Raw genomic sequence first — 72,089 nt, forward strand, 5'->3', positions numbered from 1 at the left:
TTGTTCTAATTCCGATTCCATAAGCCTACAAGTCATATCTAAGCCTTAGGGACAATTTGGAGGGGTTTTGGGGCTTAAAAACCCCGTTAATTGGTGTTCACGGCCCAAGAGTGTTCTTGGACCGTAAACTCATGATGTTGTCCCTATTTTATGTTTTAAACTCGAATTTGTACGCTAGATAAGTTATACAACGAGTTAGGATAGTTTACCTACTCGTTTGGGGCTCGAAACGGACGATTTTTGGCTCGGGAAAAAGTTGTAGAGAGAGAGAGAGTTTGGAGAGTGTAAAAAGTCTCCAATGGACTCCACTCACCCTTATATAGGGGTTGGAGTTGGGGCTCAGTGGGATTCTACCCGATACTGTCGTTATACGGGGCTTTTGGTCGCACCCGATTTAGTAGTCGTAATAATAAAAACTAACTTTTTCTAAATTACTTTGGAAATGTAATTTAAGTGTTTTCATTTACCTTATTACGACTATAACGACATAAAAACATAAATAAATAAAACATTTATTTATTTAACAACCTCTTATTAACGGAACCTTTATAGAGTGGAATATTTCGTTAACGGTAACGGGGTAATGTAACGGAAAAAACTTTGGATTGCCACAGACAGAAAGAAAGAAAACGATTTTCTACAGACCTAATTTATCGGAATTTACCAGTCGCCCCATCCAATTGGAAATAAGGACAGAATCCGCACGTCGAGGAAAAGTGAAACCACAGTTCTAGATACGGGTTATTTAATGTGACCGGTAGATTCCCATGTATATCTCCCTGCTCAACCTATCCGAGCATCGTGACATTAGGTTAAACGGATCTAACTAGGTCAAAATTTGTCAAGTCCTTAAATTCATTAGGTTCAACTCTCCCTAGTCAAGTCCATTTAAAATCTTTCGTGCCTACCAGCGCATCGAACACAGAGCGTAGACGATTCAACTTAGGTACGTTACGCCGATTCAGATTGTCCGTTATAACTTGCTAATTTCATTTCCCATCACAACACCTACAAACAAAACCATCAGTAATGATTTTAATTTTCTGGTTTTTTTTTTGTTTTTGGATTTTTCAATTTATATTGTTTTTGGATTTTTGATTATTTCTCCCCCTAAATTTGTGCATGGGAGAGAATAAAAGTAAAAGAAAAAGAAATGCGCAAATTTAATCTATCCTAAGGAAATTAAAAATAAAAAAAATAAAAAGTAAAATAAAAGAAAAGTTGAAAATTCAGTTGAAGAAAAGAAAAAATAAAACAATAAAAAGAACTTAATCCTCAAAACGAATCATTTTCAGAAAGCCTACAAGCACATCGAAGTGAGCTTTGTTAAATGGCTTTGTGAACAAATCTGCCACATTATTATCAGTGTGGACCTGTTCCAGCCGGATTAGCGAACGTTCGTAAGAGTCTTTGATGAAACGAATTTTAATGTCGATGTGCTTGGTCGTAGAGTGTTGGACTTAATTTTTAGCAATATGGATAGCAGCTTCATTATCACAATAAATAGGGGTTTCTAAATAATTCAAACCATAGTCCAACAGCTGATGTTGGATCTAGATAACTTGAGAGCAGCAAGTCGATGCAGCAACATATTCTGCCTCCGCTGTGGAAGTTGAGACAGTGTGTTGCTTCTTCCATTGCCACGAAACTAGTCTGTGACCTAGGTATTGACATCCTCCTAAGGTTGATTTCGTGTCAAGCTCACAGCCTCCATAATTACTATCAGAAAAAGCATAAAGATCAAATTCAGAATTCTTCGGATACCAAAGACCCAATTTTGGGCTCCCTTTGATATACCGAAAAATTCTTTTGACAGCAATAAGATGTGAAAGTTTAGGATTAGCCTGATAATGTGCGCATTGAAAAACTGCAAACATAATATCCGGTCGGCTTGCAGTAAGATACATCAGCGATCCGATCATCGATCGATAGAGAGTCTGATCTACAGATCCGCCTTCAGGATCTGGAGTCAGAAGAGGTCGTTCAGCCATTGGTGTTAAAGCAGACTTCGCATCGCGAAACTCGAACTTCTCAAGAATATCCTCCACATACTTGGCTTGATGTAACAGGATTTCGGTTGAATTCTGTTTGACCTAAAGCCCCAAAAACATGGTCATTTCTCCCAACGAACTCATTTCGAGCCGTTTCTTCATTACACCTTTGAATTCTTTGCAAAGTTGCGGACTACTCGACCCAAAGATGATATCGTCAACATAGATTTACACAAGAATTTGATCATCTCCAAAGTCTGAACTGTTGCGGAAATTATTTTTAAGAAGCAAAGCGTTGTCTGAGTTCGGATTCACCACCTTTTCAAGTGAGTGCATAGTTACTTTCATCTTACACATAGATATAAAGTATTTTATATAAATTACATGCTATGTGTGCATATTATCTGAGTACTTGCTGTCTATGCTAGATGAACGATTTTATAACACGTTTTAAATGATTTAAACTGTATATGTATTTTATATCTACGGAAATGTTGGGGTAAAACATGGGTAGATGTAATAGATGAAATATGAGTTGGATGATGAGGTGAGAGGTGGAATAGACCATGAGGTGAGGGTGAGAGGTGGACATTGTGAGAAGCCTTGTACCCAAATGTTGGCCCCGTCATCTAGTAGAGTATAGATGCCAACCACAGACTATTCTAGACAGTCCAGTGGAACACTAGCAGGCTCGCAACCTGTAGGTGTTGTGAACGATGTGTTCACCGATGTACTCTAAAATCCCATTGACAGGCATTGCGAGTGGATTCTCAGAAATGATATTGTCGATAAACGAGATAACCATGGCAGTTGCGCCTAAAGGACAATACTAGCAGATGCGCCTCGTAGAGAATGTCACAATTTTGGCAGTTGCGCCTAAGTGACAGAACTAGCAGCTGTGCTTGACAGATGTGTCATTGACAACGATGGAATTCGTACCTCTTCCTTAGGATAATCCCTTAGGAATGAATGAACGAGAAATAACTGATTATTAGGGTAGATCCTTAAGAATAAAGAAGATAATGAGGATGGGTAATTGGGTTAACTGTTTGAAGATTAAACATAATAATTATAGTATTGTGGGTTGAAAACCCTATGTACTCACCAGGTTTCCCAACCTGACCCACTCAGTTTATTTATATCACAAGTGTTGATATGAAGTCACATTACATTGAGAGATTAAAAGAGATGTAGATCACTAGTATAATAAATGTAAGTTCTGTTTATGCTTATGTTTCTGTATTAACGATGACATCCCAAAAGTTTTAAAATGAATAAAATACTTTTTTACAGAAATGCTTTTATAACGTATTTATCATGTTTTACTGGGAAAAAATTCTACAACATTTTTATTAAAAGAGGTACTCTGATTTTATAAACCATAAACAAAATTGGTCTTTTCTGGCCGTGAAAATGGGGATGTCACAGTGTGTGTGTTTAAACCCTTTCATAACTTATAGCTATATGTCCTGAAAGTTCAAACAATTCCTTGCCATTTCTCACAATTCGAACTATGAAAAGGGATGCCATAATCATATTGCAAATTTGAGAATGCAATTATCACAACCACTAACCATAATGATGTTTATCAGATCTTTAAAATCTACTAGCGAAAGTTTTTCCTCATAAATTAGAGCGAAACCTTTTGCCACCTACATTTTTCTAGTGTACAAGTTCCCATCCATGTGAATCTATCATTTCCAACCCACGATCATAAGACAAGTTTTATGACAACCAAATTCAAATTTAGTTTTTCCTTTCGTGGACTAATCTTTGCATATTCTTAATTTCTTGCCTTCTAGTAGCACAAGGGCCTATCAGTGCTTCCATGTTGTTAAGTAGTTCACCCATATTGATCAATGTACTTTCATAGACCAATGTGTTCTGCGTTTTACAGTCAAATGAGAACCATAGAACTCGTAAGTATTGGCAACCCAACAGGAAGTTCCACAGAAAGAAGAATGTGGCAAATTAACATGATAGGTTATCAACCTCAGATAGTGGGCTAGTGATAACTAAAAGGTTTATTCTCGACTGACTCGTGAAACTTCTTCAAGATTAATAAGACTCCTACTAACTTCTTAACATATAATTTTTTCTCTAAAGAAACATTCAAAAAACAAATATTCAAAAGTTAGCCTGGATTTTTGACAAGAAAAACACTTCATATAATTGGTCTTAGTTTATCCTTTGTTTTAACCAAAACATCACAACTACCAATTCCAAATGTACTAGAGTAAGAAAACATTATTACTCCACATTTTATGAGGTGTTATAAACCTACTTAGTATAAGTTTTCAAGATACAATTTGTAGTAACTAGAGCACGACTCTAAAACTTGATTAGAAACATGTATGGCTCATCTCTCAATTGAACCATTTCAACAATATCCAATTCCTCTTCTTAGTCAAATAATTTGACTATGATGTTATTTGAGGATCAATTGTGATATAGTTCCATAATCATTAAGATCATCACAAAACATTATACTAAAGTACTCTCCTTTCCTTTCAGATTGGAGAAAATTTTATTGTTCTGCCTAACAGATTCTTCATATTCGTTTTGCTACTCTTTGAAACTTTTCAAAGTGTTAGAATTATTCTTAATCTTATTAACACAACCATGTTTACTGAAACATCGGTAAACCATGATGAATAGAGTTATCGTCCTTTGTGGGGGATCTAATGATTCCATATCAATATGTACAAGATCCAATAGTCCTTCACTTTGACTCACATAAACATGTGATCAATGAATTAGTCATAATCTTCCAAAGATCAAGATTCTCATACATCACACAGTTCGAATTTTATGACTCCAAGTTTCTATCCAACTGAAACTTGGGTGATGAGCAATCCTTTTCATTTGGTTAATCATAACATTACCACAAACGATATTATTAAGAATCCACATTTAACATTGCTAATAATAGAAATGTAACCACAAATTTTCATAAATTCCATTGCAAGGAAATATACTTGCTAACTAACTAGATAAATCAATAATTCACTTTTATTAATAATAAACGAAAATTTTGGAACTTGTCCTTACAATGCATAAAATGAAAACTATGTTTCTAGCATTTCCTAAGCAATCTATTAAATTTTCATAACTCCTAAGCAGTAGCTTCCAAAATCTGATCATCAAACCATGTGACCGAAATCCATCTTCCCATGATCAGATTCAGCTCACTTTTCTCAAATTCCTTCTTTCTCTTAGATCCTGCAATACCATCAAAATGTGATCATCACATCATATATTAAGAATCTATGAATAGGAACTTATCAAAATAATGGAGTTAGATAATGGATGTACCTGAAGTGGAGTCACACGACATAACTTTAGCATCTCTAAGATCTTTCACATAGTTTGGGCAGCTTCGCAACCAATATACCATCAATTGGCAATAGAAACATATGGACTTTTTTAGGGTTGGCACATGGAACAATCTCAAAAATAGCCTTTCTCTTTACCATGCAATAAAATGGTTTGACCTTGGCCAATCCCTTTCCACTGGGAAGAGAAATCTTTTCTGGACCACCATTGGCAATATCCATGGAAACTTTGGAGACAAATCCTTCAAACACTTTTGCTTCACTTGTACTCTTAAGCATTTCTGCTTCAGCAGCAATCAACATATGTGTCAGATCAGTTAAGGTCACGTCGTGGTCGCTCATAACAAAGTCATCACGAACTGACTATATGATTTAGGAAGTGAAAGGAGAACCAAATTAATGGTCTGCTCCCTTGGGAAAACGACACCCTTCCTATCTAATTTGTCAATGTACGATTTCATTTCCAAAACATGCACACATACAGAGTTTCTATCTCGATGTCCACTTACCAATAGGGCTTGAACATTTTCATATTTTTTAACTCATGACATGGGGAAAGTTACTGGAGGAGGAGGAGGAAGAGTTGGAGAAGCATGATATCCATTTCCACCATTACTTGAAGAAGGGAACATACTTTCACCCCGATGAGAATGTGGAAGATCATCTTGAAGAAGGAGGAAAACCCTTTCTAAAAGAATGATGAAGACCATTGTTGTCTTGAAGCAACATCTATAAAGGCAGAAAAGAGAATTCAAGTTATTTGATAGTAATCCTTAATTATTAACCCGTAAATTTCAATTAAGGCTAGGATCCATGTTTTCGATTTGAACTTTGAAGAGGGATGTTGCAATCAAATTTGAATCTATTTTAGGTAGGTAAAACTTTTACCAATTTCAATATTATGCAACTCCTATATCTTTTAAGATTCATTGAATCTAATCAATGGCATGCTTAATCTCGATTATGCTCTCAATTTTGTGACTAGGAAGCCGAGGATCACAAACGAGATGTGAATAACCATAAAAACTATATTGTCACTCTCGATGTCATTTATCATCTAGTTTTAATGTGCTGGTTAGCCACACACGCTCCATTAATGAAAGATAATTTTCGAGACACCCATTACCACCATTTATTATCCCCTCATTAATGTGTCGGTTAACCACACACGCTCCACTAACAACTCATAAAGTGTAATGTGCAATTTCATGGATTAGCATACAAATTCACATTTATACTAAAGTAAGTAAGAGTGGGATTTTAGAAAATAGTTTAGTTACTTTGTATCATGATACTTTTAATGAGGTTATGTCCTATCAAATCGGTTCGGCCAATGGCCCTCCACCATACAAGAGCGCGGTGGGTAAGAGTATATACCCAATGTAAGTCATTTTATAGGTCGCTTCCTTAAACTCCCATTATAGTATGGCTTCGTGAATGAAGCGTACTAGCGATTTGACTGACTATTCTTATACATATAATATACAATAAACTTTTAATTATATGTACATAGTATAATGTGTATTTTAAAACACTTTAAATTCCAAGGGTTTAATCTTTTAATAAGTTAAACTTTTAATTTAATTAAATTAAAATCTTTTTATGGATTTATTGATTATCCTTTAATTAATTACTTAATTAAGTTAATAATAAGGTCCATAAGGATGTATTTTAAACTTTTCAAAATACTATGGTTTGTCTTTTAAATTTTCATAATTAAGAAATTCATTTTAATTTAAAAACAAACCAATCATGAATTCAAGATAAGGATATCCAGTTACTTAGATAATTATTCAGCTTTACATATTTAAAACATTATTTAAGTTAGTTATCCTAATCAATTCATGAGATATCTTTATAGCTGAAATTTGTGGATATGATAGTCCAACACGATGTGGTAAACAATCACCACGTTGTGTTAGAACGATTTCGCAGGTCAACACGCCATGGTGGAAGAACACCACGATGTGTTGGTGTAACAGAATGACGATTATGTTTTGCTTCTCCTTCTTCAAGTTCAACAATTCTATCAATTCAATAGAAAACTAAACCTACACTCTGATACCACTATTAGTTATTATGCAAAACATATAAATCCTATGTGTGCATGCAACTCTAAAAAATTTATCTATGTTTTCTCTAATTGAACATACAACTTAAAACAACAATATGGAAACCCTAGAACACTATCAAATATTCAAAAATACATATAGGGTTATAAAAATCATACACTGATTGTTATATAGTAATAATAATGCAAATCCTTGTGTTGTTGAAACCTTGAGAGAAAGCATCACAAATGTCACGCCTCTAATGGTTCACACCCAACACTAGCAAGGGGGATGATTGAGGAGGAGGGGATAGGTTGCAAAAATCGGCTGGATCTCTTGAGAAAAGAAATGGCCGAAAATCATAGGGTAACAACCCTATTTATAGTGCAATCATGAAACCCTAGATATGCCCAAATCCAAGATTATCTTAAATCGGGTATTTATCCACTTTCCTGATTATCCATTAGGAATTATTCTAGAATATCTTAATCCTTAAGAAACCGTCCAAGGATCTATGGAGGCTTATAGATTGCGTCGTTCTCAAGTATTGAACAATTACAATTCAGTCACTACACTTTTAGTTAATTCTTTTAATGTTGAAATTAATTTCAATTAATTTCTGATTAAATATTAATTAAATATTACTATTTCTAATTAATATATTATTTTCATAATATATTAAAAAATAATTTATTTAGATTTATTAATAAAATAATAAATCAAAACTCTCTCTCTCTCTAAAACTCATTTTGTCTAGTTGCTAGTCTTAAGGGCTACCCAAAAGGTCTGTGTTACTATCAATTCATGTATATACCAATTATAGTTATGGGCTTAGACACCTAATCCAACAGTTTAATTGCTAGAAAGGGTCCATATCCAAAACCCTAACTTATCATAAGATTTTAAGCTTCATAACTCATACATGAAAGAAGGAACAAGACCCATATTGCATTTTTATGGTTCCTAATAACTTCATAATGGATTAAGTTTCCAACTTTATCCATGAGAATGGTCCCAACAAACAAGATCTAGTCTTTAAGTCTCAAAGGGACCAAAAGTGCATCTTTTTCAACTTAATCCATTAAGTCCATGTTTCCAACCTTTATATATGAATCAAAACGATGTTTAGATGGATAAAGTTTCCAACTTTATCCATAACAAGTTCACAAACTTTCAAGATCTAAACTTTATGCACTAAAGTGACCAAAAATTCATAACATCCAAAACTAGCTAGATCTAACAAATGCATCATCAATATTCAAACTTTATACCTCCAAAAGAAAGATCAAGGTGAACAAGATCTAGATCTACAAGCTTCAATGCAACCAATGCTTCTTCAATGAGTTCCTTCTTCTCAAAAGTGCACCAAGAACACTCCAAAGCACTTAAAAACACCTTCTTTTTGCTCAGAAGGCACAAACTAGCGTTAAGGTTTCAAGAGAAGCTGGTAGAGAGGTAGAGGCTGAGAATGGAATGGGTTTGGGGGAGTTAAGGATCTTAAATAGGGCTCAACCACGAAAATAGGGTTTAGGAACTGATCGTATATGCCCAACGACGTAATCTTGGTATGCCCAGCATACTAGGGATGCCCTAGTACGCACAGTGTACTGCTCGTACGCCCAACGTACGTGGCTAACCAAAAAATCATCCTAACTTCAAACGGTCATAACTTCTTCGTTCCAACTCTATTTTCGACGTTCTCTATATCCATAGAAAGGTGCTGAAGAGATCTATAATATTATCTAAATATCTTGGACTAAAAGCTTCTCGAAAAAATCCATATTTCATGTAAGAACCCGGCCTATGACTTTTCCCTTTCAACCCTACGACCCAAAACACAATTCAAGGGTTTAGATCTCATAACCATCATTGCCTTATTCTAAAAAGGTCTAAACATTACCTCCTTAATGCCTAAATCCTTTATAAAATTGACTTCTGGCCCATGGACTTGGAATATATCTATCTACTAACAACACTCAGGCTTACCCTTGACTTAATTGATCCTACTAGGTCTTTGGGCCATGACTTAGACCTCTAAGCCCCAATCAAACAAGAACAGACAAGGAAGAACTCATCACATCCCTCAACCTAGACACCTAACACCCTAGAGTCTAATGCACAAGAACTCCTTATATATGATGCCAAATAAAACTAAGACGAATTGAAGGGAAATACAATAGTTGACGATGATCTTAACGTGAAGTTGAAAGATTCAGCAGCTACGTGAAAGTCTTGGACTTGGATAAATCCAACTGAGAACCGAATCTTGGCACAAGGTCTTCCTGTTGCGAGGATCAACTATCCTCCACTTGAAATATGCTAGAACTTGACAACATCACAATCCTTCGATACCCATACTAACCTGAACTCCACCACTTGATCCTAACCACTGATATCCAATAAACAGGATAACCTGAACCCATACAACATTCGCAGATCTCAATACACATACAACTTGATGACAAATACAATTAATCCATTTACAACAAGAAATCAAATTCAACCGAGCTAACTAAGGTAATTTCATTCAACTGATCATCCAAGATTACAACTTAACTTTGAAACATAAACATAACACATAGATGAATACCAATACCACCATAGTTGTTGAATATAATATCTAACAACGTAACTCTCGGTCCTCGAGACTCAGGTCGTCCCATGATGACTGTTGGGTAACTATAAGACAAGGGTGTAGGGTCTAAAACCTCCTCGAAAACGAGAAAAGGACAACGAGTTCTGATGTGGCCTTCTTGGCCACCATGGAAACAAACTTGCACACTCCACCTGCAATCTCAACCAAAATGGTCCTCCTCATCATACCTGTGACATACAAAAGATCTAAACCTCCCCTCCACTAACCACGAACTCCGCCCGGTGGACTTGAACTACTTCTCTACAGGCTAGGATAGAATCGGAGCCCGACGTTTCTCCCTCGTTTGGGTCTCTATCTCAATCGCTCGTCTCCCCGTGGAATTCTGATGTTCAATAAGGGTACTAGATCGCCAGGTTGACACAAACTGGCGAATGTCCATCTTGAGCATACTCAGATACCGAGTGATCTGAGCCTACTCTGAAGCAGCGAACTCTGGACTGAACAAATCACTCTCAGTTAACATCTTGGTGATCTTCATCACCGACTCAGTCGTCTGCCCCAGATCCAATTACTCCTGGGCCAGTCTCTTTCTCTCTACCAGGGGAACATATCTCATATATAACATTTATGAGAACCGCTCCCAAGTCACCGTAGCACTCTACTCAGGAGTGTAAGAACTAGTCACCAATCCTTCGCCCCTAACCTGAGAAGTTCCAGGGCGCACTTGAACTTCTAGTCATCCGGACAAGAACATGTGAAGAAACAACCCTCCACATCAGACAACCATCTCATCGCTACAATCGGGTCCATGGCCACATCAAACTTCAGAGTCTTCATCCTATCAAAGTCCTGATACTAGATAGCTCTCTCTCCTCGAACCCCTGCGGCAACAACTACCATTATAGCTGCAGCAACAGTAGTCTCATAAAGTTTAGCATAACGATCATCGATTAGCTCGATCATGATAGTCTTGACCAACCCAAACAGCTCTAGAGTAACCTCCTTGATCGCCTCATCTACTTCTGCAGAAATGATCCCACCGATCTCCTCCTCACTCAGACCTGCCCTCTCAGTGCTGCCAGCTCCTAATTTTTAACCTTCCATAGCCTCCATACTGAAAATATACCAAGGAAAGATCATAAATCACAACACAATGCTCAACACACCTGACCTTACTCCTATTTGTTCCTTAGTAACCACAAAATTCCTCCTGAATCTCATACGAATCTTGTGCGTTCAGTAGTACGGGCCCATACTACCACCCACACCTATCCGTAGTGGATTTAGAATTCATCACAAGGTCCTAAGTCCTTGCACTAAATTACCCCTAGGTGTACTAACACCTACCTCTCCTATGAGCTATAACTAACTTCTTAGGTACTCTTCCTAGGATTATCCTTGCTCCCACGCCATCGTTTAATTTTGTGCATGCTTTTTATACACAATACGAGATCTAATATTCTGTCGAATAATCGAATCTGCCCTAAGTCTACAACCAAACAACGAACAAGAAATAAGGCTAAGTCAATCATTCTTCCCTATTTCATAAGGCATCATAGAAATCAAGGATTTCTATCCATCAATTCCTAAAAGAACTTTAGCTTGTCCACTAGCATGCTTTCCAAATAGTTCACATATTAGAAAAATCAAAATTCAATACATATAACATGTATGGGTATTTTAGGAACCACTCTCCTATTTGGGATTTGGCTGACTGTACACACCACATCTTCTTGTAAAACTATAGTTAAGTCAAGTTCCACGTTCCCGACCACAAGCCAATAATCAAACAAGAACATGACAGGAGACCAAGCCCATGCCCTAACCCACCCCTTTTATTATGATTTTTTTTCAAAAGCATTTTGCTAAAAATCTCGGATCCTAATTTGAGACTGGATTCACACGAGTGTTCATCCAATTCGCTCAAACCAGGGCTCTGATACCAACTTATAACACCCCTTTTCACAACAAAAAATTTTCATTTTCATTTAAGTAGGGCTTCCTATTTTTAAATCCATTTTGAAGAAAACCGTTCATTCTAATTACATTTATTGAAATCAGAATAATATCAAAGAACAAAATCTTCTTTGTTGTAGATGAATGTGTACAGTAACGCCTTCGCCTTCCCAAGAAAACTGATGATACCTGAAACAATAAACAACTAAGTAAGCACAATGCTTAGTGAGTTTCCCTCAAAATACCCCCTACGATAAACATATAAGCATGCATTGGGTCCATTCAACCATCAGGATGGAATACCTAGGGTTTGTTAGCCTACCGCCTCAACGCAACCACTCTTCCATAGCCTCCGTGCCTACGGATTACAGCCAGCCCACACCGGATATCTTGTCCTACAGCACAAAGCAAGACCGCCTCAACACACTAATACCATATGTCGACATATAAATAATCAGAATCAAGTAGGCACATAATATAGGCAAACAACAATCATACAACCCACTGTCATCTACTAGTCCTCTCACAGCACACAGTCCCTCTACCAGCTAACCTCCATGAAATCCATAACCAAAAGTACCTAGGGGCAAGATAGCCATCCGAACAGATGATCCTACTCTAGAGCCACAACCAAACGAGGAACATGCAAGAAAGCCTAGATCAAGAGTTCTCAGGCTATGCTACATGACTACATACAATCCCTAGGGCACTCCATTAGATGATAACCTATAAGTACAGATAGATGCAAAGATCTGATAGATCACTACAACTTAGCAACATCCTATTTACTAGGATACAGATCTAATATATCACTACAACATAACAACATCCTATATACCAGGATACAGTTTTAATAGATCACTACAACATATCATGATACTAAGTACCAACAATCCAAGGAATACATGACCGTATATACTTAGAGGTGAGATAGACACCTAGACAGGTGATTCTACTTTAGAGCCACAACCAAATAAGGAACATGCAAGAAAACCTAGATCAAGAGTCCTTAGTCTATTGCAAATGATTATATACTATCCCTATGGCATCCTTCTACTAAAATATAACCAAAAATAGTGGGCCTAAATTGGTTCCTTTGACCCACGGGTACAATGAGGCAAAACTCGCCTGAAATGAAGAAACCCAAGAAATACTACGATATGCTCCCTGCTACACTGCTTGTTCCCGCGGATCCATTAACACCGAAACTAGATAAAATCTTAATCACTAGTCAAAACCCTCAAGTTTGACCTAAAGTCAAACTTTGTCAAAAAGTCAACGGTCAACAGAGTCAGCAAAAGTCAAAGTCCAAGGCTAGTTGAGTACGCCCTCTATACTCAACTGACTCCCAGCGTACGTGGTTCAAACCTAGTACGCCCAACATACTCCTAGATACGCCCAACGTACGCAAGAAGGTCCCAATCATTCCAATAAGCAATTTATCCCTTCAAACCTTTTGTCCAACACTCAGATATGGGTCCAAATGATATTCTAAACCATAAAGTCTCTAAGGTTATGATGTTGCATGGCTAGAAAGGATACGAATCCAAAATCCTAACTTATCATCAGATTCTAAGCTTCATAACTCATGCATGAAAGAAGGCACAAGACCAATATTTCATTTTTATTGTTCCTAATAGCTTCATAAAGGATAAAGTTTCCAACTTTGTCTATTAGAATGGTCCCAACAAACAAGATCTAGTCGTTAACTCTCAAAGGGACTAAAAGTGCATCTTTTTCAAATTAATCCATTAAGTCCAAGTTTCCAACCTTTAGATCTAAATCAAAATTATGTCTGGATGGATAAAGTTTCAAAATTTTATCCATAACAAGGTCACAAACTTTCAAGATCAAAAATTTATGCACTAAAGTCACCAAAAGTTCATAACATCCAAAACTAGCTAGATCTATGAAATGCATCATCAAGATTCAAGATTTATACCTCCAAAAGAAAGATCAAGGTGAACAAGTTATTGATCTACAAGCTTCAATGCATCCAACGCTTCTTGAATGAGTTCCTTCTTCTCTAAGGTCCACCAAGATCAATCCAAAGCACTTCAAAACACCTTCTTTTTTCTCACAAGGCTCAAACTAGAGTTAAGGTTTCAAGGGTGGGTGTTGGAGAAGTGGAGGTTGAGAATGGAATGGGTTTGGGGGAGTTAAGGATCTTAAATTAGGCTCAAAACACAAAAATAGGGTTTGGGCACTGATCGCGTATGCCCATTGAACTAGGGATGCCCTAGTACGCCCAATGTACTCCCCATTCGCCCAGCGTATGTGGCTAACCCAAAAATCATCATAACTTCAAAAGATCGTTAATTCTTTGTTCCAACTTCATTTTTGAAGTTCTTTATATCCTCATAAAGGTGTTGAAGAGCTCTACAAAATTATCTAAATATCTTGGACAAAAAACTTCTTGAAAAAAAATCCATATTTCATGCAAGAACCCGACCTATGACTTTTCCCTTTCTACCCTACGACCAAAAACAAAATTCAATAATTTCAATCTCATAAACATCATTGCCTTATTTCCAAAAGGTCTAGACATTAACTCCTTAAGGCCTAAAGCCTTTACACAATTAACTTCTGGCCCACGGCCCTAAAATAGGGAATGACGGAAGACATGATGTTACAATCTTAGTATAAAAATAGTTTGCAAAATTGGTCCCTAAGGGTGTTAAATGAAAATTGGGGAAGGTGTGCATATGCTAGGTGTACATTCTAGTACGTTGGGCGTACGTGGTCAAGAGAAAAACCCTAATTTTTAGGGTTTGGAGCCTATTTAAACAACTTTATGCTCTAAAGTTCTATCGTTACTAGCCTCCATTGCCCCTTTTGAGCCTCATTTTGAATCTCATACTTATTTAGAGTGCTTTAACCTTTATGTGTGTGTGTGTTTTGGTGGGTGTTTGGTGAACCTTGAAGAAGAAGAAGCTTGGTGAAGGAGCCCTAATCAAGTTGAAGCTTGTAGGTCCAGAGTTTACTCACATTTCTTAGCTTCATAGATGTATAAAGTCTTGACCTAGGTACTAAACTTAAATCTAGATCTAGTGGAGTTTAGGACATGTTTTGGTCCCAAGTATGAGTTCTAGTGGGGATTTGTCACCCCAGAAGTTATGAGTTACTCATCTTAATGTTTCTGAGGTCCCTAGTCTATAAAGTTTGCATCTTGCTGGTTGAAGATCAACCATGCATGAGTAAATTCTCATTTGGTGAAAGTAGGATGGTGAATCTAGGGTTTAACTCTCTTTGAGCCATGCAAAAGCATCAAGTTAGTAACTTTATTTTTTAATACATCCCCTAAGGTTTGGATATGGACGTTTGGTCTTAAAGCATTAAGTGCTTATTGAAGATTTGGCAATCAGGCGCGTACGCTTGGCGTACTCTAGTGTACGTTGCGCATACGTTGCTGAAGCCCCGTAAATCCCTTGGTCGCAAGCTTTATGTTGGGTGTACCCAAGGGGTATGCTAAATGTACTTAATCAGTGGCCATTTGGGCTTTTTGATTTCGGGCCTCTTTTGGACTCTAGGGTTTTTGGGCTCTTATTAGGCCACAAGTCTTTCTAAGTTGGGATATTCTTAGGCGATGGGCCTTCATGGATTTGGGCCCATATTAAGGCTTGAGTGTGTTTTAGGATTTGGGCTATTATTGGGCTTTATATGCAATTAAGTTTAGGCCACAGTTAATTGGGCCAATAAAAGGAAATGGTAAAATGGTCTTTTACCTTAGGAGTCGGGGTTAGTAAATTAAATTCCAGATTATGTTTTATGAACCGATTATTAGTTAAGGTTGTATTTGATTAGTTAGCATGGGGATTTTCCAGTCTAGTAGCCAAAGCATCTATTTGAATCTCAGCAGACTGATGTGAATTTTCTCACTTTATTGTAGGACACTAGGGTTTGTTTGTGCATTTAGTCTTTGTGACTCTTGTTGTATGATTTTATGCATGTGTGCATGTTTTCTATATATATGTGGGGTGAAATAGACCCGATACATCCTTGTGCTGACATATAAGTTGAAATAGACTCGGGGTGAAACAGACTCGAGGGTGAAATAGACCAGGTATAGCCTAATGCTAACATATGAGTTGAAATATACTGAGGGGTGAAATAGACCTGGTATAGCCTTGTGCTTACGTATATGTATGGTATGCAGTATTTTAGAAAACTCATTAGTTTTTGTTCTTATGGTTTTCAGTTTATGTTTCAGGTACTTTCGGTTCGAAAGGGAACATCTTGGGATGATCGCATTGTATACATCTTGATTATTCCGCTTTATCGACTCTGATGTACTTTTGGATGGTTATTGATATACTATGATTTCCTTAAGGTTTTGGTAAATATGTTTGTGTAGGGTTTCAAAGTACTCCATGGATTATGGAAATGGTCTCCCTTGATGAAGTGTAGGTTAAAAGCCCAAGACTTGTCTTTTCACTATAAATAGTCACGTATTATTCATAATTAGGGTTAAAAGTGAGGCAAAATGTAGCCTCCATGTTGTGAGGTTTCTTATGTAGAGTTAGATTCTTTAGTCTATTCTGAAAATCATCAAATCACAATTAGGGTTTCAATCTCAACAAGTGGTATCAGAGCAGGTCTTTGAAGATCTATTCATTTTTGAAGTATCGGTTCTTGATTTGATGATTTTCTTCACAAGTTATTGAAGATTATTGGTGTTTTGGCGTTTTGAAATCAAAATTTTGTTCAAGCTACTATTCATGGAGATTTATGAATTTTTTACTGTTCATCATAGTGATTTAGATCCTATTCTCTTTTTGTTCATTATTTGTTTTTAGATGTGTTTTGTTTTCTAACTCTAATAATAAATCATCGAGCTATTGATTCAGCCGATCAATTCCATTCATGTGTTTCTGGGCCAGTACTGTTCATTGGTGGTGGTTTGGCCCATATATCGTGTTCTTTTTTACCGCATACTGCAATCAACTAAACTCATCTGTGATTGTCGTTCCCTCAAATCTATTGCTCATCTGTTCTTGAGTCGATTTTTTAACAATACCATTACCAAGATCAATTTTGATATTCTTAATGGATTTTATGTTCAAATTGGTTCAATCTATTCATTCTTTTTCCAACATCGATTTTGGTTCTTGATTGTATTGATCAAAGGAGTTAATGATGATTTGGAGATGTAGGATTTTTGTGTGTACAGATAACGATAGCGACCGTAATGATAATGATTTTTTTCATCGAAGTCGATGTTGAAGTATTTCAAGAAGCCGAATTCGGGAGCAGCTTCTGTTCCTTGAACTAACACCAAGGGTACCGTCCAATTCCAACGAATGCGCAAATCTCCAATTCTCGTTCGCATCCAGGAAAAAGTTCTAATCCATTTGACGACATGAAAGAGTTCTGTGAATATTTTGGTGAAGATTTTACTAGATTCAAAGGTATCTGTTGGTCATAAACAAGACACAAAGATCTATCGATAGACAACTATAAGACTCGCTCTTTGCTAGGCTTATCTAATAACAAAAGGATGGTTGAAGAGGTTAAAATCTGGCTAGACGAAAGAATCAAAACCAAAAACAACTATCATTACAATCAGAATTGGAACGAATGAAATAGAGTTGGTATTCAATCGGGAAGAACAACAGTCAAACGAAAAGTCAAAATTGAAATTGTGAATCTTTTGGAACGAATGTCTCACCTGCGAACGTTCGGATTTGGAATTGGAATATAGGCTCACACTCGTTTTCTCCCACAATCACTCAAAGCTTTGGATTCGTGTTCGACATTTGATTCAGGTGAACTATCTCACAATTTAAACTGCGAATGGATTCGGAATTGGGTTCTCTGTTGACTCAGATTCACAACTCAGGGCTCGGTATGAATAAGATATGAATAATTGATAGGGGTTGCCTTGTTTCGCAATGTGGTTCACATCTAGAACAGATTCGCATTGGGCTATAGTCGCTTGCCTCGGAACGAACCAAGACTTGTAGTTCCAATCGGCTCACATCAGAAATCCGACTATATTCGGATTTGCAATTTGTTGATTCGTAATTGGAATTGGGTTGACATACGTCCTCCTCTCGCAATTGGAAATCAGATTAGACTTGATTTCATATGCGAATGTGCTTGGATTCACATATTGTGCTCGGAACGAAAGTATGATTTGTGGCTGCCGATTTATTGAATTCACATGAAGGGTCTTTGGCTTAGTTTTTCATAGCCCAAAAGTCCTTTTTGGAAAAGTTACAAAAAGTCAGGATTTCCTGACTTTCCAAAAAGTTCTATTTCATTTTATAAAAACTCCAAAAGTAGTTTTTAAAACTAGTTTTGCCAAACATCTTTTGCTTTTTTTCTTTTCCAAAAATGATTTTTGGGCTATGAAAAGCTAAACCAAACACCCCCGAAGTCACTGTGTCCAATACACAATCGTTCGTTAAATTGGGAAAGATGACTCATGTTATATTTTTGTTCCCTACAACTTCAGCAATTTGACACTTTTGGTCCTTATTGTTTTCATAGCTTGGCGATTTTGGTCCATTTCCTAAAATTGTTACAGATGAAGGGGAGTATGATGCAGAATAATTATTTTAGTCCCCTAACTTTCAACAGTGTGACAGTTTCAGCCCATTTTTCGAAAAATTTGCAAATTTGAGGGCTGGTGAACAGTTTTGGATTTTTTAATGAACATATTTTTTCGTGAACAGAAAAATAAGGATTGCATCAAGTCTTGGCAGTTCGAAAAGTCGTTTTTCGTGATAACATCAAATTTTTTCGACTATTTCAAATTTTATACTTCATTGTTTATATCATTTTGTTGCGGGGGAGCATAGTAATTATTTATCCATTCAAGATCATTCTCAAGACCATTTGAAGGTTTTATAATCACATTTTTTTTATAAATCGGGGGAGAATTTGATAATGCCATTTGAAATTGGATTTGTGATTTTTCAAATTTGAAGATTTTTGATAAAACTTGTCATAGAATTATGAATGTAGCTTTTACAATAGCAGTTCTTCATCGAGCTCTTCTAAAGCTTTTACAGAGAAGTATCCTTTATAGTAGCAGTTCTTCATCGAGCTCTTCTAAGGACTTGTTATATATCCGACTTCTAGTATTTTATCGATCAAGTTGTGTTACAAATCTTAAAATTTGGGTTGTTACATGATAATTTTTGGTGGCTTATATCATTAGCTTATTTGAAGATCATTATGACTTGGAGGGGGAGCTCTATAAAGAGAAGAAGTGATTTGGTTTCTTAATTCTGAAATGGGTTTTTATGGCTGGTTTGGCTTTATTGAAGATCTTTGGGATTACACTAGAAAATGAATTTTAAAAACATTACTTTAGTGCTTGGTTTATATATCGTAGAACCCGTGTTTGAAGACTATTGAAGAATCAAGATTCGTGGATAGCTTCAATTATTCCTCGTCGCGAGATCATTTCTTATTTGCTAGATGCTTGTTTCGGAAGTTGAAACATCGCCATCAATTCCATATTTTGAGGGGGAGATTGTAGGGTTTCAAAGTAGTCCATGGATTATGGCAATGGGCCCCCTTGATGAAGTGTAGGTTAAAAACCCAAGACTTATTTTTTCCCTATAAATAGTCATGTATTATTCATAATTAGGGTTAAGAGTGAGGAAAAATGTAGCCGCCACATTGTGAGGTTTCTTATGTAGATTTAGATTCTTTAGACTATTATGAAAATCATCAAATCACAATTAGGGTTTCAATTTCAGCAGTTTGGTTGATGGTTTATTTGAGATGAAAACAAAAATTTTGGTTATGAGTTTTTAGGACGTTACAAGTTAGTATCAAAGCCTTGGTTTGAGGGATTTGGGCATACTCACGGGTATGTTTGAACTTAAACTGAGGGTTTGGTAGATTTTTCATAAAAAAAATGTTTTGACAAAGGATTTTCTAATAAAAGAAAGGTGTGTGGTGCATGCAATCAACCGAGCTCAACTAAGTTTTCCCAAAATACCCATACATGTTCTTTGTGATATGCTTTGAATTGTGAATCTGTGAATCACATGCTAGATTAGAGCTAAGGATGTGATCTGGATTGCATGATAGGATGCTAGGTTTAGTGGTGTTGATTATGATGACAAATGCGGATATGAAAGATCTAGTGAATCATCATACAAATCATGAACACATGGAGTAAATAAATCTATTTTAAGCTCTCATTAGTTTTGTTAGAAAGAGTACAAATGGGTTTGCTATTTCTCTCTCTAAAACTAATACTCTAAAATGCTCATTACAAGTTTTTACATAATGGGAGTCACTCACTTCCTATTTATAGGAAAGACTCAACCGATATAAAAATACAAGAGGGTAAGCCACATCCATGCATGACTTTACACCCTAACGTTCTCCCCTCAAAGTTAGGATTGAATGTCCCAGATTCTATATCCAACGAGCTCGCGCGATCAAGACCAACTCCCCCTCAAAATGATATCAGACTTCAAATCTGCAAATGAATACCCGAAGCTTCAAACACCCACTCTTCATTCTCCCCCTTTTTTATAATCAAAAGATGATCATAAAACCCATTAAGGGTGAGAAGCGCCCAAAGTATAATCTTCACATAACTCCCCCTTGATGTGTGCCAAAATGAAACTTCGAAAAACTTGCATGGAAAAACAATCACGAAAAAGCCACAAAAATTTCCAAATTTGTGATAATTTTCGACTTTTGGGTGAGAGTTGCAAGAATTTCCAAAAACCGGGTAAACATTGCTAATATCATAATTTTGCAGGACCTGTTGCACCAAAAACAGCTTAAGATGCGAAACTCTACCCCATTTGCGAAACTGGGCATAAAGTGTAAATTCGCATTAACTATCCCATTTCTCAGAAAATTACCTCGATGTCTAAATTGGATAATTTCTGCCAAGTCTTCGAAACTTTAGGGATGCGAAATGAAAAGTCTGTATTTATAACAATCTTTTGTCCCAATGTCGAATGTGGACTAAAACTGCCAATTTTTTGAAAGATCAAGGTGTCATTAGAAATATGCATTTCTTCTTCCCCATTCGTTTCAGAGGAGTAAGTTCACTTTTCATCTATACCACCTCGACAACGAACACCAATATGTCGCTTTATACATAGATGACTTCATCACTGAACTACAACGACAACCCTTCGCCACTCGACCATCAACACTCGACGTCACCCTCTCGTTAACGAACCCTGTACATCCCTTCGCTGATGAAACCATTGACCATTGACTCAAAACTTTGAGGCAAACCCATTCGACAGTAAGGCAAACCCATTCGATCATTTACTCTTCGTTCTTCGCTTTTCAGTCAACTAGCCATCGACACCAAAATTTGGAGACTCCAAAACCGAATCCCCAAGGCTTCGAACATCGACTTCCAAAATAGAAATCAGCCTATCATGACCATCGACCATCTATTCCAAGCCTTCGTTATCAATGAATAATCATCGACATCAACAACTCCAAATGAGTTTATTCCTGTTTTCAACCATTCGATTTCAAGATACTGATCCTTCGTTATCAAAATCCAAAATCATCGACATCACAGGAATCTAAAGGAAGTATCGATCCACTGCTTTGTATTCATTACTGGGACTTCCCAAACATCGATATCCTTATTCCAAGTCATTTCCCAGTCGATTTCCATTCAATTAGACACCCAAGCCTTCGATATCAAAACATCAAGTTACCTGGTTCGTCAATCGACATAAAATCCGAGGCTTCGATATCGATGAAAGTATCATCCACATCAAACCATTTTCAATTTTGACTTACTAGCATCAGTCAACTGTCAACATACGATTCAATTCTTGAAGCTTTTACCAACCAAAATCCAAAAACAATTTCGACTACCACTGTCTATTCGATTGTATTACTCAAAAACGAACTTCAATGAATGATACTTGGAAGTGAACGAAACAGATACAAACAAAACAAAATTGAACTTTTACTTTTAACTATCTCGATTCGACCTAACGATCTCCCTCAAATTGTTCACATATGCAAACGATCAATAGCAACAATCGAAGATGATTTCGACTCCAAGCAAGAATTTCGATTCTTAATAAAAAACGTATGATCGAATTTCTACATTTTGACTCCTATCTTTGATTTTGACTTTACGAACGATGAATCAAATCTGTTTTGACATTGGGCTCATAAAAGGTTAGATGAACAATAATGAAAATCCGTTTGGGTTTCGAATTTTAGATGATGAACATTAATGGATTTGAAATATGGGCTTCAAAATTTGAATAATGAATTTCTTAAAAAAAAGAATATGATTTTCAATTTTGTGAATTGATCTAAACAAAAATTAATTGGATTAATCGATGGAGTTGAAACAGATTTGATCCAATCAGATAAAGCGATCAAAAATGAAAAACGCAAAAAACGAATCGAAAACATGGACGTGTTGGAATCCATTTGAGAATTTGTGATACCTTTTTGACGACCGGAGTTCAATTTGCAATGGATGAATCAAAATTTGAAGATCTTGGTTCCTTTGTTGGAATAAGAAAAAAACCAATTTGAACATTGTACCACCCATGATGCGTGTTGTACAACTCGTTCTTCATGATCTTGAACGAGCTAAGAACATCTTCAGAAGAACCATCATCACTTTTGGGTTTTGACTTCAAATTCAATGCAACATTTTGAGATTGTTACTTTGGAACCCAAATTTGCTTCATGAATTTCGGATTCACAACAACATTTGACGATTTTTGTGAATAAACCCTCTTATCAAAGCTTTTGGAGTTTGATACTTGTGAATTTCTTGCATTGATGGCTTTCGATAAGGAATCATTTCTTCAAACGAATCACAAGAACACAAAATATCATCGGTTTGAACTCCAATCGAGCAAAAAAAATTCATTTTCATGAAAATCAACTTGAATCTTCTTGTTATGAACTTCAAGAACATCATATTGAACTCCATAATCTTGAACTTCAAAATACTTAAGAGCATGAAGATCACATGGGTTTTCAACAAGAGAAATGTATTTCTTATTAAACAAATCTCTTTCTTCTCATTCCACTCCAAGATAACATGTTCAAGGAATTTAAACCAAGCATCCAATCTTTGAAGGTGGTTGAAAAATCAATCTTCCATGATCATCCTTCAAACCCCCATAAGAAACCACAGTGTTCCATAAAATCAACCCACCTTTCAATAACAATCCATAGAATTGATTTTCGCTGATTTTGTATTTGACATCTTTAATGATCACAACCCAAGAATCATAATCCAAATACACCATGATCACAAAAACTTGCAAATTTATAGAGAGAGAAAGTGATAATCAAAGAGATCTATAGAGAGAGAAAGTGAATATGAACCAAATTATAGAAAGAGAAAGTGGTACAAACAAGTATTCTAGAGAGAGAAAATCGAATTATTGATCAAATGAAGGAAAAATTCGATTTTTAGAACACAAACTTTCTCAAAAAATGAAGAACCTATAACAATAGATCCACTCAAATCATGAATTCATTATGGATCAATTCTTAATCAAATCAAGAACACTAGCTCTGATACGAATTGTAGTGGTGTTGATTATGATGACGAATGCAAAATATGAAAGATCTAGTGAATCATCATACAAATCATGAACAGATGGAGTAAATAAATCTGGTTTAAGGTCTCATTAGTTTGGTTAGAATACTGTGGGTAATATCTGATGGAATGAACTCCCGCATCTGATCATCCATATGTTCGGCCCCAGAGCCAGAACCCGAACCATTGTCGACACCAGAACCAACACCGGCACTCATATCTCCACTATTACTTCCTCGAGTGACCACCATACTGATAATAAACCATGCAAACCATCAAAATATATTCAAAGAATCCTACATTCTACAAATTAACACCCTGGCATCATTGTGACTGTCCTTGAATTGAGTACAGATCCTCAGCTTCTAGTAGCACGGGTCCAATACTACCTCACACATCTATTTTTACTTTCCTCAAGGATCGCTCCATGTCCCTCAAGTCAATTTCTTATTAATTAAACGATCTCTAGCAATGCAAAGCTCACTGCACCAAATCACCTTCTAGGTTCTCCTGGGCTACCATCACACTACTCTACACCATAAGCTACAAAAAGAACTCCCTCTAACACATTCTAACTAGCTTAGGAACACCATTAATTATCACCAACACCAGATAGTTCTTTGACTGAAAGGCCCCACCCTACAATGGTTGGACTCAAACAAGAGTTACGTAATAGAGTTAAACCTAACCTTCTAAAATTATCTAATCTCAATAATATTTAACTTAACGCATTGTCTTACTAGTTAGTTGACATTAATGAGAATTCCTAAAAGCATGAAGTAATCAACATTTGAGCATTGAGTAATCTTAATCTAGGCATACCCTAAATAGTCCATTATATCACTGACTGATCCAGTACTAGCATGCAAGTCTTTAAGCTCATTGTTGGGCTAAAGATAGTTTTGTTGTTGCGTCTTTTGGGCTCATTGATTAGCCTTGTATTCTCCGGTTTGGGCCTGTCCAACCGAGAGCCTTTTATGTATTATATATAAGTTAAATGCTTGCATGCATATTAGGTTAAGATTCTAGAGATTATCGAAATAGCGATTGATCAAGAGTATTATATTTTTCTGTAATCGTTCTTGTAATCTTCTAATCCTTTACAGTTGATGTTCTTAATCGAGCTCTTCTAAGGATTTTATTTAATCATTCGACTTGTTTGATTCAAACTGTTTGTTCTTATTATTGCGTTTTTACTGTTTCATATTCATACACTTGTTCAAGATCTAATCGATCTTCATTGATTAAAAATTGTTTTAATCCCATCAATTGGTATCAGAGCAGGAGGCTGTGTAATCGATACACATCTTTTCTGTGAAAAAGATTTCTATTAGGGTTTTTCCGCAATCATTGATATTTATTGAGCCGTCATCTTAATTGACGTATCTTAATATTTATTGTTTTTCCCTAATCTGCTTTATTACAAGTCTGATCTTTGAACAGGTTTTTACGATCATTATGGACGCAACGCAATCAAACCCTATTAATATTTCCAACAACATCGGTTCGACGACAAAGATTCCAATCCTGTACACCCATGACTATGAAGTATGGGCGCATCATTTCGAAGATTATGTGATTGGATCGGAGGACAATGGTTATCTTATATGGGAAGCCATCATCAATGGACCGTTTTCTCATTCTACAACGTCCAGAATCATTAAGACGCAAAAAGAGTACAATGATCTGCTTAAGGACGTGACGAATATTGCGCAAGATGAAAAAGACAAACTCCAGTGCAATATTAAGGCGCTAAGGTTGATCAGATTCGCCCTTCAGTCCGACACATTCAGACTGGTCAGCTCATGCACTACGGCGAAGGAAGTGTGGGATAGACTTCGCGAACTGTATTCCACAGACGAAGATCTTGAACATTCTATCCAAACCTTGCTTCTATCTGAATTTGGTGAATTCAGGCAAGGGGCCGAAGAAACTGTGACCCAGACGTTTGATCGCTTCAATCATCTTCTCAGCAAGATGATCAAACACGACATCGAAAGGAAGCTCATCGAACAAAAGGTTACTTTCTTGAACGGACTGCGATCTGAATGGAGAGCAGTTGTTTCCACAGTCAAAGCCCATGAATAGTTTAAATCATATTCTTTGGCGAAACTGGTAGGTATTCTAAAGTCCCAAGAGAAGATTGTGGTTCAAGAGAAGAATGTTGTATCCAGTCTTGGTTCGTTGGCCCTCCTATCTAAAAGTAAAGCTGTGATGGAGGATGAAGAGCTCAACTTGGAAGAATATGACCTCACAACTGAGGATTATGCCATGATGGTGTCCAATCCTAAGAGGTTCATAAAGAAGAGATTCCCCAGCAACAAAAACCGAAACTGGCAGGGGAGTTACAGCTCTGAAAAAGCGAACAATGAACCGAAAGCTGAGGAGCCCAAGAAGGAACCGAAAGCAGATGGCGATTCCAGAGTAAGCTGTTTCTATTGTGGTGGCAAGAACCACTATGCTAAGGACTGTGTTCTTAAGAAGATGGCTGAAAAGGACGATGGAAAGGATGAGGAAGCTGTGCTGCAGAAGAGATTGGATGAGTTGAGAAAGAAGAAGTCTACCGCTAACCCTTCTATTAATGCTCTTATTGTGCAGGGTTCGGTTAATGACGATGAGTTCGGTAGCACTGAAGTTTGGTCTACTGACTTAGAAGACGAAGAAGTGAGGAAGCCTACTCATGGAAAGGCGTATGTGGCTAAGGAGGAAAGCAGTGGTGGAAAATGCTTCATGGTGACTGACGTATCTCAAATGAGGGGATACAATACCGATGGAGGAAGCAATGGACCGAAGGTGCAGGAGGATATGTGCTTTACGGCCAAACCACTCAGCCAGCAGTTCAATGAGCTCGATGAACTGATAAAGAAGGTACAATCTGTTTTTATTTCATCTAAAGTACCATCATCCTCATATGAGAAAGAACTAAAAAATGTTAATACAAGAATTTCTCATTTAGATAGTAGCTTAACTCAAACTCGAGTCACCAATTCTAACCTGACTGATCAATTAAGCAGGGTGGCGTCGAAGAGTGAGGAGCGGCAAATGTGGATTGAGTTAAAAGAGTCGGAATTAGTTAAAGTTAAAGACGAAAACATTTATTTGCATAGAGACAATTTGAAATTGTTAAAACAACGAAATGTTTTTTGTTTAATAGCTAAACGTTTATATTCCAATATTACTCAACTTCACTTGGATTGTGAGATAGGCCAAAAGATCCATCGCATGATTTTACCCTTCCTAGAATTTAAGGAGGATGAAATCGATGCCGAAGCCTACAAATGTGAGAGTGTGATATCGTCTGATGATGTCAATCCGACTTACATGTATGGACTGGACAAAATCGAGTCCTTCATTAAATCCAAAGACCACAAGGACATGCTCAAAAATCTTTTGGACGAAAATGACCAACTTAAACTGAGAACTGAAACCATGCAAAAATTTGACTCTCTAAACGCCAATGTAAGCTCAGAAAACAAAATCGATGTTGAAAATGCATCTGAGCTTAACGAGGACGAAAACATGAGTGAAATTTCTGTAGAGGATACGGTTGACTGCTCAGAATTTGTTAAAAGCGAAACTGAAAACCACAAAAATCTTATTTTTGAAAACTCTGTGGAATTCGCTAGACTGTCCCAACAAAAGTCCCTGAAATTAGTAGAAAAGGCTGTTGTGTATCAAAAGGTTAGGACCACTCCAAATCAGGTATACAAGGTGACTGGAGTAACCGAACATCAAACAGCTGAACTCACAGCTATTGTTAACGAAGACAATGCTGATGGCTGTGATGAGTACTTCTGGGAAGCTCCTATTGATAATGGAAACGAAACCGTTGGCCTATCTGAAAGAACCTCCTGGATGAGAAAAGGGAGATACATACCTGAACCCTTGAACAAGCCCGATAATTTCAGTGAACCAAGCACCAGTGGTACGAAAGAAATTCCTCAAGAGGATAATCGTTCAGCAAAAGAAGACATTCCTTCAACACCAACAGCTCGAAGTGAAACTTCATCAGATACTCCTTCCACTTCCTCAGGGCAAACTGAATCTTCTTCAGATATTCCATCTGCTCCCTCGGCTCAAAGAAAAACTCCTGAAGTTCAAAAGGAACCAGTCAAGGTGACAACAAAAACAAGAGCGAACGTTCATCATCAACCTAAGCAGATGAGGGATAAGAAGATAGAGAGGAACCAAAGATACAGGAAAAACCTTTCTGAAAGGAAACAATTCTGGCACTCCCAGAATGCATACTATTCACACAAGGACAAGAATCTGAAGTATGAAAACAATCCTGTAAGAAAGCTTGAAAGTTCGCAAGAAAATACCAACCGAAAGCCAAGGTTCGATTCGCAAGAAAATACCAACCGAAAGCCAAGGTTCGGTTCGCAAGAAAATACCAACCGAAAGCCAAGGTTCGGTTCGCAAGAAAACACCAACCGAAAGCAAGGGCTCGGTTCTGAAAAGGACTTCGACCGAAACCAAAGGTTCTGTTCCAAGAACAACTCCAACCGAACACAGAGGTTCGGCTCAGAAATCAAAAGAGAACAAGACTCGAAGGTAAACCCCACCAACGATCAAAAGCAAAAGGGTCACCTAGAGTCATCAGCAAGGAAGACATCTCCATCCAAATCCTCTCTTCCTAATTCTTCTCGTTCTTCTACTTCCACCCATTCGTCTCCATCTTGCTCTGAAGCTAATTCCGTTGGTTCTCAAAAACCTCATTCATCAGCTGAACAGAAGGGAAAGCAGAAGGTCGATGAATCCAAACCTGAGTCCAAAACAAACAAACCCAATCCTAAAAAAATAAAAGTCTTTACCATTAAAAAGAAAGCTGAAACAACTCTAATAAAACGAACATATCTAGTTGACATCTCTCTTACTATTCCCGTTCCCATGAAAAGCTCACATGGACTCAAGAAACTTTGGGTTCCTAAATCTGCTTAATTTTTGCAGGTTATGAGTGACGAGCAGTTTGACAAAGAATGGTACATCGACAGTGGCTGCTCGCGTCACATGACAGGGAGGAAAGAGGAGCTCAGGGAATACAGATCTCTTGCAAACGGTGGCAACGTTAAGTTTGTAAATAACTCTTTCGACACCATAAAGGGATACGGGATGATAACGAATGGTGACTTTACAATAAGGAAGGTGGCTTATGTGGAAGGACTTCAACACAACCTCATCAGTGTATCTCAGCTTGTTGGAGGTACAAGTCTCAAAGTTTCATTCGATGATGAAGGTTCTGAAATCATAGAGAAAAAGACAAAGAAAGTCATTCTGAAGTCAGAGCGAAAGGGTGAAATGTTTCCTCTGAACATGAAACCCATCAAAGGAAACCCAACCATATGTCTGCTATCAAAAGCTCAATCCGACGAAAGCTGGTTGTGGCACCGAAGACTCTCTCATCTCAATTTCAAAGATATCAACCGACTTGTCACTGGAGGTCATGTTAGGGGTCTTCCATTGCTCAAGTTTGACAGAGAGCATCTATGTGCTGCATGCGAAATGGGAAAGCAGAGTCGTCAAAGTCACCCATCCGTAATTAACACAAAAGTTGTTGAACCACTCGAATTGCTTCATATCGATTTGTGTGGTCCTTCATCTATCGAAAGCATCGGTGGTAGCAAGTATATTCTTGTCATCGTTGATGATTTCTCACGATTTACATGGGTGTTCTTTCTAAAGCTCAAATCTGAAGCGACTCAATAGCTGAAAGTGTTTATCAAGCAGATTGAAGTCCAGCTCAAGAAGATCGTTCGAAACATCAGGAGCGACAATGGTCTCGAATTCAAGAACAAGGAGTTTGAAGAGTTTCTTGCAGAAAAGGGAATTAGTCATAATTTCTCAGCTCCCTACACACCACAACAGAACGGAATAGTCGAAAGACGAAACCGATCCTTGTGTGAAGCTGCCCGAACTATGTTAAGTTTCGCTTCCTTACCTCTTTATTTTTGGGCTGACGCTATTTCTGCTGCTTGTTATACACAGAACAGATCCTATCTCAATAAGCGATTCAAGCTCACACCATATGAGATAATAAATAACAGAAAACCCAACGTGAAATTTTTCCATGTGTTTGGCTCATGGTGTTTCATCTTTAACTCTAAAGAACACCGCAACAAGTTTGATGTCAAAGCTGACGAGGGAATCTTTCTGGGTTACTCACTCACATCCAAGGCGTACAGGGTCCTAAACAAACGATCAAGAAGGATTGAAGAGACATACTATGTGACCTTCGACGATAACTATGTCAAGAAGCTACAGGCCATAGATGACACTGCTGGGGAAATATTTCCTCAAACTGGCCAAGTCACAGTCTCAATCGCCAATTTGTATGAGAATTTTCTGGAACTCTTTGATGAACCGGAAAAAGCTTCTCTCTCAGAAGCAGGTGCAGCTGATAACAAAATTGATCATATGAAGCAAATTGTCGAAGATGCTGCGAAAAGAATGCATGAAGGAGAATCGCTCACTGATGAATCTCCAACCAACACTGCTTCAGTCGAGGGGGAGCCAAGTTCTCATGTCGATGGGGAGCCAAGCTCACAAGTCCAGGGGGAGCCAAGCTCTACTACTCCAATCGAAGGTGCCTCTCCAACCAAAGATGCCCCTCCAAACGAAGGTGCTTCAACACCTGAAAATCCAGCACCACAACAAAACCCTGAGCCTCATGTTTCTCAAGACTCATTATTTGAGGGGGAGCATGATGATATGACACTTGATGACGATAGCCATTCTGAGCCCGAAGAGATGATCAACGCTGAACTAGATCCAACCTTCGACCCGAATTACCCTCCTCTTACCAAATGGACCAGAGATCATCCTATCTCTCAAGTAGTTGGTGATGTATCTGAGAAGGTTTTGACCCGATCTCAACTGAAGGCAAAACAGACATCCTTATTCTCAAAGGTAGAGTTTTGTATGTTTAACTCATTCGTATCAAAAGTTGAACCGAAGACAGTGAACACTGCCCTCGATCACTCTGATTGGGTTCAAGCAATGCAAGACGAACTGAACGAGTTTGAAAGGAACAAAGTCTGGCGCCTCATTCCAACTCCTCCAGATGCTTCGGTTGTTGGTCTTAAATGGGTTTTTAGAAACAAAAAGGACAAGGAAGGTAATGTCATAAGGAACAAGGCTCGTCTGGTAGTCAAGGGATACTGTCAGGAGGAAGGAATAGATTACGAAGAAACGTTCGCTCCAGTAGCTAGACTAGAATCTGTTAGAATATTTATGGCCTATGCTGCTCACAAAAACTTTGAGGTTTTCCAAATGGACGTCAAGTGTGCATTTCTCAATGGAGAACTCGAAGAAACTGTGAATGTGGAGCAACCTCCTGGGTTCGTGAACGAAAAGCATCCAAATCATTGCTATATTCTGGATAAAGCTGTGTACGGTCTCAAACAAGCTCCGAGAGCCTGGTATGAAACGCTTACTAAATTTTTAAAGATGTCTAAATTTAAACAAGGTTCGGTTGACCCAACCTTCTTTCGCAAAAAGGAAGGTAACCACCTTATGATAGTTCAAATTTACGTTGATGACATCATCTTTGGCTCCACGAATCCCAGCTTAACGGCTGAATTCCGAAAGTTGATGGAAACTAAGTTTGAAATGAGCTCAATGGGTCCTATTAACTTTTTCCTTGGTTTAAACATAAGACAGGGACCCGAAGGCATCTTTATTAATCAGGAAGCTTACACAAAGACTCTCCTAGCAAAGTTTGGCATGACGGGCGACTCAAAAGTCAAAGTCTCAATGGCATTCGACACCAAGCTTACCCCATCTCTAGACAAACCGGCTGTCGACATCACGCTCTATCGTCAAATGATAGGCTCACTGATGTATCTAACTGCGAGCAGGCCTGATATCATGTTTTCTGTGTGTTATTGTGCTCGATTTCAGGCTAACCCACGAGAACCTCACATGCTGGCAGTAAAGAACATCCTACGCTATCTCAAGCGAACCACCTCCTTAGGTCTGTGGTATCCATCCAATTTAGGCTTCTTTGTTCAAGCCTATTCTGATGCTGACCTTGGAGGATGTGGACTCGACCGTAAAAGCACAACTGGTGGCTGTTAATTTCTTGATGGGAAATTGGTCAGCTGGCAATCCAAGAAACAAACATGTGTGTCGCTGTCTACTGCCGAAGCGGAATACATTGCCGCTGCATCCTGCACATCCCAAGTGATTTGGATCCAGAGTCAACTTCGAGACTATGGACTCAATATGAAGAAGATCCCACTATATTGCGACTCTGAAAGTGCAATTAGGATCTGTCATAACCCAGTGCAACACTCTAAAACCAAACACATAGCACTGAGGTATCACTTCATCAAAGATCATGTGGAAGATGGAAATGTCGAAGTTCACTTTGTAAGAACCACTGATCAACTGGCTGATGTCTTTACCAAAGCTCTTCCTGAAGCATCATTCAATAAAATATTGCAAGGGCTAGGTATGATGGAATCAGAGTCAGTACCTCACATTACCTCTCAACCTCAAAAGTAAGAAGCGAATCCAACCGAACGTTCGGGTTCGGTTCCATCATCTGGCTCGCTCATTTCTTCAAAGGTAGTTTTTCTAAGTTGTATATTTCTTGTAAAATTTTGTTTTTCCTTATGTTAAAAGAATTTATATCTTGTATATCTAAAATCCTTCGTTTCTCAAAATTTTCCAAAACCGAAACCTACCGAAGGTTCGGGTTCGGTTTTTCAAAATTTTGTGGAACCGAAACCAACCGAAGGTTCGGGTTCGGTTTTTCAAAATTTTGTGGAACCGAATCCAACCGAAGGTTCGGGTTCGGTTTTCCAAAATTTCTAGAACCGAAACTAACCGAACGTTCGGGTTCGGTTTTTCTATTTTTTTCTCAGAGTTTTTTTTTAAGTCATTATTTTATTTTAACTCTTATTTTTTTTATTCACATTTTTCTCTATTTTATCTTTATAAATTTCAAATACTCCAAAAATATTTTATTTAATTTTTCTTTGTGTGCTCGTTCGTTCATGGGGATATATTTGATAAATTACTTAAGTGTCCCTAGATGCATGCTGCTGTATGTGTCCCAAGCCTCATAAGATTTTGAATAATAGCCTTCATGACCTGGTATACACAAACCTTGTCTTCCCAATAAGGCTAACTCATTTATTCTAATCGTGAGCTACCTCACACTCTTCTCACATGAGTTAAGAGTCTCCTGCTTGCTCCTTATTTTCGCAGCAGAGGTACTATGTTTTCTTACACCATCCCTATTACACTTCTCCATTACATTCGTTTCATCACTGTAACCCTTGAGACTCTCAGAAACTACCACTGAGGTTTATGGTTACACAACATCTGTGTTTATGATCTTAGTTTCGTGCTACTACAAGCTAAGTGAAACCCAAAATTCAACACCAACGAATTGACGGTGACAAATTAATTTGATCAAGTTTTCACTAATGAATTGACGAATGTACCTTCATGGAATCTCAATTTTTTTCTTTGCATGATTCCAATGAAATTGTTACACACCATAACAATTCTTCCCAAGGGATCTAGTTTTAAAATTTTTTTTCTAAGATTTCATATTAATCCAAGCCACTACAAAAATCAACTCCAACCTACTTGTTCAACAGACTACACCGGTCTCACAAGTACTTTGTTCACATTCGTTCTTATATCAAGATATGAATTATTGAATCAAAGCGAAACCACCCTTAATTAGCCTAATTAAAAGAAGCCTTTCAACATTTCTTAATAAATGTTTGATCGTCATTCAACGGGATTCCACACTAACACTTTGAGGTCCTTCCTGACCTTGAAGGACGAGATTCGTGCCCGGGATCATCAGTTTCGTGTCCTTATGGACATCACAGATTATCCTAAAAAGAGTTGCTTTATTTCTTTTTCTTTTATACTCTTTGCACGAAAATCCAAGATTTTCCAAAATTCCGTTACTAATTATTTTACAGGCTGGATTATTACTGAAGGGTTACTAATGAAGTTGTGGCCAAAAATTAGCCACGTGGGTCATTAATTGCAAACAGCCGTTTAAAAGGGGAAAAGACAAAAAGTTGCTGACTCGGCGGGAGTTAAATGGATAGAAATTCAAACGACGGTAAAAAGGAAGGCGCGTGAATTTGAATCGGCCGCGCTTTTTCTGACACTTCTGGACGAGTGTGCGATATTGAAACGTCATCAATCTGGCATTAAAGGCGCGTGTGGAAATGGAAACGGTTCTTCTCTCTGAACCGGCGCTTATTGGGCGGCGTAATACTAGGAATCTGACACTCTCTCTCCTACGTAATCATCGCACGCCCCAACTGTCACCAATCAGTCACTCAAACACCCGTTTCGTATTTCTATAAGAGATTTGAAACGATTTCTCTCTCTCTTCACCAACTATAAAAAGCCATCAACACCACCTTTTACCTCTTTACTGCCCCCATAATTCCCAAAGAAAAAATACTCCCAAATACTCTCCCGATCTTCTTCTTCTCCAAACCTGCAACAATGGCTGAATCTTCATCTGTTCATGCAACTTCTCAAATTCTTCCCATCCGACCCCAGCAATGCCTAGTCATTGATCTGAACCCACTGGCGTATGATCCCTACATGTCGTCGGTCATCGAATGCCTCAAGTATTCCCAGCTGGCTCCTGCACTGTCGAGAATTGAAACGGTGTTGTTGGTTGCCCTATCTCAGGTTTATGCGACGGCTTACTACGACAAGGCCGTCGACCGGGTATTCTTTGAAGTGGGAGAACACAAGACTTCAATTTCTCACCCCCGTTTCTGCACGTTGTTAGGGTTTGCAGCTGACTCATCACGAGTTCACCCGGAGACGATTCCGGTGGGAATGTTCTACAGCATGTTTTACAACATGGGCTACATAGAGGTTCTCACCTCCGTCGCCAGGTTCAAGAAGTCCTGCCTACCGCCCCAGTGGAATGGGTTATTTACAGTTCTCTTCAAGGGACTGTCAGAGAGGAGCTCAAGATCTGACGGTGCAAGTCGTCTTTTCCTTTCTATAATGTACGGAGTGTACAATGGGATAAACCTGGATTATGGGTTTGTCCTCTGGCAACAGCTGCTTCAGAGCCTCTCTTCCTCTTCCCGACACTCCGAGGTGTCACTGGCCCGGTTCTGGATCTTGATCACAAGATGGGCCATGGACAAGTTCGACGTTCCAACAGACGATGGTGCATCGATGTCTTCTATTGGTACGTTTCATACCAAGAAGATCATCGTATCCGACGCATCAAAGTTCTCTTTCATTGGCTCTATCCCGGAGTCGATGTATGGGAATGTGCCATCTGACAGCCAACTGATCAGGACGATCAAGGAGTCTGGGCCATCTGGTCCGAGGGAACTGACACCGGACATGCTGCGATCGATTCATGATGTCGATAAACCGGTGGCCAGGGGTAAAAAGGCAGAAAAAGGGAAGAAACCATCCAAAGCCCCAAAAGGACCTTCTCCCAAGAAGCGCAAACAACCGAAGGCTGCTTCATCCCCTCAACCGAAAAGGAGGAAGACCCAACAGAAGCGAAAGCTCGTCATTCCCTCCTCTTCAAGCGAATCCGAAGGTGGGAGTTCGGACTCTGAGGGATCCCAAGGAGACGAATCTCCTCAACGAGGCAACACACCCCCTCGGTCCCTAACCCCGAAGATGGAACTTCATCAATCCCCAGTTCCTTCCCCTCCACCCACAATACCTATTTCCATTCCCACCATAAACCCCACTATTCCCCCAACCTCTATCCCTATACCTCCACCCATATTCACCACCTCAACCGAAACACCACCTGTTACCGAAACCCCTACAGTAACCGAACCTCCTCAAACCGAAACACAACCACCACCCGAAACCAACCCCCCACCAACTCAACCAGAACCAACCAAACCCATAACACCCCCAGCTTCTCCACCACCTCAATCTCCAGAAGACGCCTCCGATGGCGGTGATCAATACCTTGGTGGTGATCACATGAACTTTGATTCGGTCTACTATAGTCCGTTTCAAGTTCAGAGTGATGAGGAGGATGATGCTCCTGTGACACGGAAGCATCTTCGTGAGCTTAACTAGAAGGTTGATCAACTTCTCGCCTCCTCTTCAAACCAGTAGTCATCTTTGTCTGAAGCTGCCCTTCAGAAGATCGTTGAAGCCTTCTCCCGGGCTCAACATGATTCGGTAGCCTCAGCTACTGCTGCTATAGACGCCTCCACCCGAGCCTGTGAGGCAGCGACCGAAAAAGTCGATAAACTATTCAATGACGCTTCTGTCCTGCTGCTGTCTTTGCAGGAAAGCGCCGAAGCCACTAAAACAACTCTGGAACCAGTTGTTCATCAATTGGCCCAGTTTGTAAAGACGGAGCTGTCTTCGTTCGCTACCCTCAGACAAAATCTTAGCGACGACAACTCGGCACTTCGTGCCTCCATCGATGCCCGCTTGGCAAAGCTACAAGAGGATCTTGCAGCAGAAAACTCACTGATGGACGTCTTGGCGAGTAAGACTACCGCCCTTAAGGTCAAGAGCACGCAGCTTTCCAACTCCCAGCAACAATTGGAAGCTCTTCGATCCGAGAGGGAGGTCATAAAGACGTGTGTTTCGGATGTCCACGCCGCTCTCTCAAACATCCTGGAAGCACACGACCCAATCCTTAACCACTTAGTGAGGCGTACCCTCGCTGAAAAACTCTCTCCGGCCATGGAACTGTTAAGTAAGATTGAAGGCCTACCGAGTTGCGTGTCCATTCCGAAACAAGGGGGAGAAGAGAAGAAAGTATCGAAACCACCTTCGTCCATTAAAGCGACTCACACAACCGAACCACCCCCAACTGGTCATGCCTCGGGTTCGGGTGTGAAGAACAAGGGCAAAAACATAGCAGAGGATGGAGATGAAGATGAAGATGAAGACAAGGAGACAATTGCGGACATGTTAAAAAGAAAGAACAGTCGCAATGCTGATGACGATGCCAGTCGTGTGGCGCGTGAGGCTGAAGAAGCCGAACGAAAGCAAAAAGAAGCCCACGATCTCCTTGAGAGCCGAAAGTTGCTCTTCCCTGCCTGGACCAGGGATCGCATGATAAAAGAGGCCATAGAGACTCCAAGCATACTATGGCTCGAGCCGGTGATATCATTCGACTGCAACAACTCTGTAGATTCGCAGTTTGATATGCCGCTGACTCGAAAGGCGTTCATCTTCCACGCCTTCTCTAACATTTTCGAAGTCCCGCATCCGAACGATGAGCTTGACAGGGAGCTCATTGACTTCTACCTGGAGGCCGCTCGCCCTCAGTACCTTACATGGAGTGCCCAGAAGATCGTCAGTGTTCGGGTGCTGAAGCCTTATGCCGTGGGGAGATTCACAAACGTCAAGTTCAAGCTCATCCGAGGATCTGCAAGAACTGCCCACATGATCTCCTTGGTGGATCTGCCCAATCTGAACCCTCATGATTGGATAGTCTTGTACAATATCCTGCTGACAAATGAATCTGAATATGGTCCCATCATAGACCATGTCAAAAGGATGCTGGCATGCTATATCATGGAGGTGGCCCTAATGGATCAGGAGGTCGCCACAGTTTTTAAGAAGAAACCGAAAGTCAAACCTGTGGGATCGGCCAGTGATCTAAATCAAATGCAAATGGGCAAGATAGATTCGAGGCGAAACTCTGTGATGTTCACTAGAGCCGAAGGACAGAAATGTCTCTTCGCTTTAGCTGACAATCATCTTTACACTACAACTTGCTTGGAGCACATCTTATTCATCATCAAGCAGTGTAAAGACAATTCGGCCGATGATATCAAGTACTTCAATGACATGATCAATTGGTACATACGGTTTAGACAGACCATGCTCTCTATAACCAAGTGTTTGTTTAGCACCGTGAAGAAGAAGGTACCAGCTTCAGCCGCCGGCCCAAGTAGGAAGTGAAGGTCTCGCTCCAAATTGACGCAAAGGGGGAGATTGTTGGGCTAAAGATAGTTTTGTTGTTGCGTCTTTTGGGCTCATTGATTAGCCTTGTATTCTCCGGTTTGGGCCTGTCCAACCGAGAGCCTTTTATGTATTGTATGTAAGTTAAATGCTTGCATGCATATTAGGTTAAGATTCTAGAGATTATCGAAATAGCGATTGATCAAGAGTATTATATTTTTCTGTAATCGTTCTTGTAATCTTCTAATCCTTTACAGTTGATGTTCTTAGTCGAGCTCTTCTAAGGATTTTATTTAATCATTCGACTCGTTTGATTCAAACTTTTTGTTCTTATTATTGCGTTTTTACTGTTTCATATTCATACACTTGTTCAAGATCTAATCGATCTTCATTGATTAAAAATTGTTTTAATCCCATCACTCATACAATTGGCATGTATAGGCATTTCTCCTAGTGTCAGGGTGCAAAGTCATGCTTGGATGTGGATTAACCTCTTGTATGGGTAAATGGATTGAGTCTTTCCTATAAATAGGAAGTGAGTGATTCCCATTATGTAAGAACTATTATGTAAATGGTGGTCACTCGAAGAAGTTTTGGTGGAGATATGGGTGTCAGTGTTGGTTCTGGTGGTCACTCACGAATGTCTTCCATATTAGTTACTGCCCTGAGGGGGCAAAGGTTAGACTTGCATCCTATCTTCTGAAAGACAGAGCTCGTGACTGTTGGGAGGAGATTGGTCACACCTTGGGAGGTGAGGCATTGAGTAGATGACTTGGGAGGTTTTGTGACGAGGGTTTGGGCTGATTTTGCACCTATGATTGAGATCTAACAGTTGGCGAGGGAGTTTCAGGACCTTCGCCAGACTACTGAGACGGTGGCAGAGATCATTGCTATGTTTCTTGAGAGGGCTTTACTGGTTCCGTAATTTGTGGCGGACGAGGAGATGAAGAAGGTGAGATATCATGATATGTTGAGGAGCGATATCATATCGTTTGTGAGCATATCCAGTTGCAGGATACTGGATGATATGGTGGAAAGAGACAGAGAGAGGGAGATTGATCTGGAGATGGAGATGAAGAGGAATCTGGATCAGGTTCATAGTTCAGAGGGTCTGAGCAAGAAGAACAAGGTTTTTTATTTGAGATCGAGGGGCCGGCAGGGCTGGGGCTGATTTGGCAAGTGCGGAAAGACGCACGATGGAGCTTGTAGGGGTGGTTCGGGCTACTACAAGTGCATCTAGACTGGGCACTTTAGCCGGGATTACACTGCCACCACCCAGGGATCGAGTCTAGTTTTTTTTCATTGCAATCAGAGGGGACATAAAAATGCCGATTGTCTAAGTTTAGTAGTGGTGGGACCAATTGCAGCACCCGCTCCGACGACCCTGAGGATTACAGATGGTTGTTAGGGTAAGGTGGAGGCGCCTATTGTGAGGAGCATGGCATTTTACCTGAAAACCGAAGAGGCTTGTGCATCACTAGATGTGGTGACAGGTATGTATCTTCTCCATATCTTTTTATTTATTTTGATTTTCCTTCTTATATCAGTGTTTTTCTTTTAGGGTCATTCCTTGTGAACGATATCTCTGCTCTGATTGTTTTATTCACGGGATACTCGATCCTTTGTGTCTCTTACGCTCAACAAGAGGCTTGTTGATGCTATGGGGGAGCTGGATTACCCATTAGAGTTCAAGATTGCTGACGATCGTCATGTGCAAGTATCGAGGGTTCATCAGGGATGCATATTAGAGTTTTTTAGTGAGTGGTACCTTATTAATTTGGTTCCCATTCCCTTGTGTGACAAAGGTTATTGTGGGGATGGATTGGTTGAGCCCAATAGGGGCAATGATTGATTGTGAGCATCAGTTGGTGAATATTCGGACCCCAAGTGGGGGAGAGTTGGTGATTCAGGGAGAGGGTGTAGACCATAGACCGACTCTCTGTTCGGAAGTAAGGGCCAAGCTTTATCTTCAGTGAGGTTGTTCCAAATTTGTAGCTTATGTGATGGTTATCCGGGAGAAGTGTAAGGTGTCCGTGGGTGATGTACCGATTGTTCGGGAGTACCCGGATGTGTTCCCAGAGGATTTTACTGGAGTGTCTCCGGAGAGGATGTGGAGTTTCAGGTTGACTTGTTTCCAGGTGCGGCTCTGATAGCCAAAGCACCTTATCGGTTAGCACCTCCACAGATGCAGGAGTTGTCTACACAACTGCAAGAACTATTAGACGAGGGATTTATGCAGCCAAGTAGTTCACCATGGGGAATGTCGATCTTGTTTGTGAAGAAAAAGGACGGGTCGTAATGGATGTGTATCGAGTACCAAGAGCTAAATAAGCTAATGGTGAAGAACCGTTGTCTACTCCCAAGGATCGACGATTTATTTGACCAGCTTCAAGGTATATCTTGGTTTTCCAAGATTGATCTGTGTTGAGGTTATCACCAGATGAGGGTCAGAGAGAATGATATGAAGAATTCGGCCTTTTGGAGTCTTTATGGTCATTAAGAGTTCGTGGTAATGCCTTTCGGGATCACTAATGCTCCAGCTACATTCATGGATCTCATGAATCGTGTATGCAAGCCTATGCCGGATCGGTCTGTGATTGTGTTTCTTGATGATATCCTGGTCTATTCCAAGACTCAGGAGCAACATGAGGAGCATCTGAGAGAGGTATTGGAGATTTTGAGGAGAGAGAAGTTGTATGTGAAGTTCTCTAAGTGTGACTTTTGATTACACAAGGTGCAGTTTCTGTGACACCTTGTCAACCAGAACAGTATTTTGGTCGATTCAGACAAGGTTGAGGCTGTGATGAAGTGGGAGGTTCTGAGGTCTCCATCCGAGATTCAGATTTTCCTTAGATTGACAGGTTACTATCATAGATTTATTCAGGATTTCTCCAAAATAGTATTCCTTTGACCCGATTGACTAAGAAGATTATCGTTTTTTTTGGGCCTGAGCAACAGGAAACTTTTGAGTCTTTGAGGCAGAGATTATGTGAGCCACCAATTCTGACCCTGCCTAAGGGTGTTGAGGACTTTGTGGTATACTGTGATGCATCAATCATGGGTTTGGGTGTAGTACTGATGCAACAGGGTCATGTGATCGCTTACGCTTCGAGGCAGCTGTAGCCTCATGAGGCGAATTATCCTACGCATGATTTGGAGTTAGGGGCTATGGTTTTCATCCTAAATATTTAGAGACAATACCTCTATCGGTTTTATTGTACTACTTACATGGATCACAAAAGTCTAAGGTACCTGAGGAATCAGCTGAATCTGAACATGAGGCAGCGTAGATGGTAAGATGTGGAAAAGGATTATGATTCCTTTATCACTCGGGGAAGGCCAACGTGGTCGCTGATTCTCTCAGCCGCAAGGTGGTTACTGCCCCGATCAAGGATGTTTGTTTGAGGATGACCATCATTACCCCACTCTTGTAGCAGATTCGAGAAGCTTAGGTCGTGGCTATGAAGGAAGAACACTGGAAGAGTGAGCGTATAGTGGGTTAGGTGGCTTATTTGTTTATGATAGATAGGGGTTACTGAACCTTCTTCGGAGGTTGTGGGTCCCATATTGGGGTGGTGCGCGTCAGGTTCTGATGCAGGAGGCGAAAAAGTCGAGGTTCTCTATTCATCCCGGAGCAAAAAAAATGTATAAAGATTTTCGGTTTGACTATTAGTGGCCATGCATGAAGCGAAGCAAGGATTGGTATGTGGAGAAGGTGCTTGACTTGCATTAAATTCAAGGCCAAGCATCTACGGCCTCACAGAAAAATGGAGTTGTGGGTGTTCCTGTTTGGAAATAGGAAGAGATTACGGTGGATTTTATCACAAAGTATCCATAGACGGTGCACCGGGTGGATTCGCTATGGGTCCTTATGCATGAATTGAACAAGAGTGCATACTTTATCTTGATCCAGGAGAGTATTTCAACTTAGAAGTTGGCCGACATCTACATTCGGGAGGTTATGGCGCGACATGGGGTGCCAGTTTTGATGGTTTTTGATAGGGATGTTCGGTTTACATCCAGGTTCTAGAAGAGAGCTCATGAGGAATTTGGTACTCTTTTGTACTTTAACATGGTTTTCCACCCACAAACTGATTGTCAGACTGAGCAGACTATCTAGACATTGGAGGAAATGATGCGAGTATGTTTTCTGGATTTTGGTGGGAGTTTGGATACGTATCTTTCTTTGGCAGAGTTTTCGTATAACAATAGTTATCATGCCAACGTTGATCAACCTCCTTTTGAGATGCTCTATGGGAGGAAGTGTAGGACCCCAATATGTTGGGGCGAGGTTGGTCAGTGGGTTATGGGGAGTACGGAAGTGGTACTCTAAACGTTGGAACTGATTCAACAGGTTTACGGTAGACTTCACGCAACACAAAGTCGATAGAAGAGTTACGCAGATAGACACCGGTCGGACTTAGAGTTCGAGGTTGGGTACATGGTACTCCTAAAGGTGTCACCTTGGAAATGTTGGGATTTGGAGGTTACAACACAATGCACTAAGCGGAAACTTATTAAAACAATTCAAATAATTAGGGCACATGCAACCTAGTTGGATCTATGTCTTTCAAGTAAAGCAACATACTATGAACCCTAGGTTATAAAACATTTCTATGATCTAATTAACTTATAAGAATAAGAAAAACTAACTTTATGATTGTTGTAGTAAACAATCTTGAATTCCTCCTTGAAAACCTTTGGTAGCAGGCGCCACAAGTGTCACGCCTCTAATGGTTCACACCCAAACCCTAGAAACCAAAGAAAACTATAGAGAGAGAAGGAAAGAGAAGAGAATTTCGGCCCTTAGCCTCTTGGAGGAGTAAGTTACGAAATTCTAAACCCTAATGGGTTTATATAGGAGTCTAGGAAGGTGTTGGATAAGGCATGTATCTCCAAGATAACCCTAATCCCTTAGCTTCCTCCTTAAGGCATCCAAGGCACCCTTAGAGCCCAAGGAAACCTTAGAAAGCATCTAGAATTCATCCACCCCTAATTGGAGGTTTTAGAATTTCTTAATGCTCAACTATTGAAGATTGTCAACTTTTGTCCTCCTACTTTTAATTAATCCAATTAATTTCTGATTAATTATTAATTAAATATTACAATTTCTAATTAATATCTTATTCTCATAACATATTAACAAATCATATAATTTTGATATCTAATTAATTTATTATTCAAATTATAAATTAATAAATCAATCTTTTCTCTCTAAAAGTCATCATATTCAATTACCAGGTTTGACGGTAACCGAAAAGGACTGTGCTACCATCAATTCAAGTTTATACCAATTATAGTTATGGGCTTAGACACCAAATCCAATCTTGTCCCGCTTGGATAAGTCTAATAACTATAACTGCCAGTATAACTAACGAAATGACTAGAAAATTGTAGCTACCAAAAGCCACTGAAGAACTCTGACCTACTCAGTAAAATGTCCTTAGATAAGTGATCAAATATTCCTTCGTTCTACAAAATATCCTATGGACATGAGACATGGATTATAATCAATCTCTCTGTCCAATATTTGTTTCCCGATTTCTGATTTATGACGACTGGAATCAGACTACTAATTGAACACATCAATTCAGTGCAGGCTTGGCCAAGCGCTTAGATGTCGACATCAAATCATCGAAGGGCCCACAAATATCTCTTTTCCCGTTAGGGCAAAAGGAACGGATAAACTTAGACTCATATGCTTCTACTATTTACTCATCAAATCACACACTACAATACGTTTTATAACATCAATTTAGTGATGCATTTACGTATTATCAGTGCACAACTGACTTGTAAACAACAACTCATATATCTCTGTTTCAAGAGTATAAGATATTATCGTCTCAAAATGTCTCGTCATAAAATCCATGAAGTAATTCTATGAGCATAGGTTTATCCAATACTCAAAATCCCCATTTCCAAGAACTCATGAACATTGTAGAAAAACCATTGTTATGTCTAATCCCCATAGACAATCTACAATTCAATTCATGACAATATTAATTCGCTACTTACTTCCAATAGTACAATCGATTGTGGATGTTTGAATAATCCAATTATTTGGGAAGTAAAACATGCAAAGTGAAATATAATAATAACCTAATTAATTATGGTCTCAAAACTATTGAATATAAATTAAACTCTAATTATTTAATCAACATATTAAATAGACTTTATTCATTGTATATTGTTCTGATTAATCAACTAAATACTTGAATTAAACATCAGTCATGCCATGTTATAAACATGCATACTATGTTTCTGTATGGTCCTTCGTTTGTGAGGAGATCGATTGGACATTATTACAATGATGCTAATTTCACAATGTCAGATTCTAGTCATTACTAGAATGCAATAGAATTTAACCCTTAATGCAATGATCTTTTCGTGATATCGAGGCTTCAAAGTCACAGAGACATTGCCAACGATATTACAAAATATTCCATTGAAACTTTATTACTTAAAACAATTTCATGGTAACTAAGTCACAAATTCAAGATACAATTCTTGAACACCTTCCTTACATTAATGTTCCTAACTCACATATAGATTCTAAATAACCAACTCCTATTATGGAAACATTTCCATATTCCCATGTGACTATCAATTCCAAACAAGAGTCACCTCTATTCAGAATTATGTCAATATGGTTCGGCCAAATTAATACTACTATACTTCCAACTGTCCACAAGAAACCAATCTGTAGTAAACTTCAGAATGTTCTTGACAGTTTTTTAACAAGTTTTGTCACATTATGTTCTAGTCCTTTTCCCTCTCAATGCCCTAGGCATTTGGAAAAATCAGAACAAGTGAATATTATAGCATATGTAATCAATCCTATATCCAAATCATATAGGAATCGATCCATTATGTGTTACATAAAGACCTGATATCTGCTCAGTATCTTGCTATAATATTTCAATATATCGACTTTCCTATGTTGAATCATTTCAACACAATATTCATATATGTCTATGACTAAGATTTATTAAAACTTCAATCTAAACTCTTAGATTTGAAATGAAGTATGAGTTCCCTCTCCCTTAGCCTTACTATAGAGAAACAATTCTCAAACTTTACGATTTGGAAATTTGAAATCTTTCCTTCCTCCCAATAGCATTGCCAACTTGCAACACGTAGCATAAAAATTATGCTCCCACTAGCATAACAATTATGTTCCCACTAGCTTTGACATGTACCCAGAAATCAACTGGACTTCTAGAAATTAATGTTCTCTACTTCCTTACTAAAGTTCAGATTTCTGATACGTGGTGCTTCAATAAGTCTGCATATAGACTTCTCAAGCTCATACACCTTCATCAGATAACATATGTGTATGTTTAAACCCTTTCAGAACTTACAACTATAAGTCATGAACGGTCAAACTATTTCTTGCCATTTCTCACAATTCGAACTATGAAAAGGGATGTCATAATCATATTGTGAATTTGAGAACACAATTAACACAACCACTAACCCAAATGATATTTATCAATCATTCAAATCTATCAGCGAAAGTGTTTCCTCATAACCATTCTCATGAATTAGAGCGAAACCTTTTGCCACCTAGATCTTATGGTGTATGTGTTCCTATCCATGTTAATCTATCATTACCAACCTACAATCATAAATCAATTTTAGTTTTCCTTTCATGGACTGAACTTTACTTATTCTTAATTTCTTGCTTTCTGGTAGCACAAGGGCCTAACAGCGCTTTCATGTTGTTAAGTAGCTCACCGATATTGATCAATGTACATTTACTGACCAACATGCTCTGCCTTTTGCAGTCAACTGAGAACCATAGTACTCATAAGCATTGTCATTTCAACAGGAAGGTACACAAAAACAAGAACGTGTGAACTCAACACGATAGGTTATCAACCTCAGGTTGTGTGCTAGTCATAACTAAAAGGTTTATTCTTGACTGACTCCTGAAACTTCTCAAGATCGATAAGACTCCCAATGACTTCTTAACATATAATTTTATCTCTCAAGGAGCATTCCTTGACGATCTAAAACAAGTTTTCAAAAGTTTACATGGATTCTTGACAAGAAAACAGTTCATGGAATTGGTCTTAGTTCATTCTTTGTTTTAACCAAAACATAACAAATTCTAATTCCAAATGTGCTAGAGTAAGAAAACATTATTAATCCATAGTTAATGAGGTTTTATAAACCTACTTAGTATGAAATAAGCTTCAAGATATGATTTCTAGTAAATTGAGAATGGCTCTAAAACTTAATTGGTACCGAAGTATGACTCATCTCTTGATTAAACCATTTCAACAATATTTGATTCCTCTTCTTATTCAAACAATTGCACTAAGATGTTCTTTGAGGATCAATTGTGACATACTTCCAGAATCATTGAGATCATCACAAAACACGATACTAAAGTACTCTATTTTCCTTTCATATTGGAAAAACTTTTATCTGTCTGCCTAATAGATTCTTCTGATTCGTTCCGCTGCTCTTTGAAATGTCAAAGTGTTAGAATTATTCTTAATCTTATAAACACAACCATGTTTACTAAAACATCAGTAAATCATGATGAATAGACTTATGGTCCTTTGTGGTGGATTTAAAGAGTCCACATAAATATGTACTAGATCCTTTGGTCCTTCACTTGACTCGCATAAACATGTGATCAACGAATTAGTTTTAATCTTCTAAATATCAAGATTCTCATACATCACACAATTTAAATTGTATGAATCTAAGTTTCATTTCAATTGAAAATTGAGTGATGAGTCTTTTTCACTTGGTTGATAATGACATTACCACAAACGATATAACTAAGAATCAAATCCACATTTAACATTGCTAATAATAGAAATGTAACCACCAATTTTCATAAATTCCATTACAAGGAAATATAACCAACTATGTAAACCAAAATTTCACTTATATTGATAATAAATGAAAATTTGGAACTTGTCATTACAATGCTAAAATATGAAAACTATGTTTCTAGACATTTCCTAAGCAATCTATTAATCTATGATAACTCCTAAGCTGTAGCTTCAAAAATCTGATCATCAAACCATGCGACCGAAATCAATCTCTCACGATCATATTCAACTTACTCTTCTTAAGCTTCCTTCTTTCTCTTAGATCCTACAAAACATCAAAATGTGACTATCACATCATGTATTAAGAATCTATGAATAGGAACTTAATAATGGAGTTAGACAGTGGATGTACTTGAAGTAAAGTCACACACCTTGACTTTACCATCTCTAAGATCTTTCAGGTAGTATGGGCAGCTTTGTAACCAATGTCCCTTCAGGTGGCAATAGAAACATATGGACTTTTTTACGAATATCATATAGGACTATCTCAAAATTAGCATTTCTCTTTACCATATGTTCTAACAGTTTGACCATGGCCGATCCCTTTCCATTGGGAAGAGAAATCTTTTTTGGACTACCATTGTCGCCATTGTCAATTTCCATGAAAATTTTAGAGACAGATCCTTCAAACATCTTTGCGTGACTTGGGCACTTAAGCATTTTTGCTTTAACAACAATCAACATATATGTTAGATCAATTAGGGTTACATCGTGGTCCCTCATATAGTAGTCTTTTATGAACTGACTATATGACTCAGGAAGCAAAAGTAGAACCAAGTTAATGGCCATCTCCCTTAGGAAAATGACACCCAACATCCCCAATCTTTCAATGTATGATTTAATTTTCAGAACATGCGCACACATAGAATTTCCATCTTGATGTTTACATGCCAACAGCGCTTGAGTGACTTCGTATTTTTCAGCTTGAAGAAAACATCACTTAGGGAGAGTCACTGGAGGAAGACGAGGAAGAGTTGGAGAAGCATGATTACAAGTTCCATAATTTCTTAAAGAAGGGAACATTCTTTCACCTTGATCAACATGTGGAAGATCATCTTCTGATAGGGAAGGAAAAACATTTCCAGAAGAACAAGGGAGACCATTGTTGTCTGGACTTGACATCTATAAAAAGGAGATAAGAGAAATCAAGTTAGTTGATTTCAATCCTTAATTATTAACCCAAGATTTAAATTAAGGATAGGATCGCTATTTTTGATTCGAACCTTGAAGAGGAATTCCGTAATCAAATTCAAATCAATTTTAGGTAGGTAAATCGTTTACCAATTTCAATCAAATTGAAGCTCCTAAATATTTTGAGATTCATTGAACTATTCAATGGCATGTTTAATCTCGATTATGCTCTCACATTGTGAATGGGATGTCGAGGATGGCAAACGAGATGTGAATAACCATGCAAATTAGCTTGGTACTCTCAATGTCGTTTATCAGCTGAATTTAATGTGCCGGTTAACCACACGCGCTCCATTAATCAATGATAATTTACAAGACACCCATTGCCACACCTTATTAGTCCATATTTGTGTGCCAGTTAACCACACACTCTCCACTTACGACCAATAAGGTGCAATGTGCAATTTCATGGGTTAGCATCAAATTTAACTTTTTCTTAACGTAACTAAGAGTGGGATTTTAGAAAACAGTTTAGTTACTTTATATCATTATACTTTTTAATGAGATTATGTTCTATCAAACCCGTTCGGCTAATGACCCCCCACCATATAAGAGAGCGGTGGATAAGAATGGATAGCCAATAGTGGTCATTTTTTATAGGTCACTTCCTTAAGCTCTCCTTATAATATGACTTCGTGAATGAGGCGTACTAATGGTTTCCCTGACTTTTCTTATACATATAATATATATTAAACTTTTAATTATACATACATAGTATAAGGTGTATTTTTAAAAGCATTTTAAAATACCAAGGGTTTAATCTTTTAATAAATTAAACTTTTAATTCAGTTAAATTTAAACCATTTGTGGATGTATTAATTATTTTTTAATTAACCAATTAATTATTTTTTAATTAACCAATTAATTAAATTAATAATAACATCCATAAGGATAATTCTAATCAAATAAATCCATCATTATCTAATCTATAGTTATCTCCTAACATTTAGGTCTTATTTAATTATCTAATATGACCAAAATTCGAATTATGACAAATTTTATAAAAGACAATTACCAAATAACAACCATATAAACCAAATTAGGCAAGAAAATCTGAAAATTCGGAATTACTGTGCTCACGTCGTGAGCCTCTAAGCTCACGTTGTGAGATGGGTTTTTTCACAAAAACGATCCACAAATGTGCAATACATGAAAGAACACCCATGGATCTAGTACCATTAATCGAATTTGGAGGTTACAAAACAATGCACTAAGAAGAAACTTATTCAACATTCAAATCATTAGGGCACATGCAACCTAGTTGGATCTATGTCTTTCAAGTATAGCAACATACTATGAACCCTAGGGTATAAAACTTTTCTATGATCTAGTTAACTTATAAGTAAAAGAAAAACTAACCTTTAAGATTGTCGTAGTAAACAATCTAGAATTACTCCTTAAAAACCTTTGGTAGTAAGCGCCGCATGTGTCGCGCCTCTAATGGTTCACACCCAAACCCTAGCAACTAAGGAAAACTACAAAGAGAGGGAATGAGAGGATAATTTCAGACCTTAGCCTCTTGGAGGAGTAAGTCACCAAATTCTAAACCCTAATAGGTTTATATAGGAGTCTAGGAAGGTGTTGGATAAGGCAGGTATCTCCAAGATAACCCTAATCCCTTAGATTCCTCCCTAAGGCATCCAAGGCACCCTTAGAGCCCAAGGAAATCCTAGAAAGCATTCAGAATCCATCCACCCCTTATGGGAGGTTCTAGAATTGCCCAATGCCAAACTATTGAACATTGTCACCTTTAGTCCTCCTACTTTTAATTAATCCAATTAATCCCAAAATTAGTCCAATTGATTTCTGATTAATTGTTAATTAAATATTACAATTTCTAATTAAAATATTATTCTCATAATAAATTAACAAATGATATATTTTTTTATTTCTAATAAATTTATTAACCAAATAATAAATTAATAAATAAATATTCTCTCTCTAAAAGTCATCATATTCAATTGCCAGGTTTGAAGGCAACCTAAAAGGACTGTGCTACCATCAATTCAAGTTTATACCAATTATAGTTATGGGCTTAGACACCAAATCCAACAGGAAAGGTGTCATCCGATTCAGGAAATGGGGTAAGCTAGGCCCTAGTTATATTGGTCCTTTCAGGGTGTTAGCCCTGATAGGCATGGTTGTGTATCGTTTGGATCTACCAAAGGAGCTCAGTCAGATCTGTAGCACTTTTCATGTCTCTCAGTTGCAGAAATGTTTGGTTGATGATTCCACAGTGGTTCCATTGGAGCACATTCAGGTGGATGATCGCCTGAATTATATAGAGGGACCAGTGGCGATCCTTGACAAGAGAACAAGGACTCTACAAAACAAGGTCGTGGATGGTGATGGTGTAGTGGCAGCACCGAAAGGGTCCACGGTGGACGTGGGATCTTGAGGACGAGATGAGGGAACACTATCCAAAGTTATTTGTGGCACCAGACTTCGAGGACGAATTCTAATTCTAGTGGGGAAAATTATAACAACCGATTCAAGGTATTTTACTTTTTGACCCTTGGTAAAAAAAATAGAGTTATTTGACCCTTGTATATGTGTGTTTTTGTGGGTGTTTGGTGAACCTTAAAGAAGAAGAAGCTTGTTGAAGGAGCCTTGATCAAGTTGGAGCTGCTAGATCCAAAGTTTACTCACATTTCTCAGCTTCATAGAGGTATAAAGTCTTGACCTTGGTTTCTCTAAGCTTAGACCTAGATCTAGAGGAGTTAAGGACATATTTTGGTCCAAAGTATGAGTTCTAGTGGGGATATGTCACTCCAGAAGTTATGAGTTGCTCCTCTGGATGTTTATGAGGTCCCTAGTCCGTTAAGTTTGCATCTTGATGGTTAAGGATCAACCATGCATGAGTACATGCTTATTTGGTGAAAGTAGGATGCTAAAGCTAGGGTTTGAGTCTCTTTGAGCCATGCAAAGTGTTAGGTCATAAATTGTGATTTATACTTTTCTTTTCATAAGTTATTATAATTCTCGGTCTAGGACCAAAAACACCATGTTTTGGTGTTGTTTGGACCGAAATCGCATGTGATTTCGGTTAGGCTTAATGTTGTTTCGTTTGGGTTTTGGGTTGGGGCTTTATTATTAGGTCGAGGTATAAATAGTGTTATTTTAGCCTAGATAGAAGTAAGGGACGTTTTTGGGGGATGCCATAATCTTAGAACATGATTTGGAGAGAAACAATAAAGAACCAAGTGTAATGAATAATCTTATGTACCCGACTATTCAATAATAGTGTGCATTGAAGATTAATCATCTTGTTCATATTCCATATTGTTTTTTGCATCATTCACTTGATTAGGATTCTGCACCATCAAGTGAATCCGATTGATACATCAAAGCATTTTGGGGAATTCCAATTAGTATTAGAGCAAGGATCAGTATCAATCGAATTGGCAAGATATTAAGAGTTTCTTGGATTTTTTCTTGGAATTCCGGGTGTTTTTGAATTGTTTTGGACCAATTTTTGGTTGTTTGTTCTTCGTGTTCTTCATATTTTTGGAGTTTTGATCGAGTTTGGCATTAAAGATTTAAATATCCCATGTTTTTGGCAAGTTTTGGGTGTTTTTGGTCGAAATTTACGAGATTTTGGCGGCAGCCTCGCTCTCGGATTAGGGTTTCAACGGCTTTCGGTCAACAGCTTCAGTTCTCGATTGCAAAGTCTCCAACCTCGTTCTCAATTCGAAGCTCGGAGTTCTTAGTTCGCACCTTTTAGGTCTCGCTTCTCGGTCACACTTCTCGTTCTCTGATTTCGGTCAGCAGTTGTTTCGGTGCGAGACTTCTCGGTTAGGATGAGAAGCCTCGCAATTTCGGTCTAAAAATCATTTTTTTAGTTTTGAAGCCTCGTTTTCGGCCTAAAGTTTTGACTTTCGTCTTCTGACTTTCAAGCTTGACTTTTGACATTCAAATTTGACTTTTGACTTTCAAATTTCACCTTTGACTTTCGAGGTTTCAAGTCAAAGGGCAATTTTTCTTGGCTTCATAATCAGATCTATTTTTGGTAAACTATTCTTTTTGGTGAATAATGAGTTCATCAATCACAAAAGAGGTTAATGAAATTTCTTGTTCTCAAAACTATATGGATACTATTAAACTTCTTCGTGATCAAATTGATATATTACTTAGAGACAATGAGGACCTTAGGTATGAAGGATACGCTCTCAGAAAGGCCCAAAAACCATTAAAAGAAAAATTAGAGGCCAAAATCAAGGATTTTAGAAAACTTCAATAAGAACATAGCAATAAATGTGAAAATTATCATTATACCAAAGAAGAGATTGCCAAACTAACTGCCAAACTTGACGCATTACAAGCTAAATTTAAAGATGTTGAGTTTAATTTTAAGAAATTTGATGTGTCAAGTGAAGTAGTTGTGTCCATGATAGGAAAACAATTAAAATTTAAAGATAATCAGAATGAGGGTCTAGGGTATCATAGTGCTCCACCTCCCTTCAATGATAACTATACCCCACCCCTTGAAACCAATGAGGTAGAGATACCTGCTTAGTATGGCTTTCCCCTTGTGTCAGTTTCAGTTAAGACTGAACAATCTGGCCCAACTGAGAATATTGAGGTGAATGATACTAATGCTTCTACTTCATTTGTAGGTAAAGTAGTGGAAAATGAGAACAAGGAGATTAGAAATAATTCTAGTTTTGTTAATTTTGTTGATTGCCAAACAAATGTCTCTTTGAACTCTGAATCTTTTGCTTCTAACTCTGTTATTTCTAATTAACCTGCTGTTGGTAAATGCAGGCCACCAAAACAAGTGAAACAGAATGCTTGTTGTAAGTGTGCTTGTGGGAACAATCAGAGACAAGGCATGGGCACGCTACCGGAGACATGTAGAAACAACTTCTACGTGAAGAAATAGACTTGTTTCCAATGTGGAACACCTGGACACATTTCCAGAAATTGTCCAAATCGTCCTTATGTTCCTTACTACATTCAAGGTTGGCAGAACGTGCCAAGAGGGAGATCCTCCAACAGAAACCCTTCAAGGTCACAATCGCACAATGGTCAATGGAATATGAAAAAGGCCAATAATCAAAATCCCAAGGACTAGAAGGGAATGTCAGACAAGAAGCAAAATTCAAGAGATGCTTATGTTAGATCAAGATCGTTTAAATCGAAGGCATCTCAGAGGTCGGTTTCAAGTTCTAAAGAAAGTGCTGAGGCATCCATCCGATCAAACAAGAACTAGGTTAAACCCGATTACAGATGGGTACAAAAGGTTCATACTCCCAAATCATCTAATGATTATAACATTTCTTCATCATCTTTCTCTGATAAAAAGGATATGTCATGGGAGAGAGTACCTTGTGTAGATGATAATGGTCAACCCAGCTTCAAAATGGACTGGGTTCCAAAAAGAAACTAATCCTCCACTCTGTGTCGAAGCAGCTATGGAGGAATATCATCAGACTTCGGTTTGTTGATAGTGGTTGTTCCAGTCACATGATAGGGTACATATCTTAACTATACAACATTCAGATCTTAAATTGAGCATATGTATCCTTTGTGGGAAAGGAAGAAAGAAGAGGATCACAAATGGGGATTGTACTTAACAATGTGAAAAAAAAATGAATTTGTTCCATAATTGAAACTTAGCTAAGGTTGAATGTGTTGTTGCATATGCGTGTTGTTCTTAGATCATCATGATGCAAATTCAATTGCCGAATTACAGTTTCAGCTTTCTTCTTGATACTTCTAAGTTTTTCTTAAAATGATTTGTTTTGAAGAAAAAAATTTATTTTTGTTTGTTTAAATTTGCGCAATTATTTTCTTTCTTCCCCATGAACAAATTCAAGGGGGAGAAATCAAAAAAAAAAAATATAAAATCAAAAAGTTACAAAAAAATATATGTTTTCTTTCGTAAGTACTCTTGGGAAGGGTTATGAAGTTTAGTGTTAAAGGGAAATATGAGATTCGTGTAATGCACTAAAGCTAAATTGTTTAGACTCTATGTTCAATGTGCCGATAGGCACGGAGGATTCAAATAAAAGGACTAGAAAATGCTGACAATGAAAGGACTTGACAATGTTAAATTTTATAGTTACATTTGGACTGACTATATGACACTAGGATAGACTGAACAGTAAGATAAACATGGGAGCCTACGACATACATTAAAGTTGCTTATTATCTAGAACTATGGCTCAACATTTCTTCGATGTACGAACTAATGTCCTTAATTTTGCTGCTGATAGGGTGACTGGGGGGGGGGGTTCTAATAAAGTAGGTCTATGTGAAATTCTTTTTTTTTATCCTCTCTGTCAGTCATATGTTCCCCCTTTTGCGTGATCGGAAGATCCGACCTGGGACGCAACATATGCACTCTATTTCTAAAACTTAACTTTATATATCTATGTTAGTCATATGATGTCCTCTTTTCATGATCGGTAGATCCGATCTGGGACACAACATATGCACCTTTCTATCATTTTAACCCTATATCTGTGTTAGTCATATGTTGTCCCCTCTGCGTGATTGGAAGAGATCCGACCTAGTGCACAACATATGCAGGAATGGAAAGGAATTGTTTAAACTTTCATGAGATATATTTATCACGTCTTGAAATAGGTTGAACACATACACTATCTAGATAAAGTGCATAAGCTTAAGAAGCCGAATTAGAGGCTTGACAAAGCATCGCGAAATAGGAATTTGTACTTCCATGAGAAAGTCAAAAGGTATAGATTTCTAGAAGTCCGGTTGATTTTTGAGTACCTGTCAAAGCTAGTGGGAGCATAATTGTTATGCTTGGTATTGCATGTGACAAAACTATTGATAGGGAACAATGTCTCTAATGTACAAGTTGCAAAAGTTGGGAATTGTTACGCTATAGTGGTTTAGATTGTATATTTTAATAGAACTTAGTCAAAGGCACATATAAATAGCATGTCGAAATGCTGAAACATTCGAGATTCTATATATGGAAATATTATAGCAAGAAATTGAACAAATATTGGACCTTTGTAATATTGAATTGAGTCCCATATTCTTTTGTTGGATTAGGTGTCTAAGCCCATTACTATAATTAGGATGTACTTGACCCGATCGAAGCATGGTCCTTTTGGGTTACCTTCATCAGTGCAATTTGATAGGATGGACTTTTGAGAATAAGGTTATTTGTGATTTACTAATATTTTATAAGTATAATATATTAATTGATAAATCATATTATTTAATTTGTATTGATCAAGAATTAATTTGGATTTAATTTTGTGATCAAAATAGACTAATTAAAGATATGGGGATTGATTGTGTAAATCAATGATACTTATAGTGTGGTCCAATGATCCATGGTTATTTAGGATGGGCTAAACCAATATGATAACCCATGGATAGTCCATGGAGGTTTAGCCCATGGAGCCTAAGTATATGAAAGGTTATTAGGGTTTGCAAAGTGTAACCCTAGCATTTTCCACATTATAAATACATACCCCTAGATCCAAAATCGGCTACCACCTTCATTCTAAGAGATCGAAATTGATTTTGTGCCAATTAACCTTTTCTCTAAAGCCCTGTTTTGCATTTGGTGTTTGTGAACCAATAGAGGCATCACACTTGAGGTGCTCAGGCTTCCAAAGGTCAAGAACTCTACCATGATCAAGAGTTAAGCATCCAAACTAAGTTTATATTGTATAGCTTCAATTGTATGCTAGTTAAGGTGAATGCTTTGGAAAAAGAAAATGCATGTTTAATTAGAGAAAAGATATATCCAAAGCATTTAGGGTTCCATGTGCACCATAGGAGTGTTATAGTGCTCAAACCCCAACAGTGGTATCAAAGCCTAAGATTGTTTTCTATTATATTTGATGCTTACTAATTTTTCAAAGCTAAAAAAGTCAAAATTTCTAGCCTCTGACTGATGAACTCGCCAAGTCCATGAACTTAATCGACGACTCCACTCAGAAAAAGAGCAACTCGACGATTCCAGTTCATGTACTCGTCGAGTAGCAGCCTCTGGTTGCAGAATATCGAGTTTCTTGGCCTGGTTTCGATTGGGAACACTACCACAAACTGTTTTAGATCATTGGAAAAGTTTTTTTATGATATGGTAGTGCTCGTACTCATCCAACCACAAGATAATTGTCAAAGTTTTAAGAAAATTGTTGATTTATATGCTAAACAAAGTTTCTTGTAAATAGTTGACTTGAAATTGTCTTGTTTATGAGTTTAGTTAGATCAATAATGAATTATGTGATAAATTTAGTTGTTAGAAAATTGATCTAAATGAATTTTAATGACCTCCATAACTTTTCCTCAAGTTATGGAAAATGAAAGGTCTCATCCATTAAAATGCAACTAAACTCATAAGTTATGAATATGAAGAGTTTTGACAACTTTCAACACTTGCCCTCAAGTTTTGGAATTTGTAAAGTCTCACTAATGAAACTTTAATTCCAAACCCTAGAGTTTTTAAAGTTAAAATTCAACCCTTATACTTTATAATATTATAAGTTTAATATATATATATATATATATATATATATATATAAGAACAAGTCAGTCTTACCGTTAGTAGGCCTCATTCACGAAGTCGGTCTATAAGGGGGGTATAAGGTTACTGCCTATAAAATGGTGGTTTAATGCGTGTCCACTCTCACCCACCGCTTCCTTAACTGGTGGAGGGTCGTTAGCCGAACGAGTAGGATAGGCCACTAATTATCGTTAAAAGTATCATGATAAATATAAAGTAACTAAACTTTTATTAAATTCCTAATCTTAGTTATTTTAGGAAAAATGTGAAAATGGTGCTAATCCCTGAAATTGCACTTTGCACCTTGTTAAGTCGTTAGTGGAGCACGTGTAGTTAACCGGCACACTAATCTGGGACTGAAAATATGTGGCAAACTGTAGCTTGATGTTAATCATAGATCAAAGGAGCGTGTATGGTTAACCGACACATTTATTAGGTGATTTGTAATATTGGGTGTACCACGCTAATGTGCATGGTTATTCACACCTTGTTTGTGATCCTCGACATCCCAGTCACAAACTTGAAGGGCGCAATCGATATTTAAACATGTCACTAAAAATTTCAATGAATCTCAAAAGATCTAGGAATTTCAATCCAATTAAAACTTAATAATCTATTTCGTTTTTCATGGTGGAATTTGGTAATTATCATTTACCTTCTTTCAAATATTTTACAATTGGATTACGTCATCCCTCTTCGCAGTTGTAGAATATTGTGTTGGTTCCTAGCCTTAATATTTCGTTTTGGGTGTTATATTAAGGACTTAAATCAACTAACTTGAATTTCTCCCCTTATAGATGTCTAGGTCAGAGAACTATGGTCTTCCCAAATCTATTGGAAAAAGCTTTCCACATGAAGATGATATTCCACAATATCATACTTCACTTCCTCCACCTCCTCCAATTATTCTCCCTGACCCACATGCTCGTCGACGTGAAAAGTCCTAGGTCACTCAAACCCAATTGGCAAGCAAACATGAAGATGGAAAGTCGATATGTGCTCATGTCTTGGACATGAAGCTGCATATTGATAGGCTGGAAATGTTGGGTGTCGTGTTCCCAAGGAAGTTAGCTATTGACTTGGTTCTTTAGTCACTTCCCGAGTCGTATAGTCAGTTTGTTAAAGATTACTATATGACAGACCGCGACGTGACCCTTATTGATCTCACCTATTTACTTATTGCAGCTGAATCAGAAATGATTTGGCGCACTGGAAAAGCAAATTTGATTGGACGATCTACTTCCCAAACTTCCATGGACATTGACAATGGAAACATTGGAATTCCATAAAAGCTTCCTCTTCCCAATGGAAAGGAATCAGCCATAGTCAACCCGATTGACCAAATGGGAAAGAAAAAAGGCTAAATCTGATGTTATTCTGTGTGCCATTCCGAAAGAGTCTGTTTGCTTCTATTGCCAAGAGAAGGAGCATTGGTTGCGAAGCTGTCGTATCTACCTGAATGATCATAAGGATATTAAAGTCAAATTATATGACTCTGCCTCAGGTAAGTCCACTATCTAACTCCATTAAGTTCCTATTTGTAGATTCTTAATACATGATGTGATAAGATTACATTTTGACGTTTTGTAGGATCAAAGGAAGCTTAAAGGAAAGGCATGCTGAGTCTGATCGTGAAGAGAAGGATTTCGATCGCATGATTCGATGATCGGATTTTTGAGCTGATGCTAGGAGTTGTGATAGATTGCTTAGAAATGTTTAGTAACATAGTTTTCATTTGTAATTGCATTGTAAGGAAAAGTTTTTCAGCACATCTTTTATAAATAAAGAAAAATTTGGATTTTATCTTATTTTATATCTCCTTGCAATGGCATTTGTGAAAATAGATTTGATTCTTTCGTTTGTGGTACTGTCAACATTTACCAAATAAGGACGATTCTTATCACCCAAATTTCAATTGGACAGAAACTTGGAATCATGCAACTAGTATTGTGTGATGTATGAGAACCTTCAGCTTTGGGAAATTAAGACTAATTCCTTGTTCACATGTAAATGTGAGTCAATTGAAGGATTAAGGGATTGAGTACACATTCTTGTACACTGGTCAAGTCCACCACGAAGAATGATAAGAATATTCGTCATGATTTACTAAAGTTTAGTAAATATGGTTATGCTTACAAGATTAAGTATACTTTTGAATCATTGAAAAAGTTTCAGTGCATAGCAGGATGAATAAGAAGAATAAAATTAGGTAGAAAGATAAAAGTTTCTCCAATCTGAAAGGATGGGAGAGTACTTGAGTATCATGTTTTGTGATCATCTTAATGATTATAGAAACCACATCACAATTGATCCTCTAACGACACCTTAGTACATTTGTATGGCTAAGAAGAGGAATTGGGAATTGTTAAAATGGTTAAATCAATTAAGGTGAATCATACTTTGTTCCAAATAAAATCTTAGAGTCATGCTCCAAGATTATAACTTTAGTGACATATGTTAAGAAAGTTTAGAACACTCATCAAATGTAGAGTAAAATGTTTCTTACTCTTGTACATTTGAAACTGGTAAATTGTGATGTCTTGGTAAGGACAAAGACCAACTAAGACCAATTATGTGAAGTGTTATTCTTGATCAGTATTCGCACTAACTCTTGAATATTTGTTTGTCAAGAATGTATCTTAACAAGAGAATCTTATATGTCAACAAGTTAGTGGGAGTCTTAAAGATCTTGACAAGTTTCAAGAACTAATCAAGAATAAAACTATTATAAATCACTAGCACACAACTTGAGGTTTGTAACCTATGGTGTTGACATATTCTTATTTCTGTCTCATTCAAGTTAATTTGACTATTCATGTGAGTCCTATGAGTTCTCAATTGTTTTGTAACGATGTAATTTTCAAAACAAATTTTTCATTTTAAAACATTCTCAAAAGTATTCCACAATAGTTATCAATTCAAAACATATCCCAAGATCACAAATCAAATCTTCTCTCTGTGTGTACGGGTCACGTCGGCGCATTTCCATGGTCCTCGCTAATACCTGAAACACATAACACAACAACTGTAAGCATAAATGCTTAGTGAGTTCCCCAAAATACCGCATACAACACATACGCCACTCGAGGCCACAGTACGACCCTCCGGTTGATGCGTCTCGGCGGGACCACCCAGTCTCGTAGCTCGTTGGACCCTCTGGTCCGGTCATAGCTCGTTGGGACATCTGGCCCAGTCTGAATCGTTTGACCCTCTGGTCTGGTATGTATCATTGGACCCTCCGGTCCAGTGTGAATCGTTGGACCCTCCGGTCCGGTCTATACAATCATATAACATACATATATCACATAGCACATAAACTTATTCATAGCACATAATCTCATATATAGCACATAAGACCCTCCGGTCAACACATAAATACCACTCTAGGTAACATATAGTGAGAAGACTCACCTTGCTTGATGTTGGATAATCACTCGTGCTCAATTGCCCGACTTATCATCCTCCTATATCATAAATACATCTCTAATTAATACTCTCCTGGCTTAGTTTGACTAACACTATTAAGTCAACACTAGTCACCCCTGGTCAACGCTGGTCAACGGTCAACCTAGGACCCGACTCGTCGAGTCTTGCATAGACTCGTCGAGTCCATACGTGAACTCGAGTCCTTTGAATCCTTTCTGACTCACAGAGTCACTCACCCAACTCGGCGAGTCATCCACTGATCTAAGTCATGGGACAACCCGCTCCGACTCGTCGAGTCTGCTCATGGACTCTGCGAGTTCATTTCATGCACAACCTCAAACAACCTTCTGAGGCCAGATCTATTCCTCTAATCCTTAGATCTAACCTTCCCAATTTCAATAATCACGTAAAGTCTCTATCTTGATGCACATGCAACATCTATATGACCATAAATGATGATTTAGCCCCAAATACCTTAACCCAATGTCATAACCTCCATTTTTCTTCATAAAGCTTGAGGAGTAAGCCTCTCTGGACCTCTATGGATCCTGATCCAAAGCCTCATCACCAGAAAGGGACTATTAGGACATCAAATCAACCTAGCAAAAGGACTCAAGAAACCCTAAATCCATATATTCTTCATAAAACATAAGAAGAGCCGAATTAATACCTCAAATGCGATGATCTTAGCTTCAAATCCTCATAATAGCAACCTCCTTTGCTTCCTCTTGGCTAGGACCTCCTTCTTCTTGCTAAATAACACCATAAAGGTCAAGAATGGCTTCCTTTCTCTCTCAAAACGCTCAAGCACTCTAGGGTTTCTCTCTATGGACTGGTAGCCGCAAATGAAGGCCATAAGGGCCTTTAAATAGGTCCCAAACCCGAGAAATTAGGGTTTCTTTCGTCAGCTCTGACTCGCCGAGTCACTCCCCTGACTCGTCGAATCCCCTCATTAACCACGTCATCCAGTCGCGATCAGACTCGACGAGTCTAAACACCAACTCGTCGAGTCACCTCACATAATTAAATAAATACAACATAAATCAATATACCTGGGAAACTGGGTGTTACATGTTTGCATAAAGCAAAGCACCTTGATCAATGAAAGTTCATTGATCAGTAAGAGTGATCTGCTGAACAACTTGGAAGACATGGTAGGCCTTGTCCTTCCTATTGGCAAGAAATTAAGATTGATTAAGTTCAGTCCATATGAGGTAGATTTTGCCACTAACCTTGTCTTCTGATTATTGTTATGAAAAATTCACATGGATAGGAACACATACACCGTAAAATTTAAGTGTCATAAGGTTTCTCTCCAACTCATGAAAATGGTTGTGAGGAAACGCTTTCACTAAGAAGATTTTAAGGAGATAGCAGTTTTGATAATTGCATTCTCAAATTCGATTATGATTACGACATCCCTCTTCATAGTTCAAATTGTGAGAAACGGAAACTAAAGTTTGAACATTCGAAGCGTATTGATGTAAGTTCTAAAATAGTTTACACACACATATGAGTTTTCTAATAAAAGGTGTATGAGCTAAGATAAAGCCTTATCGAAGCATCTCATATCAGACATCTAAAATTTGGTAAGAAAGTCAATAAGTATTGATTTATAGAATTCCGGCTGATTTTCAATACATGTCAAAGCTAGTGGGAGCATAAATGTTATGCTAGTAACAAAAAATAATTTTTATGCTAGTGGGTGCATAATTATTATGGTAAGTGTTGCAAGTTAGCAATATTAATTATAGAAAAACAAAGGTTTCAATTCGCAAAGTTGCAGGGTTGAAAAGTTGTTTTGCTATAACTAAGGGAGAGGAATTTATACTTCATTTCAATTCTAAGAGTTTGGGTTGAGAATTTTAATCAAATTTATTCAATGACAATATATGAATGTTATGTTGAAAAGATTTGACATAAGGAAATTCTATATATTGGAACTGTTATAGCAAGAGACTGGTAAAGTATCAGGTCTTTATGTAAGACATTATGAATCATGTCCTATATCCTTCGGATATAGGGTCGATTGCATATGCTATAATATCCATGTGTTCTAATTTTTCCAAATGCCCAGGGCATTAAGAGGAAAAAGGGACTAGAACTAGATATGACTAAAGAGATTAAACAACTGTTAAGGACAATCTAAGGATTGGTTGCTTATGGATAGTTGGAAGTATAGTAATGAATGGACCATATTGATATAATTTTGAATAGATAGGATTCTATTAAGAATGGATAGTCATATGGCAATAATGGAAAAGTATCCATAATGGGAGTATCAAGAATCTATGAGAAAGTTAGAAACTTTTATGCAAAGATGGATGTTCAAAGGAATGTGCTTTGAATATGAGACTTCATATCCATGAAATTGTCTTGTACCAATCTCTAATGGAAAGTTTTGTAACTGGAAAAGTCTTTGTGACTTGTATACATAGTCATTACAAAAGGATCACTGCATATAAGATTGAAATCTAACAGATTACACCAAGTGGTAAGGACTTGGTACTCTTACACTTACGGTAAGGATTTGGAATTGTGAAATGAGAGTCATTGGAAATGTTTACAATTGATCTATTTCACAAAGTAAGGACCATATATAAACATAGTGTGCATGCTTGGAGCATGGGACGACTATTGTTTTAATTCAGGTATTAAGTTGATTATTTGAAACATTATACAATGAATAATGAGTAATCAATATGGTGATTAAATAAAATGTGTTTTTATTTATACTCAAAAGTTTTGGGGCCATATAGGATTAGTATTATTCTTGTGTTTCACTTTGCATGTTTTGACTTCCCGAATAATAAGATTATTCAAACCATCCATAGTTGATCATACTTTCGAAGTAGGTAATGAGGCTACATTGTCATGAGTTGGCTTGTAGATTGTCTAAGGCGTTAGACATAGCAAAAGTTTGCTACACCATTCATGAGTGCGCCTGAAAATAAGATTTGAATATTGGATTCAACCCGCGCTCACCTGAATCACTTCATAGAATTTATCACGAGTGATTGTGAGATGATAATATCATACAGTCTTCAAACCGAGATATATGAGTTGTTGACTACGACTTGGTTGTGCATTCATGATACGAAAACGCATCCGTAACTTGATGTTATAAAATGTATCATTGTGCATGATTTAATGAGTAGTTAGTACAAGCATATAATGTCGAAGTTTATCTTTTCCTTTTATCCTAAGAGGATTAAAAGTGATATCTTGGGCCCCTCGATGATTCTGTTTTGACTTATGTGTCGGGCCCGGTCAGAACTAAATTGATGTGTTCAGTTATGTTCTATGTTAGATGAATTGGAATTCGGGAAATAAACTGCAGGACAATAAGTATGACTATGTTCCATGTATTTGTCGATATATATATATATATATATATATATATATATATATATATATATATATATATATATATATATATATGTTGAGAACAGAGGAATATATTATCCCTTATTTAAATGATGCGTCACTGACGGGGTAAGAGTTCGACAATGGCTTTTGAAAGCTTACGATTGCTAATCGGGTTTGTAGTTGCATTGGCATCTATAGTTATTAGACTTGTCCAAGTGTGTCACACCCCGCAACCAAGGATGGCGAAAACGTTCGGGGGTGGAGGACTTCATGTATATTATCACAACAACGCATATAATAGTGCTCAAAGTAAATACAATCATCATAAATATAATTGAAAAAGTTACACCAAAGTATATGTTTACATGTTTCAAATCAATTACATTATGATGAAAAAATGAACTGTTTGACGATTTAACGTCTTATCCTCAAAACGTTGTTGGTTTTCCTGTTTCACTGATTTCCTAAGAATACAAGTAGTTTTGAAAAAGTGTCAACAATTAAGTTGGTGAGTTCATAAGAGTTTTGTTTGAGAAAGAGACCGTTTTCCTTGTAAAAGCGACAAAGTATGTTTCCAAAAAATCCAATATTTTCTTTATTATGTATGAAATGAATGCTTCTATGTTATGCGATGATGAACCCTAGAAAGTCCCATAGATTCATTCTCTAATCACTCAACGTATATAAACTATATAAGATTTAAATTAAATAAACCGTCGAATATAATGGGTCTGCCCTAGATCCACAACCAAACAAGGAACAGGAGGAAAGGCGGGCCCACCAATTTTAAGTCGATTATGAATATATTCTTATATAACTTTAACATATACACTTAGCAATTATAGCCGAAGCCTAGCAATTCTAGATGAACGTAGTTTTAACAGAAACGTGTTTCCAAAGAAAAACCAATATTTTCCTTGTAAGAGTTAGGTAGCCCTAAATCCCAGGACCGAAAGTAAACAAGTATTCTCCATACTTAAAGATATAAAAGTGATTTTAAATCGGCATAAAACTCTTTTTGATATGAAAGTGTACAAGTATTTTTCCATACTTAAAGTAATTCATGTGAGTTAAATCGACATAACTCGCTAATTTAAAAGTAGAACCCGTAAATCTTATATTTTTTAATACCACATGTGAGCTATTATAACCATGCTAAACTCGGATGGCCTCGTAATACGACGTTCATCAGGCGTCGCCGTTAAATAACACTTGTCACACCAGACCTGCCGGTCTAGCTGTTGCAAGCAAATCAGGTGCGGGTTTGTCAGACCCAATATAGATCTATACACAACTATCACGCTCTCCCTACAAGAGACTCTGGTTATAATTTACAGGACTTTTGACTTTGTTACCATGAAGGTAACACAAAGGGAATGACTCACAAATTTATTCATTAACAGATTTACGTGAACTTAACTGATACATAAAGTATACCTATTATAGTTTATCCGAAACGTTTATAATGTAAAAGAACTCTTATATGAAAATGCATTAGTGCTATGAATCCATAAACTATGCTTATTATAGCTTATTATAAGTGTTCTAAATGAATGAAGAAACTTATCATGAATGACTAAATTTCAGTTTATGATGATAAACTAACAAAAAAACACATTCAATATTTAGTACTTATTGTTATACACTTTGCTCAACATAATACAAAGTGTTATGAAAGTTATAAGTTGTTAACTAGTTTTTAACCTTTCTGCACTGTTTTAGAAAAATCATATGTTGTCGAAAACTAAATCCGTAAATTCTGATAGTTCATGAAATGTGTCTAGTTTATCAATAATATTTACTATCATTTTTGGAAGTCTTTAACTTGTGTTAAAATGCCCATAATCACAAACTGGTCCGGATTTGTTCTTGAAATGATAGGTTGTTTTGTAAAAATCACTATAAATCATAGAAAAATCATATGGAGATGTGCAAGTAGTAATTTTAAAGATATAAACCTGAACTATTTGCATCTAATATAGTTTTGAAAACTAAAATGTTTAAGTTGACCAAAACAGTCCGTGAATGGAGTTAAACTTTCTTGATGAAAGCTGTTGGAAAAGTTTAGTTGTGTTCTTGGTGTTTTAACTTGTATTCCCCCCTTAGAACTTAAGAAAACATGAAAAGATAGGGGAATGAACTCACCTTATATGATTTCAGTAGATGGATGATGGAGAAAGGTACTGTTCCACTCAAGAACACTAAGAATATGTTTTGAAGGTTCGAAGATCTAACATGAATGTGATGATGTTTGTGTAAAATATCTATGATTTGAGTAAAAGGAAGTGAAATAATCACATGGAGGATGAATACAGTTACTAAAAGTAGAAGGAAAGCCTTGGAAACCTCGAAATTGAGAGAGAAGAGTTGAGAGAAAAGTGTTTGATCTTTTGGTGGAAATGAGAGAAAATGAGTGAAGTGAGGAGAGAGGGTGAGTTTTCCCAGCTCTTAGAACGTGAGAATGGATGGAAATGATGATAAAGTACAAGGATGTGACTAGGTATGGTGGGAGGAGTGTGGCTGGTCATGGAGTGGGTGTGGGGGTGGTTACTTGTGTCATGAACTAAAGGAAAGTCAACACTCAATCTCTTGTACTTCACCCACTCTTCTTGGATAGGGTTTTATCCCCAAAAACGTGATTAATTGATAAATATGGGACCTTATATGTTAAAATAAAGTTTTGGGTGAAAATCCCACGTTAAAATGATGAAAAACGGGTTTAAAATGAAATCGTGGTCGAAAACCGGGAAGAAATGCTCTTTCTGCGAGGCTTCTCGCATGGGGGGCCGAAGGTGGCTAGGTTTGGTCCTTAGAAGGCTGGGACCGAAGGCGTGGGTGAGTCAGGAGGCGAAATGGAACGAAGCTGGTCAGGAGCGAAATAGCTCGAAGGCAAAGGTAGGAAGCGAAGGCCGGTTCGGTTCGTCTGAGGTTCGGGCCCGAGAGGGAGGGTTCGGTCCGAAGGCTAGAGCTCAGTTCGGTCCCTGGTGCATGGTTCGGTTCCTCACCAGTTCGATTCTCATAAGCACCTTCGGTTCTAAGAGGGTTCGCCCCTAGAGAGTGGATTTCGGGTCCTTAAGCCCATTTTACTCGTTTTTACCCCGTTTCGAGCCGTTTTTGACCCGGTTAAGGGTCGGGATGGCCCGAAAGACTATAAAAAGTTTAAGGAACTTTTGAGAGAGATTTGGGAGAGATTTCCCAAACTTGGAGAGATTTCTCATATAGAGAGAGATTTGGGAGAGATTTCACATTCTTGGAGAGATTTCTCATACAGAGAGAGATTTGGGAGAGATTTCACATTCTTGGAGAAATTTCTCATATAGAGAGAGATTTGGGAGATATTTCACATTCTTGGAGAGATTTGGGAGAGATTCTAGGTAGAGAGAGATAGAGTGAAAACGATTGAGAGAGGTTTGGTGTGTGACATTTGTGAGTGTCCGGAATCGCAATGCAAGGTCCGTAGACACCGTTAAGCCATGTTTAAGGATCTTACACACTCCCGATGAGCATGCAAAATTATTTTATCGTTTTGGTTCATCACATAACGCAGTTTTAGGTTAATGAAATCTACATATACGAAATCTTCAATTGATGATTTCTCATTAGCATATCGAGTTGTATAGTAATTACCTAACGTAAGCCCTAGTACCCAAGGGTTAATTGAGTCGACCGGTTTGACTTGTTGACTTTAGTTGACTTTGACTTGACCGGAAATTGACAGTTGTCACATCATCCCCCGTTAGAGGGAATTTCGTCTCGAAATTTGCATTTTGATTGGGGATTCAAGAGTTCGGGAAGAGATGTGGGTACTTTTCGGTTTACAAGAAATTGGTATGGCGGGGACCAATCCGCCTAATGTTAAATGAAGAACTTGGAATTTCTTATTGTAACTTGAGCTAAATCGATTTAAAGGAGTCATTGTTTTGAAGTGATAGTGTATTCTACGCATGCCTCTATACTCTTCGCTTCATTCTCGTTATTACCACTATGAATATTTCAGGTTGTAGTTAGTGAGTACTGGCATTACGAATGTTTCAACCAACTGTGATGAAATTTGCATTATAAGTCCTACCAGCTCTTTTATAATTGCTTGGTGTAAGCTAGTCGTATATCATTAAGATTGCAAGGGCATTCGGATGGGTGACCCCGCCTTAAGCCCACAACCAAACAAGGAACAGGAAATGAGGAGGAATCACACATTCTAAGTCCATAGAATCTTAATAATATATGACCATAATGTTTACACTAGCCATCATAGATTCTCTAGTAAAAACTCTTCATTTTTATATAGAAGATAAGACCTATTCGGGTTTTGCCGTGTTCTTGAGATGCTTTCAGCCTTTCTCGAATTTGTACTAAGTCAGAAGTGATTTCTCCTTGGAGCGCTGCATAAGGTCTGCTTTAGTGTTTCTCGTTTGATTAGATCGCTGGGGAACTTATGGGTTCGGTTTACACGACTAGACTTATTCGGATGATAGGATGTTCACTTGCACTCTTGGATGGGTGACTCTGCCCCAAGCCCACAACCAAGCAAGGAACAGGAAATAGGGTGGAATCACACATCCAACATCCGTAGAATCTTAATTATAGATTATCCTCGCATATATACTTAGTAGTGATAGACTAACCATATTCGTCCTAAGCTTCTGTGCTTGAACTTTATCTGCTGCTTGAAGGGTTTCCTAGAAATACTTGTGGTAAGGTTTCGGAAGTTACAATACTCCTCTGGTGAGTGTTTTGGGGTTTCCCAGAGAGGGATGACCCGGAGGTCCGTGCTGGATGTGTTTATGGGTGACGAAGGTTTCGATATTCGGTGGGTTAGGTGAAGGGTCCTTTCGTAGCCATTAAATTGGGAAGGTGAGGACTATACCAATTGAAATTGAATGGTGACAACAGTATCTTTTTAGGTAAAACGTGTGTTAAGTTGTATTCAGAAGAAGTGGTCATTAGAGTGATAGAGTATCTTGTGTTTCTTTTCAGTTTGTTCCGTTTTGTTCGATATTATTATTACTGTAGATGATTCATACCACAGTGTCTAGCACTGGTAGTGAGTGTGTTCTGATAACTAGCAAAGATACTTGATATCATGATCCATGGCAGGTCACTCTATGGTCGAGCGGTATATGTAAGTCACATGTAAATTGATATTGGTGAAATCGTCAAGTAGGTGGCTCCACCCTAATCCTACTACTAGACATGGAACAGGAGCCAGGAAGGAATTATTTGTTTCAAGTCTTTAGTATTTTGATTAGAATTAACCCCGATGTATGTACAAAGTCATCACAGCTTACAGGTAATGATCCTAAGGTCATATATGCGTGTCTTTGGTTTGATTTGAACGAGAGAGTATTTTAACTACTTTTAGAAAGACAGTTATTTTAGCAAGCATACCAAATTTATTACAAACATGTGGTATTTAAGCGTTTTTGTCGTTGAAAACATTACAAAAGTCCTAATATGGTTCCCTTGCTGCTCGTGCTGGTGTGTTCATCACACTCCTCCTGCTCCCCCGTCATTCTTCTCAGTTGGACATTCTCTCTTGAAGTGTCGCGTTTCACCGCATAGGTAGCATACTGGGCCTACCTTGGTGCTGGTGATTGAAGGGAGGTGTTGGGTTTGGTTTCTGCAGAAGCGAGCAGTATGCCTGTTCTTGTCGCAGTTTTTACAATGCATCACCCGGCAAACCCCATTGTAATGGAAGCCACACTTATTACATTTTGTGAGTGATTCCTTATATGGTCTGGCCGGCGCTTGGGTGACATACCTTGTGGCTAGTGTCGAGGCATGTGTCGTGACTGCTGTTGTAATGGTAGGTGCAGCTACGGATTGCTTTTTTCCATCAAATTTTTGAGGTAGGTTACACTTCTTTTCTTCCAAAAACTTTCACTTCTTGTTCGTAGGTTTGTGGCCTGAGGCGCCTTCGTTGGCAGACACCCGTTGGTGTTCCTGATTGTTACAACAATTTGTATTTTCGGTACCGCTTCCATCTCTGTTGGCGTTGTTAGCATTGAGTTGCGCCATGACGACTGTCACGGCAGTCGTGACTGCAGCTTGAAAAGTAGCAGAGTCTATCTGCAGGGTTGGCGCCTTCCTAGTTGGTTGGTTTCCTCTTGGTGAAGACATAGCTCTGTTTCACGATGAAACTTCGTGAGTGGGGATAGTTATCTCCAGTGCATTCTTACGATTTATATTCACATATATAAATTTCTCTCTTTACTGAACTATTCTCGGTGTTTCTGCTAACATCCCTAAGGAGGAGTTATGGTAGTGGGTAGAAGTAGGTTTCATACGGGCGTTAAGCTTTACTCATCTTGGGATCATGTTTGTCTGAAACACACCTGGATGAGGAGTTTTTGATGGGACCCGATTCATTAGTGCTGGTATGATTGCACCCTATAGGTCTATGAAGAAGGCACCTCTCAACCAAATGTTTAAAGGTGAGACGGAAATGAGTCTTTAGAATGGCTATACGTCGCGAGTTTTCTAACTAAGTTTATCTAAGTTCAATTTGTAACGCATTTCGGTTGTTAAGGGTGCTCTGAAAACAGTTCATAACAAGAGTCGTTACATGTTAAACTCATGTATTTTAGTAGTTCTGTATCCAAGTGAAACCTTGTACTTGATGCAATTTAGGTCCTTATTACGACCAATTGATGCTTGGCTGCAATCCTCCTCTCTTTGAATGTCGTGTGTCTACCCTGTTACTCTCTTGCCTCTGCTCGAGCAGCATTAAGGTCCTAAAAATAGACTTGGTCTCAGAAATAGTAATCTCTTTCCGAGTCTCAGGTACGTGAGACGGTAGGATCCGTAGTAGTGCGCAATTTTCGAACTCGGTTTGTAGTCTCCCTGTTTCAATCCCCGATGTTCACGATCTGCCGAGTCTTCGCCGGGAGGGATCTGTCAGTCGGTCCCCCAGGGTTGAGGTCATAGCACCCTCGTTGGTCTCCACATGGTGATTGCTATCATTAATGTCGACTCCAACCCTCGATCACGGTTACCCAACGGGGCATATGTTCGATGTAGTCGAAACGGTTTGCAGGAACCCTGGCTATGCATGGAGGGTTGATTACCTCCGGTTCCGCTTCTGATTCTTCTCATAACCATCCACCATTTCTCTGGTTGGGAAAGTTGGGGTCGCCTGGTAAGTAGGATCTTGCTATGTTATACGTGCGAGAATAGGAGTGGAAGAGATAGTTAATAGGTGTCTAACTCTATAATTAATTACTTATGGGGGTGATCCTTATCAGTCATGTCTATAATTACATAGTACATACCAGTTATACATAATCTGAGATAGAATAGACCTTCGAATAAATGACTCTACTCTAAATCCACAACCAAACAAGGAACAGGAAGTAGAGCAATAGTCATAGATTCTGAGTCTATAATATCTTCAATTATGTATAACCTTGGCATATGCACTCAGTCGTTAAACACCTACTAATATGGGTCTTTAGTTTTCACCAATAGTCATAGATTCTGAGTCTATAATATCTTCAATTATGTATAACCTTGGCGTATGCACTCAGTCGTTAAAGACCTACTAATAGGGGTCTTTAGTTTTCACCTAAGTTGGGTATTGTATTACAAAATACTCCTATAGTATTTTAATTTTTGACTTATGCTTTTCAATGCTTCTTTGTAGATAGAATTGGTAAGTTTTTATACTTGTTGCAACGCCACAACCATTCCCGGGCATATGCTAATCACTTCTGGGTTAGACATAGTACTCAGGCTATGTCCTTCCCAGACCTGATTATACATCCCCAAGCCTACGTGTGCCATTCAACAATCATTACTTTTGTTTGGTTCTAGAATGATGCTGACCTTAGTATGTATTCATGCATGTATACTTTTAACCAGAACTATTTATTTCTAAAAGTATAGTTATTTGAAAATGTTAAATCAGAGAACTTAGTCCCAATGCATTTATAGCTTGTATATCTTATGTGGTTCGATATACTTAGTTCACTATAAACAATGCTCTGATACCAATCTGTCACGCCAAACCAACGATGGCGAAAACGTTAGGGGGTGGAGGACTTCATGTATAATATCACAAAAACGCGTATAATAGTGCTCAAAGTAAATACAACCATCATAAATATAATTGAAAAAGTTACACCAAAGTATATGTTTACATGTTTCAAATCAATTACATTATGATGAAAAAATGAACTGTTTGACGATTTAACGTCTCATCCTCAAACCGCTGTTGGTTTTCCTGTTTCACTGATTTCTTAAGAATACAAGTAGTTTTGAAAAAGTGACAACAATTAAGTTGGTGAGTTCATAAGAGTTTTGTTTGAGAAAGAAACCATTTTCCTTGTAAAAGCGACAAAGTATGTTTCCAGAAAAATCCAATATTTTCTTTATTATGTATGAAATGAATGCTTCTATGTTATGCGATGATGAAACCTAGAAAGACCCATAGGTTCCTTCTATAATCATTCAGCGTATATAAACTATATAAGATTTAAATTAAATAAACCGTCGAATATAATGGGTCTGCTCGAGATCCACAACCAAACAAGGAACAGGAGGAAAGGCGGGCCCACCAATTCTAAGTCGATTATGAATATATTCTTATATAACTCTAACATATACACTTAGCAATTATAGCCGAAGCCTAGCAATTCTAGATGAATGTAGTTTTAACAGAAATGTGTTTCCAAAGAAAATCCAATATTTTCCATATAAGAGTTTGGTAGTCCTAAATCCCAGGACCGAAAGTAAACAAGTATTTTCCATACTTAAAGATATAAAAGTGATTTTAAATCGGCATAAAACCCTTTTTGATATGAAAGTGTACAAGTATTTTTCCGTACTTCAAGTAATTCCTGTGAGTTAAATCGATATAACTCGCTAATTTAAAAGTAGAACCCGTAAATCTTATGATTTGTTAATACCACATGTGAGCTATTATAACCATGCTAAACTCGGATGGCCTCGTAATACGACGTTCTTCAGGCGTCGCCGTTAAATGACACTTGTCACCCCAGACCTGCCGGTCTAGCTGTTGCAAGCAGCTCAAGTGCGGGTTTATCAGACCCAATATAGATCTATACACAACTATCACGCTCTCCCTACAAGAGACTCTGGTTATAATTTACAGGACTTTTGACTTTGTTACCATGAAGGTAACACGAAGGGAATGACTCACAAATTTATTCATTAACAGATTTACGTGAATTGAACTAAAAACCTTTGGTAAATAAGTTTGAAATGTAAATGATACATAAATTATACCTATTATAGTTTATCTGAAACATTTATAATGTAAACCAACTCTTTTATGAAAATGCATTAGTGCTATGAATCCATAAACTATGCTTATTATAGCTTATTATAAGTGTTCTAAATGAATGAAGAAACTTATCA

Source organism: Lactuca serriola, chromosome 8, assembly GCF_051521515.1.
Source record: "Lactuca serriola cultivar US96UC23 chromosome 8, Lser_US96UC23_V15, whole genome shotgun sequence".
Classification (NCBI taxonomy): Eukaryota; Viridiplantae; Streptophyta; class Magnoliopsida; order Asterales; family Asteraceae; genus Lactuca; species Lactuca serriola.